The 72,089-nt window shown below is 40.6% G+C and overlaps 2 protein-coding genes and 1 long non-coding RNA gene across 3 annotated transcripts in view; 2 read left to right on the top strand and 1 right to left on the bottom strand.

Moving 5' to 3' along the window:
* The window catches only part of LOC149001482 (uncharacterized), a 2,340-nt gene extending 808 nt beyond the window's left edge, over window positions 1–1,532 (top strand). The window contains exons 1-2 of the mRNA XM_089137859.1: window positions 1–298; window positions 438–1,532. The exon at window positions 1–298 is cut by the window's left edge and continues 808 nt beyond it. Coding sequence (XP_088993985.1) covers window positions 1–298; window positions 438–716 — 577 coding nt within the window. The 3' untranslated portion in view covers window positions 717–1,532. The remainder of the gene's footprint in view (window positions 299–437) is intronic.
* Window positions 1–5,068, top strand: part of LOC149001481 (uncharacterized) — an 8,769-nt gene extending 3,701 nt beyond the window's left edge. The window contains exons 2-3 of the long non-coding RNA XR_016170327.1: window positions 1,548–3,199; window positions 3,309–5,068. This is a non-coding gene — a long non-coding RNA (uncharacterized LOC149001481). The remainder of the gene's footprint in view (window positions 1–1,547; window positions 3,200–3,308) is intronic.
* A 51,113-nt stretch (window positions 5,069–56,181) lies between these two features.
* Window positions 56,182–61,135, bottom strand: LOC149001480 (Rhodanese/Cell cycle control phosphatase superfamily protein). The gene is made up of 6 exons (XM_089137992.1): window positions 60,990–61,135; window positions 60,166–60,410; window positions 59,905–60,055; window positions 58,856–58,941; window positions 57,142–57,246; window positions 56,182–57,034 (listed from the first exon to the last, which is right to left on the bottom strand). The coding sequence occupies exons 1-6, from the start codon at window positions 61,028–61,030 to the stop codon at window positions 56,964–56,966; spliced, it is 699 nt and encodes a 232-aa protein (XP_088994118.1). The 5' UTR covers window positions 61,031–61,135; the 3' UTR covers window positions 56,182–56,963.
* Window positions 61,136–72,089: the final 10,954 nt, after the last annotated feature.

Genomic DNA, 72,089 nt, shown 5'->3' with positions numbered 1-72,089 from the left:
AGATATAGCCTCATGGCCTATAGAGGTGTCTCTTTCTCTATTAGAGTTTTTCCTACAAATCCATGCTAGTGGGAGGGCGGGAGACAATGGACTAAAAAAGGAGCATTGGTTGGGAATTAGCAAACAAATCTACGAAAAATTTGGGTCCAATTATGATTGGGAGCAATGCCGCAATCATTTTAGGATTTGGAAAAGTAGGTTGCGTGCGCTATCCGACTTGCAAAAACAAAGTGGACTTGGATGGAATCCAAGTGAAAAGAGGTTTGATGCTGCCCCCCATTTCTGGACTGAAGTAAAGGTAACAACTAATCTTCACCAAACCATCATTTTATAGGTTAAAGCACTTTCCTTGCCGCTGCACATTAGCAGAAAAAGTGAGTGAATAGGCAGCCCCTATAGTTGATTAAAAGTTGAAAATTTATATTTTGAATTTGCAGAAGAAGGAGCAGAAATATTGGAAGGACCATTTGGTGCGTCCCATTCACTTAGAGGTTGTTGCAGCCCTAGGTAATGAGATTGCAACTGGCGGTCAAGCTGGAATTGTTGGAGATTTCTTCAATGACGAACAACTGGAATCACTTGCAGCCTATGAGTTCAACATCCAATTGGATGAGAAGGAGATTGGCAACTCGAGTGTTCAGCCTGAGACTAATACAACTGACATGTCATGTACCCATCCATCTCCAGCTGAAAGTAGTCGATCTCGAAGTAGGTGAAGAGGTTATGACCAGTCTGAAAATTCCAACAAGACGAAGAAAGGAGTTGAGAAAGTAGTGGCTCTCTTGGAGAATATCTTTGTTGCTTTGATAGACATGGTGAAGATTTGTCATGAGAGGGCTGCTGCTGAGAAGGCTGCAACTGAGAAGGCTCAAGACAACAATCGGGAACTTCTATGTGATGCCATTAATGTAGTCACGGAGATTGACTTGGGGACTCGGATGCGTGCAAAAGACTTCTTTTTACTCACATCCACCTTGCGGATGCACTACTTTTGGAGAAAAAGGAGGATAGGGCAACCGTCATCAAGTTCTTCTTAGATAAATATGGCTGATGTTTAGTGCTGTTGAATGATCACAATATTTTGGGCTACAGTCATGTATTTGCAGTTATGTTGATACACTCATGTATTTGTAGGGGTACTTATGTCTAATTTTATTGAGATGTTTAAAATGAGTTATGTTAAATGGTATATGGCACAATCCTTTTTTAATTGTGTCATTCATTATTTGATGTTTATGCTCGCCATGAATGTATGAAATTATCCTTTTGATGATCTTCATTTATAGATATAGGAAAGTTATCAAATATGAATTCTTGATTTTGGTTTGTCTTCGGACCAATCATAAAGACTAGAGACCAAAGTCCAGTGGATGAGAATGGGAAAGGTTAGTGTGGAAAAATGGAAGTTTAAAATCAAGATCTCCTTGATTCAATGTATATTAATAATAAAACATTTTTTTATTATCCATTTGTTTGATGAATTTTATCAACTCCGGTGACTGGTTCTTATACTTTCTCTTTGTTGATTCTTTTTATTTGTTGTGCAGGGATCTTGGCAACAATCATCTTTCTGGTAATATAAGAACATTCATTGATCCTATCATAATTTTAGATTAGAAAAAATCACCTCCTCTACAATTCTCTATAATTATCTTTTAAGCTTGTGATATATGGTATTTATTATCCTACTGGCAAAGTTAGATGCCTCATTCAAACCAAATCTGAAAAGTAGGAAATGTGGATGTACTTTCTTAATGGCAGCTACTGTTCATATTTCATAGCTTTATACGAGACACATTTAGTTTCAAATGCTGAGTTGATATATCCATGCCTACTAAAGCCATTTGGTCACCCATTTTGAAAGAAGACAAATGACTGTGCAAGAGATATTTTGTTGCAAAATACTGATGAAAATATTGTTCATGATGATTCTGTACTTCTTTTGAAATTGTGAGAGCACTGGAGCCACAAAGGTTGTGGATTTGAGATAGGGACCTAAAGAAATTTATAGAAATATTTACAAATCTTGAGAAGATTCATTGAAAAGTCCTCAGCAGAGATGTAGATTAATGAAAATATATAGGAGGGATTTGGAATGAAAGAAAAGATTTACAGGATAGGGTTTTCATGGAAAGAATGTATTTTTATTATTATACGAATTGGGTTTTTGGCTGATCTTACGCATAGATCAATGGAATGAGTTTTCGGTCTATAATCCATAATAGACTTTTTATTGACCAAAGAAGCCTATTAGGAATTATGGAGTCTCTTTTATACCTTTTTATGTGAAAATAAGATTCACAATAGATATCAGAAATAATTATAATTATCATTATTATGAGACAATTAGAATAAAAATTGATGCAAGAAAAACCCTACATCCATCTTGCAGTTGGTACTGATTTTGTTTTCCTCTTGACATTACTCTTTGTTTTTTTATCATGGCACCCAATTGTCCCTCCCCTGTTTATAGCATTCTGAAGCTGGTGACGTGGTATCATAGACAAATCAGCCAGGGAATAGCAAGGCTATGATAAGTACATTTGCATTTCCTTCTCAACTTGGTTAACTTTATGCTCCTCTGGGTTGTACTGACTTTTAGGGTTTTACTGCTGCATATTTATCTCATGTTACTATATGTTGCACTTAGCCCTACCTGAAAGAGTTTAATCTACGGTTTAGAAAAGAGATTTATATTGATGGAACTGCCACATCTCAATTTCTGTGGACCTTCTCAATTGTACCACTGACCATATAGTGGATTTCCTTTTGCATTTTCAGATCTAAAGTTTAATAAGTTAATGTTTTTTCTTGAATAAACTGAATGTGTAAACTGAATCCCAAGCAGACTTATTAAGTGAACTTAAGCCTAATTTTCAGATATAGGTGTGGAAATCTTGGTTTAGTCTATTAATCTTGGTTCACTGAACTGCTTTTTTCCTCTCTCCTTCTTGGGGGGTTGCGTTGGTTTTTCAATATATGGGTGCTCATATATGGCAAAGCTGCCTGTTGCTAACAGGGGTCTATCTTTAACTGTTTGTGGCTCGTTCCATGGTGGGCTGCTTAATATTCTGAGGCATAAAGGCGCCATACTGCTATGTTCCAGTTGCTGGTGCTGAAACTGTAAGGTATGGGTTTGGAGATGAAGATTCGATCTCAACAAGAACCACTAGAATGAGTAACCTGATACAGACCACAAGTAGGACTTCATTTTATGCTGTTGCCTTCATGACATAGTAGTTTGCTGTTAATAGGTATTTTCTTAATGCTTTACATCCTAAAACAGAGATCTGTGATGTTTTGTACAGGAACGGATGCCTACCTTCATTTGTGTTGTCTGGGAGATAGACAAGAGCCCCTGCCATAATCCTACACCCTGCTTATTTAGAAAAATATGAAATGGGAAGGGTACATTTTTTTTCAGATTAGCAGAGGCACAGCATTCTTGTACATTTTTTCTCTCCATTCCTACTTTTTCAGGTCCATCAGAACACTCAATTTAGGCACATCTGGGTGCCTGGGATTTCACCAACATCCTTTTGGTTATATTCATTTCTATGTAAGAGGTTGGTACGGTGGATGTCATGGATGACCCACAAGATTGGTGATGATCTTTCAAAGGTGACTGGTCCAGTTGAAGCATAACATGGGATTCAAAGACTGCTACTGTCATGCAAACTTGAATTGTACAGAAAAGATACTATTGAATGTAGCTCAAAGTATGCAATATCTGAAATGAATGGTCAACAGTGATTACAAAGTTTAATCTCCTTTTTCTACTGTATTGGGTTGTGGGGGACCAAACATGATTTAATAGGCTTCCATATCCCAAGAATTGAGTGGGAAGGGAAGATAAGTACTAAATGTATTGATGAAGAATTCAATGTAAATGACCTCACCATTCACAACTTTTTATTTGACTGGTAATTGAGGCTTTCCAGTTTATTGTAGTTTTTAAAGTAACCTTCATTCTGACCAAGATAACTTTTTAATACTAATTGCATTCAATGGAGTCAACTATGCTCAGATACAAATGGAGATAAGAGAGAGAGAGAGGGAGAATGAGAATTTTATTAAGTATAGTCTCTGTGTGGTGGTTCTCATTATTTGGGTTGTTTCTTTGTGCCTTAGGAATGGTGTAACCTATGTCTGGTTGGAGGAGGCAATCTCTCTGGCTTGTCATTGTCTTAAATGATTCCCCCCCCCCCCCTTTTAGTAGCTCACACACACACAATCAGACAAATTGTTAGTGCAAGTTGGAAGGAATTACTTGCTTAAGTTGATGGATTAGGTTATGATAAGTTAATAAGATTGATGGATTGGATTGAATTACTTGCTTAAGTTTGTGTATTATGTTGACAAATTGTAAGGTACTTCCAAATATTGCTTCCTCAATGATTTTAAGGAGAATTGCATTGGTTCAAAAGATAGCACTCCTGGATAGATGGATACTTTCACTCTCTGAATCATGTTCAATTTTAAATTGAAAACTTGAAATTATTGAACATTCAAATATTTGGTATAGATTGTTTATTGCCAGATAAAGCTAACCTCTTCATGGGTGTGTGAGCTTCTTACACTTGTGATTGTCCCAAATTGAGTGATGTGGCTGATTTCCCTTATCTTCCTCTGAAAAGCTCTGGAAGCCCTTTGAAGAAGCTTATCCATAATAAGAATTATTACAGATTATTTATAAGTGATTGATAATTAAAGCCCAAGAAAAAAACCATTGTAATGCCAGAGGATCAAATACCTTAAAACCCTAGTGACATCACTTTCACCAAATCTTATAACAACCATGGGTTCAAAAAGCTTAGGATGAACTCGTTAACAACTGTACTAAGTTGGAAGTTGGAACCTATAATTGGGTTCTACTAATTTCATGTTTAATTGGTGATACTTAATCTTGACCAATAAATGTGTCTCAATAATTTCATGGTTGGTGTATTGAATTTTGTAAATTATTGTTATGTTCTTTGGTTAATCAAATAAAATAACAAAGCAGATTCACTTTCAGAATCAGGATAACCAAACAGTTTTTCAGACAGATTCACTTTCAGAATCAAAGTAACCAAATAGTTTTTCAGACAGGATTCACTTTCGAATCAAAGTAACCAAACAATTTTTCAGACAGATTCACTTTCAGAATCAGGGTAACCAAATGCTGATACTGACAGAGTCATTTGCTAGAATTAGGGTAACCAAACAATTTTTTTTTAGGAATATGATTCTACAAAACTTAATTCCACAAACTCATGATTCCCTAGAAACATGATTCTGAACCCGATTCCAAAGAATTTCAAAAATTTGTGCAGAGTTTAGGCCCATTCTGTTATTTTGGAAAGCAAAGAAGCGCCTTTGGAATCATTTCACATGAACTGCCTCTGCACCTTTCACACTAATTAACCATGACACTTGGACCCGTCAAAGTGGTATTCTGGATGTGTACAGCATTTGGGCATCACTGATGACGCTTTGTTGTATGCTGTATGTGTTCTAATGGAGTGAACACTTTATGTTTAACATGTGGTTCTTATACTGGAGACAATTTTCTGCTAATTGTTTCTTTTGATGCTTAATTTAGACTGTATAATGCACCAGAAGTCACAAATTGCATGGCGGTTGCATTTGCGTATATTTAAAGAAGCTGGAGTATTTCTGGAGTGACAGCAGTGAGATACGGATCAAGATACACAATGCCTTTGGCTCAGCCGATGTTAATCTACCAGAGGATGCAACTCATGATCCATTTCTTTCAGTCACTTTGCCAGAGATATTGGAGCTTGTCCAGAAATTTCAGGTCATGTCATCAAAATGTGTATCTTACTTTATGCTGCAAATTCCTTATTGAGTTTCTGTACTTGCTTCTCAGGTTGCCAGATGATCATCTCAAGCGTCGGGAAGAGCAATTAACAGGTTTTATCTTGTTTGTTGCTTTCATTTGGGAACATTTTTCCCTCGAACTACTTTTGAGAATTCCTTTGATTTCTACACTAGCTATTAGTGAATGTTGGCTTGATCTTGTCCATTGGTCAGATTCCTGCTGATAGAAATCTTTATATTGCTTTCTTCATTGATGAATCTTATCTGTTGCCTCTGTAAATCTAAAATTTCCAGGATGAATTAGTGATTCAGAAACATGACCAAGTAGTGCATATATAAAGGTTATATCTTTGTGTAGCCATAAGAAGAGTTATTGATGATTGTAAATTGATTTCATACACTTGGCAATTCTTCACTCTTCCACTCCAGAATGTAGGAGAAAGAGTCAATCTATCCCCTACTGCAAGATTTATCTAACGAGGAGACTTGTCCTAGGGGCTAGGGGTGTCAATAAAATTTGTCGGCATGAAGCCACCTATATCCATTGACCCTGGCCTTTCTTTCTGCCGAAAGGCAGCATTTCAAATTAACTGGCTATGGTAGTATTTGGTGGGTTTAGGCCTCAGGCCAGCTTTTCTTGGCCCTATTTAACCCTTTACTAATCAAATGAAACTAAATTACCTTCTTTCTTCTTCTTCTCTCTTTTTTTTTTTTTTTTTTGGGGGGGGGGGGGGGGGGGATAAATAACTAATTTATTAACAAAAAGAAAGAAGGGAAGGGGAGACTACAAGGAAAACTAGAAGCCCAGGCCAACAAGCCAAAACAAGAGAGGACACAAGAAAATTGATGGGAAAGTCTTCATAATGGTGATGGCACCCTTGGGTGGAATGGGTACTTCAGCAGTTGAGCAATTTGGGGGGGGGGGGGAGATTTTTAGAATTGAAGGAGCCCCTAGGCTCAGTAAGGGAGGGGCAAGAGAGGTTGAAAGAACACGGGAAGGCCAAATAGGGCAAAGGGCGAGAGGGAGGGGCCCGCATGGGCTCCTAGAAGAGAGGGCCAAGAGGGAATGAGAGAGGGTTAGGGCTGGGTCCAGGCGAGAGAGGGGGTTAAAAGGGGAATGGGCCAAGTAAGTTGGTTAGGAGGTTGAGGGGAGAGATGAAGAACAGGAAAAGGAGATGGGCAGGGGAAGAAAATCTGGGGAGGGTAGATTTGGAGGAAGTTCACGACAAAGCCCATAGTGGGGGGGGGGGGAGGGAGGAAGAACTAGAGGGGGATTGGACACGAGCAGAGAATGTCAAAAGAAGAATCGGAAGGGAAAGGTGCAAGAAGAGGGGGATGGCAAAGGCTAGGGAAGTGGGTGAGAGCCAAAAAGGGAAAGGGAAGAGTAGAGCTGGTTGGGACTGGCATAGAGAGAGTAGGGGTAGGGGAAATTGCAGAGGCAGCGGGGACTGCCGCCACAGACAACACAATCGTTGTAGCAGGTGCAATGTTTGACTATCAAGGACAGCCGGGAGGGAACCGGGTGAATGATCGGCTGCAGGCAAGGATCTGGCAAAGAAGCGGTGGTAATTGAATCAAGGTTGATGGCGATCGGATGTTCAATATCAGGATTAGAGCCCAAGGCTTGGAATTGGCTCAGCCCAGTATGGATTTGATCGACGGATGTACTAGGAATGGCCAAGGGCACAGCAGGAGTACTCCGGCACCAAGAGGGGAGGTTGAAGTTGCACGAGCTTCTTTGATGATCCTTGACAGGATGCAAATCTGAAGGAGAGGCAGAGTTTGTAGGTTGTTCAATAGCGTGCAGGGATGGGGACCGAATGCTTTGCAGGAAAGACAGTGAGGGGGGTTATACTCATAGTGAACCTCTTGCTTGAAACAGGCCCCTGACTCTTCCTTAATGAACATGGAAGAAGGAGAAGGGGTTTCAGCCAAAACCTCTATGCAGAGATGGGCATATACAAGCCTATCTTTCATCGTCATCCTAGCATCAGTGAAGTGGGGGAAGCCTACAGCCGAGCCAACGACACTTAAGCCATCCGCACTTCAAAAGTGCAATGGGAGACTAGGCAGAGTAACCCAAAGTGATCTTCACTTGCAAGTTGGAGGTTACGGGACCATTGTCGAGGAAAGAGGAGTCTCTTGCTGACCATCCATGGACCACCTTCAAGAACCCTGTGATGGTTAGCCATGTCTAGGAATTTGAATAGGAAAAACTTGTAGGTAGCAAGAATGTTTTTATGGGGGTTGAGGGCATCCACTACTTGTCCAGGGAGGATTTGGTAATGGGGCAGGACCCAATAGAGTGACCAACTAAACATTGCTCCAACAAGTAGCTTCGCCGAGAGTTTTTTTACTTAAATATCCTAGAAACCTGAAAGCCTCTACATTTTCCCTTAAGACTTTTTATTTTTTGGAGGAATAAATAAATTCTTTACCAAAGGAAGAAAGGGAGAGGGAGGGAAAGAATACAATACGAACAAAGGAGGGCTAAAGACCAGCCAAATCAAGAAAAGCAAAACAATGCCAATCAGCGGCACCAAGTGTGAAATCCAGCCCAAACCCTAGCCTGGACACCCTATCTGTTTTGGGAAAAGAAGTGACTTGTGGTGTTTGACCTTGAAGTGGGACCCTGAGTTCAGTGTGGATATGTTTAGAAGGTCCTAGGAAGTCAAGTCAGACCTCTCCCTTAGTGTGGATCCGAAGACCCGAAGTGAAGGAAGAAGACTTGGTGTGCCATCTCAGTTGAAGACATGGTGTTTGACCCAAAACCCATAGAAATTGATGATGGAGTTCCCTTTTTGAAAACCTTTTCTGTTTTTGAAGATGAATTACACCTTGATGTTTAAGAGCTTGGTTGATGGACCTAAAGCCTATTTGGACATGGTTTGAAGGTACCCCTTTGTGTTAGGTAAGTCATTTGTTGAGTTGGGAGAAGCCCACTTGAATTTGAGGAAGTTTGGACCTTCATTTCCCTGTCTAGACCTTGTTGTCCTAGCTCGATGCCGCTTGGTCGATCAGCCAAGCTACCAACTGCTGATAGAATCCGAGAAAATCTTATATTTAGGGTTTTTTGATGCTTTATATAATAGGACTTCGTGTTTCTTAATCTCTTTTGTTTCTAAAACCTCTAGAGAATGTGTGAAGCCTCTCAAAGCCTCTCTTGGTGTTGTGGAAGATCCCCAAGCATTCTACCAACTTTCTATTTTGGTTTCTCTCATTCAAGGTTGGTATTCTACCTCTTTCTTCTCTAATCTATTCTCTCTACTGTTCTAGCTTATTGTTTTGATTGTGAGGAAGGTATTACACTACTGTAATTGCCTATTCTCTGATCTCCTTTGGAGTTAGAGTGAAACCCCATTCACTCTATGCATTCTTTGAAGCCATATGGTGATTCTCCTTGTTTCTAATTTGGTTTTGATAGCATGATCCTTTCTTATTGTAGTTTTCCTTTCTAATCAGTGTTAGACATGTTTATTCTTAGTTTCAATTGCTGATCTACTGTATTCTATCTCTTTGAATGAATCTCCATTCATTCCATTGATGCTATGATCTTCATACTTGATCCTAGCCATGATTCATATGATTTCTTCATGAAGCCATGATCATTCCTTTAATTTGATTTCTCTTGCATGTTAGATCTGATTTCATGTTAGTATTCATCTTTGATCTATTGTTGATATTCATCTAGAGTGAATCCTTATTCTCTCTAGTTTCTCCTTTGAATCCATGGTTTGTTTTCATTGAAAACCATGTTTTGATCAAATCAGAAAGTCATGTTTTCCAAATTATAAAGTCACGATTTTTGATCTTGGATGGTGTCTAATCCATGGTAGATAGTCTTAGTATGTTAATGTGGAGTTTCCCTTTGAATTTCGGAGCAATTGGACTTCAAACGAAGAAGTTATGACTGATTTTGTGTTTGCTGCTGCGTACTGTTCACCTGGTCGACTGGGCCAGTAGACCAGCCAATCGACCAAGGCTGACATCAACTCCAATTTTGCTCTGTTTCGACTCCAATCTTTTGGAATTGCTTCTTATGACCTATACATGTTTTCTCAAGCTTGTTTAGGTGATTTTGGTCTTGATCTTTAATCTCTCAATTGAAGGTTATATATTCGGATTACGAGGTGAATATTCCAACTCACAATATGCCTATTTACATGCCTTGTTGTGATATGACATGAATACATGATCTAGCTACTGCTGTTTTGTTTTCTTTATATCATGATACTTCTGTAATTACAGTAGCATGTTTATGATGTGATTTATATATGGAAGTGACTATGGATTGATGTGGGTGTGATTTGGACTATGATGTGATATGTATGGAATCATGTTATGTTGTGGATGTCTAGGTTGTAGTTGTAGAATGGGGAATGCCCATTTGGCGTTTGTGTCTTTGGACACTAGTGGAGGAGGTATGGGACGCTTTCCTATGGTGCCCTTGACTCTTTCCCTGACTACTGTTGAGACCGAGTGACCCGTGGTAGCAGTGGGGATTTATGGGCGCTCAAGACCGGTGAGTTATATCCGTGAGAGGACATTGATCACATTGTGGGGGCCATTCATTGGTAGGGTCGCAAGTAGTAGACTTGGGCTCATGGACGCTTAAGACCGGTGAATTATATCCGTGAGAGGACATGAGAGCTTCCCGTTTGCTATTTGTGGATGACCAATATGGTTAATGAGTCCGTAGTCCGAGTTGGTTGTAGCCATAGGATACGATGACTTTAGTGGGAAGGATACCGGAAAGGATTGCTGGGGGCAAGGAATGGAAGTATCCAACACTAAGTTGATATAACTAAGTAGATGACTTGCATTGGGCTAAGATTTACCCTGTACACGCGCCAATACTCAGACCAATGGTGATGTGAGAAAGCGGTGACCTAAACCCCAGCCATAGAATGTCCTAGAGGGATGCAAGACCCAATTACCACCGGAGAACCCGAGATACCTATATGGTTGAGGGAAGAGTGATTTGAGACCCACCCAAAGGAGTATGGTGCTATGACTTAAAGCGTGTCTGCCAATAGAGACCACCATACATATATAGAGTTAAAAGCATACTTGCATATATTGTTTTATATCATTGCATTTATGTTTGCCTTTGATTGTGTGTGAAGATGCTTATTGTGATTGGATATACTTGCTAAGTTCTTTTGAGCTTACCCTTCGGGGGACTTGTTTTTAGATGACTTTGCAGGTCCGGAAGAGAACCCGTGCCACAGTACGGAGGACTCTTCCTTATATGGTACAACTCCGGAAGTCTCTAGAGAAGGTTATGACCGGTGGGGCAGCCAACACTCAGGTTTGGACTGCATTGATGGCTCCTATTGACGGCAGCCGGCATCGTCTTGTTCGCCGATGGGATCGTGAGCTAGATGCTGACCTTAAGCTATAAGAGCACAACCCAAAGGTGAAGAAGATGGAGATTGAAGAAGAAGAAGAGCTGATGGAAGATGTTGATTAGATTTCTCTTTTCTTCTAGACTTTTCCTTTTATTTGTATTAGCTTAGAGCTTTGCTTTAGATTTCGATCTACCTTCCGTATATGTTGTAGGGTATATTTCTGCTATACTCTACAGTTGTCTTTTAATTTGGATCTTGTTATTCGCACTCTGATATTCTTTTGTGATCCTTCTGAGATCTTTTTTTTTTTAATTTTGTTTACTAAATTACTTGAATACAATGATTTGTTCTTGCTTTTGATTATATTATTGTGCTAAGTGGATATGATCATTCCTAAACTTGATCTTCGGGGCTGTGGATCACACCTCCGGGTATTCCAGATAGGGTACCAGCTGGATGGATTGTGACACCAAGCCTAGCAGCAAACAAGTGGGCCTAAAAGAAAGGAAGGATGCCAAGGAGACACTAGGTAAAGCAGGACAAAAGCCAAGAATCCTAGCTAAATTGAGCTGAACCTATTTTACTTGTCTATTCTTCTATTAATTCTTTATAAGAGACTTGAAATCCACGATGAAGTCTCTTGTCCACTTGGTAATGGCCCTTGATGATATAGTTACTTCTCTTACATTTTTCGTAATCACCGTCATGATTGGAAGCAAACGAATGGGAGATCTTGGCCTCATGAGTGGCCGTGTGAGCACCCTCACAAATCTCTTTATTAGATGAATTGTTCGGGAGAATATGGTTAGCCGGTTAGGTGTTTGGTTGATAACTTTGGAGTCCCAACGACTGGAGCAATAGAGCATTTGGTTTTACAACTTTGGAGGCCGAGTGTCTCTTGTAATTTGTTGATACACAAGGGTGGTGATTGGAAAGATTAAGGGCACTGCAACAAGGAGGTTTATAGTCAAACCTCATTTCTTGGGTGAAGCTGAAGCTGAATTCTTCAGTGACTATGATTGATGAAGGCAGAGGAGCATTTAATGCTACCTCAACACAAATACCGCCGTAGGCGAGCCTATCTCTTTTCGAGTTCCTAGCACCAGAAAAGAGAGGGATCCTAATGCTTAGCCCACTCAAGCCTTTTCACTACACTAGCAATGGAGGGGGAGGTCTGGAAGGGAGATGATGCAGGTCCAACACCGAATTGGCCTATTTTCCCTTGAAATCAACTTAAAGTTGATAGATATGGGGGTTGGGCTTTTTCATATGTTTTTGTGGTCATGGGCCAATTCTGTTTGGGCCATAAATTTAGAGTTTGGGTCAAGTACAAAAATAGGTTTTTATTTTAGTTTAATTGGCCTAATTATGTAATTTCTGCCCAAATTAAGTTATAAGGGCAGGATAGTCTTTTTATGTGTTATTTTAATTTAAGTGATGTTTGAGTCAATCTAGGGTATGATAAGGAATCCCTTTAACTTTAGCTATAAGAGTCACATTTGAATTTGGATGAGTATGTCTAGTACAGCTAGGAGAGTCAGTTTCTATGTCCTAATTTAACTAGGACTTCATATGCAAGGCTAGAAATAAAGCCCTAGGCATGTAATGGATTAGAGATTTGAGAATATAATTAATAAAGAGAATGTTGCTGTGTAAGAGCAAGGTGTTAGTAGGGCTTCTCATCAGTGGTAAGGGATGTCCATTTGATTGAGTAAGCAACCTAGAGTTCTATTTGAAGGATTCTCCTTTTTTAGTGCTTGTAACCTACCTCCACTTTTTTCCATCTCCATCACATTACAAGGCTTGTGTTATAGGTAAGCAACAAGTTAGCACTTAACTTCATTCCTTTCTCATACTGTCATTTTTTTAAAATAATTTTCTTGAGTTTTTGGACTTTTCTAGTGACCAAAAATCCAAGGTCAGCTACTCTAATCTAACCGTTAGATCTGTCCCAAACTTTAGGAGTTTCATCCCTCAACCCTAGATACATTAGATCTTGGTTTGACCCATTCTAATTGTCCGATTTCAAGATTTAACTATTTTCTTATATTTTTGTAATTACCAATACCCCCAAAACAAGAACTTTCATATCTTCTAAATTAGCCATCCAAAACCCCACCAAACTTGGGGAATCATATCCCTATATTATTACCTAGATTCCCTCCAAGTTTTAACCCATTTTGAAACATATAGACCCCAGTTTCCCATCTTTAGGAATTTATTGCATCTCTCCTATGGGATGGGTTATGTATCCTTAAGATCTTGTATATCATTTAAGAGTGCATGATCATCAACCATAAAACCCTAACTTAACCTTTTTCGGAAAAATTCATCCCATTACAACCGATATTGCAAGGACCCCCATATCCCATAACCAAAGTTTTAAGAAACCCTTTATTGGTTCCATATGAGTTGGTTCTCTTAAAAGATCTTGGAAGAACTGGTCCTCATTAAGGTTACATTAGGAGACCCAAAGAGGAAGCTGAAAAAATCTTCTCGGGTTTAGTAGTAGATGCGGTGCCATTGTCAAAGGAAGATGGGCCTTCTCCCAGTAGACCATGGGCCATCTTTAAAGTAGCCGTGGTCCAGGAGGTAAATCTCCAGAGCTACAGTTAGTTTTCATTGTTTCGTTTGTGATGCTTTAACATTGGGGAAGGGGTGTCTAGAACCTAGGAAATGGCCTACAAGGCGGTGATTTTAGTGAGATACTTCATTATCTAACACCATAACAGGGTTGAAGGTAGACTTTTGGCCATCCACCAGGGGGAGGGGATCAGTTAGAGAGGGAGTGTGGCATAGGAGGGGGGTGTGAAATCCAGCCCTAGCCTAACCCTAACCTTGACCCGGAAACCTTGATGTTTGTAGGTCCGAAGACCCGAAGTGGAGGAAGAAGACAACTGTGGGCCCTCTTAGTAGAAGACATGGTGTTTGACTCCGAACCCATGAAGATTGATGATGGTGCTCTATACTTGGAAGCTTTGTCAGTGTTTGATAAGAAACTGCACCTTGAAGAAGGGGAGTTTAATTGATGGACCTAATGCACTCCCGAACTTGAATTGAAGGTAATTCTCTCACCTAGACTAGTCATATGAGATGTAGGAAGAAGCCCCTTTGATTTTGAGTTGATCTTGGCCTCCAATTCCCTTCTGACTTAAGTTGCTGTCCTAGCCTGGTTGACTGCCCTAGTCGACCAAGCCAGTCAGCCAGCTGCTTATTAAATCCGAGAATCCTTGGTTTTTAGGTCATTTTAGGCTCTACTGTTATAACCCTATTCTATTGCTAGAACTCTTTGAGAACGTGGAAAGACTCCTCTTAGGCCTCTCCTTGGTATTGGTGAAGTGCTCTTGCAAGATTCTTAGTTTCTCTTCTCTAAGTTCATCTCCAAGGTATGTAATCTCCTATTTTCTCTCTAATCTATTCTTGTCTAACCTTATTCTTGCTACTGAGACTATGAGGTAGATGCTGCAACCTTGCAACCACCTATTCTATTGCCTCTTTGCATTTGTATAAACCCCCTTCTATTCTACCAATGCTATGTTCCTTATGCATGATTCTTAACCTTGTATTCTTATGATTTTCTTTCATGACAACATGATTTCTTTCCTAATCTGATTTCTCTAGCATATTAGGTTTGATTATATGTTAGTAATTATCTCTAATCTATTGCTCATCATCCTATTGATTGAATCCCTGATTTCTCTTTGCATTTATAATTGATACCATTGAAGAGCATGGTTTTATCAAATTAGAAAGCTAGGGTTTCAAAATAGGAAGTCATGATTTGATCCTTGTTTAATGACAAATCTTCATTAGATAGTCTTAGTCTACTGTTCCTAACATTCCTTTCAAATTTCGGAGTGATCCGAGTCCCAAAAGCTAGGTTTCGGATCAATTTCTCAATTTCAGCCCCGTTACTGTTCATCTGGTCGACTGCCTGGTTGACTGGGTCAATCAGCTAAGCAGTCAGCCAGCTGAATACAACAATGGTGTTTTTGTGTGATTCGATCCGGTTGACCTCCGATTTTCTTGATTTTTCTTCTGATATTGCATCTATGTTTGTTTAGGGTTCAAGTACTAACCTTGGGACCATTCTCTTTGATCTCCGGAATTATATTCGATTCGATTCGATTTAAGGTAAGGACGGTTGTTACCATAAGTCCATAATTACATAGATTGCGTGAATCTTGTTTCTATTTTGGGAACTCTTTAGATTCACTTTCATTATTGTATTTCTTAATGTTGTATTACTGCTGTAAATACTTTAAGTACAGTAGTACCATGTTTATGTATTCTTTGTTATTATGAATATTTATTTTTGTCATTACATATGCGATTGATTATGTTAATTGTATCTTCTATATGATAAAATATCGATTGTGTATGCTATGTCTGAATTGGGATTGTGATTGATTAGGTATGATTTGGGATCGAGAATGTCCTCTTGACATTTTTGTCCTTGGACATCAATGGGAATAGTACGGGATATTTCCGATGGTGTCCTTTGACGCTTTCCCGGATTATTGGATGTCATACCTAGGGCTTGTCTAGCGGTGTTTGGCTAGGATGTCCTTGTTGTATCAAACCCGATTCGGAAGGGTATTGAGACCGAACGACCCGTGGTAGCAATGTGGATTTGTGGGCACTCGAGACCGGTGTGTTATATCCGTGAGAGGTCATAGATTACATTGTGGATACTCGTGAGAGGCCATTTATTATTAGGGTTGCAAATAGTAGACTTGGGCTCGTGGGCGCTTGAGACCGGTGAGTTATATCCGTGAGAGGACATGGGAGCTTTTCGTCTATTATTTGTGGATGACCAATAGGGTTGATGAGTTCGTAGTCCGAGTTGGTTGTAGCCATAGGATATGCTGACTCTAGTGTGAAGGATACCGGAAAGGATCCCGAGAGGGGAGGAATGGACGTATCTGGATCTGTGTTGATATGACTAAGTAGATGACTTGCATTTGGCTAGGTTTTAATTTGACATGCGCCAATACTTAAACCAAATGGTGATGTGAGAGAGCGGTGATCTAAACCCCAGCCATGGATTTGTCCGAGAGGGATGCAGGACCCATACCAACCGATGATGAGTGATTTGAGACTTTTCCCAAAGAAGTATGGTGCTATGACTTAAAGTATGTTTGCCATAGAGACCAGCATACATAGAGTTAGATTCATACATGCATTGTCTGTTTCATATCATATTGCATCATGCTATGTTTTGTATCATGTTATTTATGTTATTATGGAATAACTTGCCTTGTTGAGTTCTTTTGAACTCACTCCTTTTTGTGCAAATATTTTGTTAGATTATCTTGCAGGAACGGAAGAACATGATGGCCCATACTACGAGATGCCAGTTGCTGAGACATACTACTCCCAGGGTACTAGTAGTTATGAGGATTACACTAAAGATCCCTCGATGGATTATGCTGCGTACCAGGACTAGTCCTACTCGGGAGCGGAAGCGGCCTTGTCTTGTTTATTTTGTTTATGTTATTGAGGAGACACTGTATAAGTTAGAAGAGACTTTAGCTTAGATGTTTATTTCTTTCTTTCCTCTCTTATGAGAACTGGATTGTAACCTTAATTGTATTCTAACTACTTTTCCGCTGCGTTTGGGGAGTGAGTTCTCCACACACTCTCTACTTGTGATTTTTCATATACTGGTATCATTTATTTCCACACTTTGATTATATTGTCTCTCTTCTTCTTATCTTGATCTCATTATTATATGATATTACATTGATTACATTTGTTCATGATTATGTTATTGTATATGTGGGAGGTTGGTTTTCTCGATACTTGATCTTCGGGGCTGTGGATCACACACCCGGGTATGTCAGGTAGGGTACCGGTTGGGTGGATGTGACAGGGGGAGGGAGAGCAAGGATGACCGAGGGGAAGGTGTGGAAGAGTGGGAGGGAGGCAGAAATGGCAGGGTTTGTTGGAGTGATGGATGATGTAGGGGGGGTTAGACATCACTCCTCAAAGGCTAAGCTTTGAATTCTGTAGTTTCAAAATGGTTTTTATCAGATATCTGCAAAATTCTGCCATATTTCTTCTGATTCTACTTGGTTGTGGTGCTCAAGGTATCCTTTTAGACTCCAATCACCATTACTTCATCAATCTCCTCGCTCCAAGATTCCAAGTCTCTCCAACTTCCATTAAAGACAATGAATGGTTGTGCTAAATAAGAGGGGATAAAAACCAATTAGGGCCAGGTTGGGTTTGGAGAAGCGTTGGTTGGGTAGCATAGGTTTTGGGTGAGGGTTCTTATGCCCTAGCAGGGCTGGGTAAGGGTTACGTTTAAGTTTGTGGGGGGGGGTTTAGGTAGGCTTGACCCAACCCGACCCATTGACACTCATAATCCATTTATAGTTCTATGTAATGTACCTTAGGCATTCATAATCCAACAAGAAATGTAATCTCCTCAATTTAAAGAATATAATTTCAATATTGTTTAGTGCCAAATGTGGAGATTTCTTGTGCCCAATTTTCCTTTGATGAAACTTGAGACAAAATGGAAGGTAAGGAGGTGTGTGAATGTCTGGTGTCAATGATTGGATTATAATAGACACATCTAACATTCACCCACTTGATCCAGATGGTGTAGTTTGAGATTTCATGAGATGTGCCAGTATCTCATTTTTGGAATTGGGATCATCAAGGATTGAGACGAGATGGGATGTGAAATAGGAAGCATGCATTTTTCGGTTGAAATTCCGGTATCTTGGCAAGATTTTGTTTCGGCCGAAACATGTACTAAAATACCTTCTATAAGTGCTTCGTTTCAACGAGATAGGTTGAAATCTTGCGAACTCTTGGTGAGTTTCGACTGTCGTTCCCCTTCCCCCAATGCTCAGTTTTTACCATAAACCCCCCAAATCTTTCTTGCATGCACTAAATTTATTGCCAAACAATAACATTTGAGCAGATTTATTGCAGATCAGTGCTATTTGGAGGAGATTTCATGCCAAAGGTGATACATCTTTCCCCAAAAATGCTTCTTTTGCAAAAAATCTGATGTATACTTCTTCCTGTAAAATGTTATATGTTGAGCATGCTCTCCTGATCAGTGACTTCATGGAATGGGTTGGTTTTTTTGGTTTTTAAATGTTTCTCTGTAAAATAATTTGAAAAAAAAAAAATTAGGGTTTATATGAAAGCTCTTTGAAAGCTGATCTATGGTGTCATAGCATCCCTTTTCCTCGATCTTCAAATTAATTACTTTAAAATTTTCATTTATTAAATAAAATCATGAAAACAGAGATTTTTTTGGTCTTGATGAATGTTTCTTAAGATTGATCAAATTAGCGTTGATGTATTTCACATATGATTCATATTTATTCCATTATACATTTGGAGAACAAGAATGTGTCTGGTTTGCTGCTAGTTGCAATAGGCATCATGAGAAGTTACACTAAAGCGGGAGAAACGAGGTAGAAACAAACATACCTGGTAGGGCTGAGGCTTCGAATGCCCAAAGGCTAAAGTACAAAAGCTAAAGGAGAAACAGGAATCAGCTATGTGATTTTTTATATTTAAAAGGCTATTGAACAGCTGATATTGTATCCTTTTTTGTTTGATAGTGTTGTTGAAATCATGATTGCAGATGTTTCCTCTTTTATGTGGAATCCTTTCTCAGTTCCTTCTAATTCTCTTTTCTAGTTCCTGGTTGACATTGGACTCTAGGTTCATATATTCTCTTGTACTTTCCTAGTCTGAATAGGGAATTTGTCTGTACTTGTGCTTAGTTGAGAGGGAGAGCCAGCTAGTGTTGTTGTTCCCTCTGGCTGTCTCCCTACTTGGGGTTCCTCTTTGGTTTTCAATCTTTCTTCTCATGATATTGAATCAGCAAAATTTCCTTTTAACATTCTAGTTTGGTTTACATTCTTTTCAAAGTTTTCGATCCTTGACCACAGCGGGCCATACGCTACCTGACTCAAGTTCCCGAATTTGTGAGAGTTACCCCTCTGGCCAAACAGAATTAGATTCCTCCTACCAGTGGGCCAATAGGAACTAGCCTTTATATAAGCTGTATGAAAAAAATGCCTTTCTCCATGGTGACTTGTAAGAGGAAGTATGTATTCAACACCCACCTGGTTTTAGATTTCCATCCTCTGAAGGAAAGTTTGCCTTTTAAATAAGGCACTTTATGGTCTTAAGCAGTCTCTGAAGACATGGTTTTAGCGATCTAGATAGGCCATCCAAAGGAATGGGTATTCTCAAAGTCAACCTGATCCCACCTTGTTTATTTGGCTAGGTAATGGGACTATTAGAGCAGTTATTGTTTATGCTGATGATATTGTGGTAAGCAGAAATGATCAAGCTGAAGTAGATTGAAGTTATACTTGGCACAACAGTTTGAGATTAAAAATCTTGAAGAGTTAAACTAAATTATGAGAATTGAGGTGTCAAAGACCAAAGAAAGTTTGTGCTGGACTTGTTAAAGAAAGAGTATGTTGGGTTGCAAACCATTAGGCTTTCCTTTCTATTAAAATCACAAACTAGGAAATATATGGACCTCCTCTTATCGACACAGGAAAGTATCAAAGATTGGTTGGAAAACCAATCTACCTCTCTTTGACTTGGTAGACAATTACTCATGCAGTTGGAGTGCTCAGCTAAATTTCTGTATGTGCCCCTAGATTAGGCACTCGGCTGTTGTATCTCATGTCATTAGATACTTGAAGCCTTCTCTAAAAAAAGTCTTTTCCATGTGCACAACAGTTTCAGGATAGAAGGATGCACTGAAGCTGACTGGGCTGGTTCAATTTCAGATAGAACATCACATCAGGGCATTTTAAATCTGTGGGTGGCAATTTAGTAAGTTGGAGAAGTAAGAAGCTGATGGCCAGGCCTAGTGGAGAGGCTGAATTCAGGGCTATATAACTCATGGAGTTTGTGAACCTGTATGGTTGAAGAGAATTGTCCAAATGTAGGGGTCTGATATTGAAAGCCTATGAGGCTTTATTGTGATAACCAGTCTACCATCAGTATGGCCCACAATCCTGTGCAACATGACAGAGTAAGCACATTGAAGTGGACCAGCATTTTATGATGGAAAAGATAGATCATATATATTTGCACCCCTTTATTGAAGATTGTGATCAACTGGTAGACATCTTTATGAAGTGGCTTACTTCTGTCCAGTTTGGTACTCTATTTTGCAAGCTGGGAATGCAAGGCATTCATTCTCCAACTTGACCGACAGTTTGTAGTTCCTATAGTATGTTACTTCAGGAACTAGTTTCTAGACTAGTTTCTCTATATTGTAACTTGTCTTTTTACCTTTTACCTCCCTAGTGGGATATATAGCTTTTTACATATTAGGTGTTGTTGGAGACATCTTCTCACACACACAGCATGCCACCATATTTTCTCTTCTTTTCTTCTTCTCCTTCTCTATCTTCTTTGATCTTCTTCCTCCATCTTTCTCCTTGTTTCTCGCATTCTACAACTTCCAATTCAGTGTCGATGATTAGGTCACCTGTATCAAATTAACCAAGTATCAAATTATGTGTTATCAAGCATTCCCCTGGTGTTGATCCTAAAGATGTTACTTCTCTCACTGCACATGAAGATTGGATGCATGAGAATTCCACTCTCAAGATAAGGATGTGGGAATAGAAGTGATGCTACCATTGCTAACAATGTCATGTTTCATACAACTGCAAAATGTGTCTGGAATGATTTGAAGGAAAGTTTCCCTCCAGAGGAAAATATTCACCCGCATTTGAGTAGCATGAACAGTTATAATTGTAAACAGGGTGACAATTCTCTCTCTTCTCTCTCTCTCTCTCTCTCTCTCCACACACACACACACACACACATGCACTTTATTCTTCACAGGTTCGTGTTGCTTTGATTTTGTCGCACTTGACATGTTCATGAGAACTACAGTTTTTCAAATAGATCATAAGAGTGGCTACGACTAGATTCATATTCATCATGGAAACAAATGGAAAGTTGCATTTGAGACAGGATGCACTCTTTCTGTGTGAATGAAAATCATGCTCTTTAGATTTACCAAAAGGCCATTATCGTGCTTTACTAGTATTACCATTTACAGTGATACTAAATGTAAGCTTTAAACTTCCTGGATAATCTTAGATTTACAAAAAATGGTTGAGTAGTGCATAGTTACATATTATAGTTATAAGGTGGGTGATTGATGACCCAGACTGAATTCCTGGACTTAGTTGTTCTGTCCTATCCCATTTTAGAGCAGAGGACTGATGGATCATCAATTGTAAGGTGTACCAAGAGAAGAAACCAGGCAACTTGTTATCACCTTTGGCATTCCAAATCCATCAAGAAGCGTATTCTCCTACATATGGAGAATGTCAAAACTCAATATCTTTTAGTGATCAATATGGAGATTTATCCTACAGTGTTTTCCTTAAGGACTTCAAACAAAATATATAATGGGTACATGGGTGTGTGCCTATCAATCTCATGTGGTCAGGCGGACCATAGTATAAATTTCTAATAGCTTTGTGTGGCTTTTGACATTTGAATGCCAAGTTCTCGTTATTACATGATGAAGATTCCCCCCCCCCCCCCCCCCTCCTTTTTTGCTTGTAGGATATTAGAATGGATACATCTCTTCCTGCAGAGACTGAAATTAGTAGAATTGAAGCAAGGTATTCTTCTTTTCTATTGTATGATTTGGTTTTAATTTTGAATTTTATGTCATAAAAAAAAATCAAGACAGAAACAAGACTTTTTTTTTTTGTGCAGTGCCCTTCTTTCAGTTCCAGGGGCTAATGGCGTAGACGTCTTGTATTCTGATCCAAGAGTTCAGCCAGAAACATCCAATCAGAGGCATGCTGAAGTTACTGCCTCCCAGGGCCTTTCAGAAATTGAAGTTATGCATACTTCTGTTCACAATTTTGAGTCAGAAGACTTTCCAGAGTTTTCACTGCTCAGTAATGAAGCTATGGAGCAGAATAAGTCCCTTTCTCCCATTTTGGCAGATACACAAGTTTGTGGAGGAAAATTTGAACCATGTCAGTTAAATCCACTGCCACCAACCTCTGTTACTTTTGGAGAGGCTCCTGAGGGTTCGGGCACAGAATTTTCAATTGGTGGGTTCATCCTTGGGTGTAAATGTAATTATATATATGTTATGTTTCTATTTTTTTCTCGATTGAAGGAAAAAAGGTTCCATCTTATCCATTCTCAGAGGTTTTTTTTTTGGATGAATAATTCTTTTTTCGGCATTAAGTCCATCCTCATAATCTTGGTTTCTTGTGATGCAGGTCATATGTCACCTGGACTGGTGATTCAACCAAGACCACCTGAGAAACAAAAAAGGGGCCCAAGGAAGAGAAAGCAGTTTTTTGATCAGTCAGTAGCTCTGACAGATGAGTAAGTGTTGAAGAAGATTGTTTTGCCTTTTTCCTTCTTTGTGGGAGTAATGTCCTGTTTATTCTTATGCTCAAAATTGGTTATGGGTTTCATGTTTTTCGTATTGGTTTAATAGATTCATGAAGAAGCTCCGAGACCCCAGTCGTCTAGTGCGCTACCGCAAGAAACTTCCTTGCACAAATTTGGGTGTCTGGAGGTTCAACAATCAGTTAAGGAGAGAAAATGTCTTCCTTGAGCCATTGATTTCTGGTGAGTGATTTTGACTTTTGCAAGCTAAAACTTGGCATTTTTGCCAATTCCAGTCTGGGAACTGATCTAATGAGAATGTGACATGTATTTTTCTGTAGGATTGTGTACAAATCTTCAAAGGATTTATAAGAAGGGTTTCATCTCTTCTAAAGCTGGTTCAATTTCCATAGAGGATACTCGTGCTGAGTTGGTGGGTGTACAATCTCCTGCTCCTACACCTCTCCTTGACTCAGAAATTGAACATCTTCAATTTGAGGAAGGCCGTGTTGGTCCCAGCTCCATCCCTGAAATGTTTCTAGCCGAATTGGTGCCTTCTCCATCAATAAGAGATGAATTGACTCCCACCCATACCAGCAGTTTAGGGCCAGCACCAGAGACTCAGTCAGGAATGTTTGCTGGAACTGAATTACTGCCAGCACCTGATCTGGAGGGATCTAACAGAACAGCTGGCTTTGATCCAGGAGCACTAGCGACTCATCTTGAGGAGCATTTCAGTCTGAAGCATACTGATCTTTCAGATGTTTCAGAGTTGCTGAATTATGCAGAAGAAGATGTGAGTTGTTTGTTTGTGCATAGGATCTGATAAGTGCCAATGCTGCATGTAACTGAGTCATTGTGCTTTTTCATTCCATGCAGGACCTAAGTTTTCTGGAAGCATATGAGACCCCAACTGGTAAGCTAACAGGTTTGCTTTCCTATCCAACATGTTATTGTTTTCAGTTTTTTCTATGATCTGCATTGTCTTGTTTATTTTCTATGTGGGAATCAAAATTTGGATATATAGTGAAATAAATATTAGGAGGATAAATTTATGTGAGCAGCTTCATCCCTTTGTGGTAGTACTTATTTATTTATTTAACTTTTTTTTTTTTGTGTGTGTGTGTGTGTGTGATTGTGACTCTATTACCAGGGTACCGAGAAAATGAAGTCGACTCAACTGAAAGGACCAGGCAAGATGTTCATCTAGGCCCTTAAATTTGATTGGCATTCTATGATATACCTGTCTCTAAATGTTTGACCTGATTGACTTGGCAGGGCTGTGGCTCAACATTTGAAAGGGCATTCTCCATCCACCTCAAATCCAGAAGGCTCATCAGGTATCCTTAGCTTGAACAAGGTTTTAGAAGGAAAAACCAGGAAAACAAGTGCTTGGATGTTCTTTGAAACACTGGTAGATAGAAAATTTTATTAAATGAAAAAGTTGTAGTCTGTAGCTCCCCCATGAAACATTTGTCTCTTATCTCTTTACATTTGGTACTTTCATCTAGGTGATTCGTATCCTTAAATTGTAGACTCAAAGATTCTCTCTTGTTAAACAAAAACTTTTGTACTACACCATCAAAGGTGTTGTACTATACCATGAAAGAGGAATAGGAATGCTTTTCAGTTAGTTATTGTTGCGTCTAGAACTTCTTCGAGGGCCGGATATTAAGATGACCACCTTAAGAGCTTTCCAACCAAGTTGGAATAACTGGGATGCCTGCACACACAAAGAAAGCAAGAACGGTCCGGCCAAGTTTTGGCCGGGGAACCGCTTCCGACGCCCAAGTCAGCCTAGGCAACAATAAGAGTTCTTGAGAGAGTTCTCAAGAACGTAATGAGTAATTACTCAGATGAAGTTCTTATACCTTTCTCCATGTAGGAGGTGGGTTTATATAGAGGTTACCTGGAGGCGACGATTCCTTAAGTTTCGGATCCATAGTTGAGGAGTGAGTGGAGTAGTGGAATAACGGCTCCTTCTTTGTCGCACCAGATAGTGCCGTTATGCTGACTCACCTCCCCAATTCTCGGAATAGATATGCTGGGTGTTTATGCGTAACTAACTCTTCTTGACTTGGTCAAGAGAGTCTTCTGAGAAATGCTTGAGTTGGATATATATCCTTCCCGAGTGAGGCACTCGGGACCCTTCTCCAACGAAGAGATGAGCCTGCCTAAGGGGGTGTATCTGTCCCGAGTGATGCACTCGGGACCTTTTCCAAGGAAGAGATCAGCCAGCCCAAGGGGGTGCATCTGTCCCGAGTGAGGCGCTCGGGACCCTTTATGAGGGAAGAGATGCACCAGCCCGAGGGAGGTGTATCTCTCCCGAGGGGGGGGGGGACTCGGGACCTTAGTTCCCCACAACACAGCCCCCCATTCCGTGCGATTGACTTCTCGAACGTATGGAATGTTATTCCCAGGCTTCTTAGAAAATTTCCTTTCTTCTAGGAGAAACTTTAAGACGTCGTCTTGAATAAGAACCATTATTTCTCCAAGGCCTTCGTAACTCCCAACCATCGAACTAATTCACATTTATTGCTGTTTCTAATATGCGAATGGTCACGTTATCTCAGCCATTGATTTACTCGATCATGGGCCGTTTGATTGAGATCTTGAGTCCCTCAATCTCAACCGTTGTGTCTGGTCATCGTTGGTCGTTGGATCGCGACCTTTCATGTGCCAGATCTTAACCGTCGCCTTGCTTGATTCACGACCGTTGGATGTGTCTCTTCATCTTCCTCCTCCTCACTATAAATAGAGGTTCAATCCTCTTTCTACTCTTTTGCTTGCAAACTCTCTCTGAATTCTCCTGACTGCGTTGCTTGCTTTCTTCAACCAGCTATTCCAATCCTTCGACTAGTAAGTTATCTCTAACTTTTCTCCATTTCTTTCCTTTGTCATTTCTACATTATGGATAAGTTGAGAAAAGGCAAGGAAATAGCCCAAGCCCCCTCCCGACTGGAGGTCCCGACTACTGAGATCTCCAGTCCCAAGACGTCTTCCCGAACTCAATCTATGCATTATTCCAGTGAAGATGATTTATCAGATTCTTCTATTGTTAGAGCTACTGCTGACTTAGCTAGGGACAACCCTCTTGACCAAGAACCCCTATGCTCTGATTTAGGAACGGACTTAGTCAATTTCGATGCTTCTGTAAATTCTTTGGTTGAGCAGGAGGTTGATAGTATTAGTCAATCTCCTGCTAAATTCCGAGTGGCTAGTCAGAGGCATTATTCGCCTCGTCCACCCCTTTCTCGTCCTCAAGATTGCCGGAATCGTTGGCCACCATTTCTCCCTACTAAGTTGCTTTCTGAAGAGGAAACTCTTGAAGAAAGGAACAAACCAAAGACGCCCTCTCACATTGACTATGACCTCAAGTTTTCGGGTCCCGAATTCTATCCCGGAGATCTTAACCAAAACCATCTCCAGCGTTTAAGGGATTTCTCCCGAAATTCCGAGAGGATTATTCCTTCTTGCTCCCGTCTCTATCCAGTCGGGTTGGAGAGCCCCCGGATGGGGCCTTCTCCCTTTATTATGATGCTTTCTTAGGGGGTCTTCGCCTTCCCGTCCAGAAAATTATTGAAGACCTTCTAATTCATTATGGAATTTCTCCTTCCAACCTTATTCCAAATAGTTGGAGAAATGTCACCTGTTTCATGGGTTTCTGTCATAATGTTGGAGTCGAACCAACATTCCCCCTTCTCCAGCGTTTCTTCGAAGTTAAGAGTCAGTCGAAGGGGGGTTGGCTCTCTCTTCAACGTCGGGAAACTGACGCGGTGGACTGGTCGGGCAACATCATTTTGCCGGGGTCTATGCCTACGTCCACCAAGGGGTGGAGACATCACTTTTTCTTCGGTAAGCCCCCGGTCCCGCCGCTATTCCCAACTGCCTTTGTGAAGAAATCCAAATCAGATCTTAAAGAACCCAATACTCTCATTGAGTTATCCGCCGCCAAAGAGGCGGCTTTAGAAAAGATCATTCAGGTTGACGGAGATTCAGCCGCAGTTCATGGATACTTGTCTGAGTATCCGTTTGTTCTTCAGTTGTGGGGCTTTTCTCCGGGTGAGCCCCTTCTTCATTGACGTTCTTCAATTTTGTGGATTTTCTTATCTTTGCATTTTCTAATCTTCTTCATTTGTCGTCACAGTGGCCAACAAATTGGACATCGATGCTCTCCGGGCCATCACGAGCGGGAACACCAAAGAGGCTTTCGCTCGAAAGCCAGTGAAGAAAGGCGGACCAACAGAGACTGGTCCCGTCGTCCAAGCTCTCAGTGCTCCTGACTCGTCAAGCCTTCGGGCAAGAAGACCGCCAGGAAGAGCTCTTCAGCTGGAGGAGGTCCTCCCGAGATAGGCGTCCCTCAGGCGTCCCCGTCCAGACGCTTTGGTAGGCCCTCCAAGAGGCCTCGGGACAGCGAGGATGCTGCCGAGGGGGATTCCCAAAAGTCCCCCGTGTTCGTTCCCGGATGGGACTTAACCTCGAGCGACACTGTGCTGGGGGATTCAAACGCAGCCAGGACTTGGTTTCTTGAAGGGATGATCCCTTCTGATCGCCAATATTTGAAGAATCTCCCGGATGACAAATTTTATGCCAGCGCCTATAGGTAATTCTCTGTCCTTATCTTTTATAGTTCTTCAAGTGACTTCTATAACATGGTATTCCATATTTTCTTCAGGTACTTCTCTAGAGGGGCACATTATACGGGAGAGTGCATGATCCGTTCTGAGCACTTGGCTAATCAACTTCGGGATGTTGAAAAGGATCGGGAACGAACCGTCATGGAGCTTTCCGAGTCCATCAAGACTGTTGGGTCATTTAAGAGGCGGGACGCAGAAAGGAGTTTGAAGCTGAAGGAGATGTCCCAAGAGCAAGGCAGCTCTTAAAGAGGAACTTTTTGAGACCAAGGAAAACTTGGAAGAGGCCCTTAAAGAAAAGGAAAAGTTGGAGCGCGAGAAGGCTGTTATGGAGTCTATTGCCCTTCAACTTCGTGAAGAAGTTCGGGCAGGGAAACTTCCTGTCAGTGCAGACGAGGTGCTTGACGTCGTCTAGAAGGAGATCATCACTTCTTACCTCGGCACTTCTCAGTTCAAGAAACTCCAGTTGGCTCTCTCTGCTTCGACTTATCGCCTCGGGCTCAATGATGCTTTCACTACAGTTCTCCGACGGGTAGATATTCCTAACCCGAAGGAATTAGCCGGAATGCTGGACGGTAGAGTCTATGAGACTCTTGAAAGAGTCGTGCCTGAAGGGATTGAATGCAGAGAACCTTTCAGCCCTCCCGATCCTCTTCTCTATGTTGATGAAGATGAAGAGATGGGCTATGGAGAGAGTCATGAGAAAGAAGCTCCTGGCGGTGACGGGCCTGATGAAGACAAGCTTCCCGAATCTGGGAACTGAGAGTTGAAAGACTTGACTTTTTCAAGACTTACTTTTTCTTGCTTTTGTTTCTGAGAAACTTTGAATACTTGAACTTTTGCTCTTGTTTTTCGGAATTTTTACGTAATATTGGTCCTTGTGGCCAAATATTTTGGATGGTAACTTGTAGTTGTTTGCTTCCAACTGAGGCATTAAGCTTCTTTTGACTTGTCCCAAGTATCTTCCCGAGTCACTCCCCTAGCGTAATGCCTTAGAGTTGATGATGTTTGAGTTCTCCCAAGCCTTTATTCCATTTGGTCTGCCCGAATAGGGTCCTGAATGAAGGTCTTGTAGAGAATTGTATCTCATGTGTCGGAGAAATTCATAAGTGATGGAGAAATTCTCCCGAGTGGCTACCCGAGTGAGGTCCCGAGTGTAACGCCTAAAAAAAAAAATTCCATCTTATGATAGCCTTTTTTGGTTTTTCATAAGTGGTGGGGAAATTCTCCCGAGTGGCTACCCGAGTGAGGCCCCAAGTGGAACGCCTTTGAATAATTCCATCTTATGAAAGCCTTTCTTGGTTTTTCATAAGTGGTGGGGAAATTCTCCCAAATGGCTACCCGAGTGAGGTCTCGAGGGTAACGCCTTTGGATAATTCCATCTTATGAAAGTCTTTCTTGGTTTTCATAAGAGGTGGGGAAATTCTCCCGAGTGGCTACCCGAGTGAGGTCCCGAGTGTAACACCTTTGGATAATTCCATCTTATGAAAGCCTTTCTTGGTTTTTCATAAGTGGTGGGGAAATTCTCCCGAATGGCTACCCGAGTGAGGTCCCGAGTGTAACGCCTTTGAATAATTCCATCTTATGAAAGCCTTTCTTGGTTTTTCATAAGTGGTGGGGAAATTCTCCCGAATGGCTACCCGAGTGAGGTCCCGAGTGTAATGCCTTTGAATCAATCCATCTTATGAAAGCTTTTCTTGGTTTTTCATAAGTGGTGGGGAAATTCTCCCGAGTGGCTACCCGAGTGAGGCCCCGAGTGTAACGCCTTTGGATAATTCCATCTTATGAAAGTCTTTCTTGGTTTTTCATAAGTGGTGGGGAAATTCTCCCGAATGGCTACCCGAGTGAGGCCCCAAGTGTAACGCCTTTGGATAATTCTATCTTATGATAGCCTTTCTTGGTTTTTCATAAGTGGTGGGGAAATTTTCCAAAGTGGCTACCCGAGTGAGGTCCTGAGTGTAACGCCTTTGAACTCTCTTGGGTTCTTTGTTGATTGAAGAGCGCTTGGGTTCTAGCTTGTTAAGAACTCTCCCGGGCTCTTCATAAAAGGTGGGGAAATTCTCCCGAGTGGCTACCCGAGTGAGGTCCCAAGTGTAACGCCTTTGAACTCCTTTGGGTTCCTTGTTGATTTAAGAGCACTCCTGGGTTCTTTAACTTTAGTAAGAACTCTCCTGGGCTCTTCTTAAGAATGCTCTCGGGTTTTTGAACTTCGTCAAGATCTCTTCTTGGGTTCTTTTGAAGAAATGCTTGTATATTCTTCGCTATAACTTTCTTCTTGAGAAAAAGGATGTCAAAAATGGAAGACGTAGACTTTATTAAGAATTCAAATGGTCTTTCGACTTACTTGCAAATGCTACATATCTGGACTAATTCTATTGATAGAACTTTCGAAGATTCATGGAATTCCAAGTTCGATCAATTGTCTCGCCCGTGGCTAAGCTTTTTAGCTTGTAGGTCCCCTGGTTTCGTCTCTTGTTCGACGAGATATGGCCCTTCCCATGTGGGTGAGAGCTTGCCTTGATTTCTTGGGTCTGATGCCGCAACTTTGCGGAGCACTAAGTCACCCGCACGATGTCTTCTATTTTTTACCCGAGCATTGAAGTATCTAGCTACTCGGTTATGATATCTGTGATTTCGGTATTCTGACATGCTCTGCACTTCGTCTATTAGATCAAGATTGCTCTTTAAGCCTTCTTCGTTTGCTTCTTCGTTGAAGTCTGTATATCTCCTTGATTCTGCCAATACCTCCACTGGGACAAGTGCTTATGTGCCGTAGGCTAGCCGAAAAGGTGTTTCTCCCGTAGGAGTTCTGGCCGTGGTGCGATATGATCAAAGGATGCTTGGTAATTCTTCCACCCATTTGGTTCGACTTGTCTCCAAATGCTTCTTTATTCCATCTAAAATTGTGCGATTGGTTGTTTCAACTTGCCCATTGCTCTGCGGATATGCCACGGATGATGTTCTATGCTCGATGTGATATCTTTCACAAAAATTCTTGAAGTCGGCTCCGATAAATTGCTTTTCCATTGTCGGTCACAAGGATTTTTGGAATTCCAAATCTGTAGATTATCCTTTCTTGAAAGAACTTCTGCATTTGTTTCTCAGTTATGAATGAGAGAGGTTCGGCTTCCACCCACTTGGTGAAATAGTCAATGGCCACGACCAAATATTCTCTATTGTTGGCGGCCTTAGGGAGCTTTCCCACCAGATCCATTCCCCACATAGCGAAGGGGATCGGACTGGAGACAAATGTAAGAGGGACAGCTGGAGTCTTCGGAATAGATGCATGAAGTTGACATTGTTTGCATTTCCTCACATAATCCACGGCGTCTTGCTGAATAGTCGGCCAATAAAGCCCTTGACGTATTATTTTGTGGGCCAAAGCCCGACCTCCCATATGAGCTCCGCATATTCCTTCATGTCCTGGCAAGGCATAGAGCTGAGAGGGCCAACACATTTGAAGAGGCGCCGATCTTTTATAAAGTTGTTCTTCAATAATGGTGAACTTCGCGACCTGGTTTTTAATTGCCTTAGCCTCCTTGACGTCTTCTGGAAGGATATCATTCTTCAAATATGCTATAATTGGGCTCATCCAACTAAGCTCTTCTTCAACATCCATCGCCTCGGCCTCCCAAATGCTAGGAATTTCTAACTGTTCAATATAAACGGCTGAGCCTAAGGTCGAATATTTGGATAAAGCCAACTTGGATAACTCATCTGCTACTTCATTTTCCTTTCTCGGAATTTGCTTTATCTCAAGATGATCAAAATAATGGCGACAATCATCAATTTTGGCTAAGTAATTTGCCATTCTTGTTTCCTTCGCCTCGTACATGCCACCAACTTGATTCACGATCAACTGAGAGTCCACTTCGGACTTCCAATTCTCGGACTCTTAGGGCTCGGGCAAGTCTTAGTCCTGCTAGTAGGGCTTCATACTCGGCCTCATTATTAGAGGCTTTGAAGTTGAATCTTAAAGCATAATGAATAGTGAATCCATCCGGGCTGATTAGCATTAGCCCTACTCCACTCCCCGAAGAGTTGCTCGAGCCTTCAACATGCAAAGTCCATAACTCCGAACCGGGTGAATTTTCTACTCCCGAACTGGGCATGCTATTCCCAAGAACAAAGTCGGCCAATATTTGTCCCTTTATAGCTGGGCGAGTTCTGTACTCGATTTGATATTCGCTTAACTCAATGGCCCATGTTACCATTCTACCGGCTAAGTCTGGTTTTTGTAGTATCTTCTTCAACGGGAAGTTGGTCAAGACTACAATTGGATGAGCGTGGAAGTATGATCTGAGTTTCCGAGATGCGACAACAAGGGCTAAAGCTTGTTTGTCCACATCCGGATATCGCGTCTCGGCATCTACTAGAACATGACTTATGAAATAAATGGGGTTTTGTGAAGTACCTTCTTCTTTTACTAACACCGCGCTTACTGCCGCTGGAGAAATGGCTAAGTATGTGAATAGTTGCTCTCCCGTTGAAGGTCGGGCTAAGAGAGGTGGAGTCCCGAGTTTTTCCTTCAACTTCTCAAATGCTTTCTGACATTCATCGGTCCATAAGGTATCCTTTGCCTTCCCGAGGTCTTTAAGAGCCTTGAAGAAAGGCAAACATTTTTCACCCGACCTCGAGATAAATCTGTTTAAGGCTGCTACTCTTCCGGTTAGGCATTGAATATCTCTAACCATCTTTGGCGACTCCATCTCCAGCAAGGCTTTAATTTTTTCCGGGTTTGCCTCGATTCCGCTTTGGGATACCATAAATCCAAGGAATTTTCCAGAAGAAACTCCGAACGCACACTTCTCTGGATTTAGCCTCATCTGATATGTTCTTAAAGTATCAAAGACTTCTTCAAGATCTTCCAGATGACTTCTTCGGACAATACTTTTGATGAGCATATCATCCACATATACTTCCATATTTCTTCCTATTTCATCCTTAAATACTTTGTTTACCATTCTCTGATAAGTGGCCCCAGCGTTCTTCAACCCGAAGGGCATTACTTTATAAAAGTAACTTTCACGATCCGTCATGAAGGCCGTATCCCTTTCGTCCTTGGGATTCATCCTAATTTGATTATATCCCGAGTAAGCGTCCATGAAGCTCAATACTTCATGTCCCGCTGTGGCGTCGATCAAAAGGTCGATCCGGGGAAGTGGATAGCAATCTTTTGGGCATGCTTTATTCAAGTCTGTGTAATCCGTACACATTCTCCATTTGCCGTTGGCTTTCTTCACCATTACTACATTCGCCAACCAAGTTGAGCATTCTATTGGTTTGATGAAACCCGATTGCTCTAGCTTCTCCACTTCGGTTCTGATGGCAACATGTTTCTCGAGCGAAAAATTCCTTCTTTTTTGGATCATTGGAATTGCATCATCCCTGATCCATAAGCTGTGTTCTGCAACTCTTCGATCTATCCCGGGCATGTCTTCGGCCGACCATGCGAATACATCTAGGTTGTTCTGGAGAAACTCGGTCAGTTCTTCCTTGAATTCTGTAGGTTGTTCTGAACTGATCATAGTCCCTCTCTCGGGAAGATCCGGATGAAGTTGAATTCGCTCAAGCTTTTCAATAGGTTTGGCTCTCTGCATAGCTTCTTCATCCCGGTCATCCCGAATTTCAATACTCATTGTATTGCCCGACCTCTCGGTTTTTCTGACTTTCTTGAGATAATTCACATAACATTGTCTGGAGAGTCGCTGATTGGAAGAGCACTCCCCGACTCCTGCTGTGGTTGGAAACTTCAACTTCATATGTGTTGGAGAAACCACCGCCCCTAAGGCGTTAAGAGTTGGCCTCCCGAGTAAGACGTTGTAAGTTGAAAGGTCCCGAACCACCATGAATGTTGCTTGGACCACTGCATCCCGAGGAGAAGTCCCGATCCTTAGATCCAATTGGATGGTCCCTTCGGATATGGCGGACGACCCGGCGAACCCATATAAGTGAGTCCCGCATGGAGTCATCATCTCGTCCTCAAACTTCAATTTCTTAAATGCTTCATAAGATAGTAAGTCGGCGGAAGATCCCGTGTCTACAAGAACGCGGTGAACTTCCCAATTTGCCAATTTCACTTTGATAACTATAGCATCGTCGTGAGGAGAAGTGACGCCCTTGAGATCTTCGTCGGTGAAGGTTATTGGATCTGGGCATAAGTCATTTCTTCGTTTTCTCGGCAACTGCATTGATCCCACGAACCGCGCTTTTTGCTTCGCTTTCTTAATGGATTCTTCGGTTGGATTTCCCAAAACTATATAGATGGGAGAGAATTCCCGAGTGTCGGGTTTCTTCTCGGGATTCTTATCTGCCCTCTCGGGACTTTTGGATCTGAGTCTCTTTGTTGATCTAGGTGGGGACTTCTCTCGATCTTGCGGCCTCTTTTGAAGATACTTTTCAAGATGCCCTCCTTGGATGAGTTTCTCGATCTCGACCTTAAGATTTCTGCACTCATCCGTATGGTGGCCATAGTCTTTGTGAAAGCGACAATACTTTGTCATATTCCTATCTTCAGGTCGGGCTTTTATCTTGCCCGGCCACTTCAAGTTTTCTTTATCTATGATCTGTAATAGAATTTCTGACCTATTAGTATTAAGAGGTGTAAAGTCCCCATTGGCAAGTCTTTCTTTCCAACCTCCCTTTTGTCATCTCTTGCCCGAGCATTTGAATTCTGGCCTTTTTCTCCATAATTCTTCTTTTCCTTCATCCCTCTTGCGGACTCTTCTCGGGCTTCGATAACTTCTGCAACTGTTGCTTGCTTTTGGCATTTCTTAAGAAGTGCTCCATAAGTCCTTGGCTTATCTTGGAGCAATACCTCGAGCAAACGTCTTTGGGTTATTCCACTCCATAGTGCATTGTACGCCACCGTATCATCCAATTCTTCAACCTCGATAGCTACTTTATCAAATCTGAGAAGATAGTCTCGAACAGACTCATTTGGTTTTAGCCTAATGGCAAAGAGGCTATCTGCGGTCTTCTTACTCCCAATGCAACTTCCGAATCGGGCAATAAATTTTCTCCCGAGTTCTCGGAAGTTTTGGATGGATCTTGGCGGTAGGCTAGAAAACCACTTTATCATCGGGCCTTTGAGAGATGCCGGGAAGGTTCGGCACAATAGCTCATCTTCTCGGCCAATAACAGCCATGACAGATTTAAAATAACTAATATGTTCTCGAGGATTGGACTTACCTTCATAGGGAGTAAACGTCGGCATGATAAAGTTAGGTGGAAGAGGTGCTCTCATAACTTCTTCGAGAAGGGTTCTCGGTCAACCAATGTCGTAGTCGTCATCAAGGTCCCGATCATCAAGCCGTCTCTCCATGGCATCTAATCTTCTCCCAAGACCATGCGCCTCTTGACGTTCTTGCGGAGACCGAACACTTCTGAGATCAGAATATTGGGAAGTTGGTCCATGAGAAGATCCATATCGACTAATCGATCCTCTCGGGTCATTAGATCTAGAATGGACCTCTTCCGTGGCTTTCGCCTTCTTGTTCCCCGATCTCCTTCATTTTTACGCCCCTTTCCGGGTAAGTCCCGAGTTTGTCTAAGCCCAGCCAAATGATTGAACACACTTCCCCTCGTCCGATCTCCTCGGGAAATGGTTCTTCAATATGCACTCCTTGAGATCTTTCTCCAACTCGTTCGGCTGGTCGCCTTGGTATTCCGGGATTTCTCCTTTCTTGGTTCACCGGGCGATGCTTATCCCGAGTACGTCGGATAGCTTCACACCTTCGTCCTTCTTGGGAATTTCTAGGCTGGGTCCGGATGGTACCCCGACTTGATGGACTAAGCCTCGAACAACTCCTTGGAGTTCCAACATTTGTTGTTGGACTTCTCTTTGCATATTCTGCAAATCGGCCACTTTGGCTTTGGAATTGGAGGTTGACTCGAACCTCCTTCTCCAAATGGAGTTGGAATAGTTAACGGAGGAATTATTTGGAACCCCTTCTTGAACTTCCTCTGGAATAGGAATTTGTTGATCTAAAGAAGGGAGAGTTTATTCTTCAACACGTCCGTTTTCTATCTCCCTCTCCCTCGCTCTAGTGAGAATTTGAGAACTTGTCACCTGAGGTGTGGTACGTCTCGTCATGACTTTTTGTGACACTTCCCACAGACGGCGCCAATTTGTTGCGTCTAGAACTTCTTTGAGGGCCGGATATTGAGATGACCACCTTAAGAGCTCTCCAACCAAGTTGGAATAACTGGGATGCCTGCACACACAAAGAAAGCAAGAACGGTCCAACCAAGTTTTGGCCGGGGAACCGCCTCCGACGCCCAAGTCAGCCTAGGCAACAATAAGAGTTCTTGAGAGAGTTCTCAAGAACGTAATGAGTAATTACTCAGATGAAGTTCTCGTACCTTTCTCCATGTAGGAGGTGGGTTTATATAGAGGTTACCTAGAGGCGGCGATTCCTTAAGTTTCGGATCCATAGTTGAGGAGTGAGTGGAGTAGTGGAATAACGGCTCCTTCTTTGTCGCACCAGATAGTGCCGTTATGCTGACTCACCTCCCCAATTCTCGGAATAGATATGCTGGGTGTTTATGCGTAACTAACTCTTCTTGACTTGGTCAAGAGAGTCTTCTGAGAAATGCTTGAGTTGGATATATATCCTTCCCGAGTGAGGAACTCGGAACCCTTCTCCAACGAAGAGATGAGCCTGCCTAAGGGGGTGTATCTGTCTCGAGTGATGCACTCGGGACCTTTTCCAAGGAAGAGATCAGCCAGCCCAAGGGGGTGCATCTGTCCCGAGTGAGGCACTCGGGACCCTTTATGAGGGAAGAGATGCACCAGCCCGAGGGAGGTGTATCTCTCCCGAGGGGGGGGGGACTCGGGACCTTAGTTCCCCACAACAGTTATCACTCTTGCTCCCTAAGAAATGCAATTTCTTGCTGAGTCAGTAAAGGTTATCCTGAATTCGCTATTTTTTGGTCCTGGGCTGCATGATACCTTATTTTATGGCTGTTCTCAGGAACAAGAAACCCCAAAAATCCATCTTATCGAAAAGAATAAAATAAAGGGAAACCTCAAGTATCCATGGTGTGATTGGTGCAACAACTATGATACTTTAACTTTCTGAGCTGTTGCTTCTAAAAATTTGCATCAGATCACTGCTATTCCTCTACGTAGGAATATAAAGACTGAAGCTAAATATATATACATGCAAGGTGTTAAGTTTTTTTTTTAATTTATTTATTTATTTTTTTATACTGAAAGAAAACTGAGTATTACTCAATGTAACAAGCACACGGATTAGTAGCATCTATTACATCTATTTTTTCCTGATGCTCAATGGAGGATATATATGCTTTATAAGTGAGCCATTGCTGGAGTGTGGTCTGAGTAAATTGTTTCAGACTAGGGTTCTTACTATTACAAATTATATTTACCAAAATTGGGACATAATCTATTGGCCATTTGGTGTGGTTTTGTGATGAGAGTAGATCAAGCACTTCCTTTTTATTGCACCATATCTTTTCTACTTGTATATTGTAGGTTTGTGCTTTTTCTATTCCATCCATCATTCCACTTAGGAGAGCCTCAACGATCTTTCCCTTCTTCAGTCCTGCACTGAGATACATTACCTATCCTTCCCAAAACAGTCCCACACTCCATCCAGTTTTATCTAGTGCTGCATTATGTACCCTTGCACACATCAACATTGATAATTGACTTAAATTAGTCATAGTTTTGCATAAACAAGTGTTTGGTTTAGAAATCATTATATTTGTCTCTCTATGTGTGATCCTTGAAGACTCATGTGTGTTGCAGCTCAGTGATTGATGTATGTATCAATCTTTTTGTTCTGAGACCTAAGGGGCCTGCCGCCCAAATTCTTTTTGTCCAATCACAAGATACAAAAACATGCCAAAGGGTTTTGACACAATTTCCACACATCTCACATATTGGAGACATCAAAGTTCATTGGGCAAGTGTTTCCTTGACAGGAAGTCCTGCATTTATAAGACGCCAGAAGAACGTCTTGAATTTCGGGTGTAGGGGTAGTTTCCAAAAGAACTTCCACCATTTGCTGAGTGAATTGGTTTGAGATATCATTCTTATTTGTCATGGAGATTTCCTTGCTAGTTTGACAATGAAATCTCCATTTCTTGAAGTAAGAGATATCCATGCATCACTTTCATCATTGAGATTTATGTTTGAAAGATAAAAAAATTGAGAAGTTTGAGGAAGAGGTGACTCCCTATTGGTAAGATTGAGTGAGTTTGTCACTTGAGCCACTGTTGAGTTTCTTACCCACCTGTCAGTTTCCGGAACTTGACAAGTCCTGTGAGTTGGATTTTTAATCCACGGATCAAACCAGAAGGATGTGTTCCTTCAGTTTCTTACCTTTCTCCACACCATTTTTTCAAGATCTGGTAACGCTCTGCAAATGCTATTCCATGTCCATGACCCCTTTCGTTTAATGACTTTTGGATTGAATACATAATTGTTTGGGAAGTATTTTGCCTTCAAGGTCTGTACCCATAAAGTTTCTGGATTTTTGAGCATTCTCCATCCTTGCTTTAGTAAAAGTGCCTTATTTATGTCCTCCATTTTCTTAAACCACAGACCTCCATTTTCTTTAGGTTGGCAGCATCGATCCCAAGAGATGAGTGTTAACTGTTTTTCCTTGGTCGAATTCCCTAGCCAAAACTTTTGGCATAGTGAGTCGATTTTTTTACACAGCCTACTTGGGAATTTAAAGCACTGCATGTGGTAAAGAGATTGGGCTTGAAGAACAAATTGTAACAGAACACTTCTCCCTGCAAAGGAAAGGCTTGCCGCTTTCCAGTTAGCCATTTTTTGCTTCATCTTGTTGATGATGAACTGGAGATTCTTCACTTTAGATTGACCATGAATCAATTTCGTGCCTAAGTAGAGTGAGTCTTTTCCCATTTCATTGATCCCTAGAGTTGATAAGATCATGTTCTTCTCATGATTGGGTACATTTCAACTGAAGTAGGCCCCACTTTTTCCAAGTTTATTTCTTGTCTCGTGATGTCTGAGAATAGTTTTAAGACCACCTTTAGGGCCAAAGCATCTTCCCTATCTGCCCGACAGAACAAGAAAGTGTCATTAACAAAGAAGAGGTGGGTGATTTTAGGAGCTCTTCGAGCAACCTTAACTCCCTTAAAGAGATTGAGAGATCTATACTTAGACAGTAGCCTGGACAAGATCTCCATGATTAACAAGAAGAGATACGGGCTCAGGGGGCATCCTTTTCGCAACCCTCTAATTCTTGAGAACCAGAAGTACAGGTTGCCATTATGTTTGATCGAGAAAGAGGCACTAGAGATAAGTGAGTTGATGAGTGTACACTGTTGGAAAATGCCAAGTCAGCATTTGCCACATCAGTCTCCAATCAGTTTTGATGATGACAAACACTCTACTAATGTTTCCATGTGGATATGTTTTGTCCAGCTCATCACTGCAGAGAATCTCGATGTAAATATCTGGTTCAAAGAAATTTCCGGAGAGTCAAGCTCAAGATCAAACCATCTTAGACAAAGAACCAAAGTCAAGAGGAGAGCATCAAGATCACTGATCAAGATTAAGTCAAAGACCAAGTCAAAGATCAAGACTTAGGCTAAATCAAGGCTTAGGACACCTTTGCATACACACACATGTAAATGCATCCATAATATGTAATCCATGTTACTAGAGTGACCTAGGACATGTTAGTAAGGTGTACAACGCTTAGGATTGTCAAAAAGATCCGAAAATCCAAGCCATATCCCAGCCCAAAACTGTTTAGAAAAACAGAGCCCAGACGGACGTCCGTTTGTTTTGATAACTCTGTTTCTCAGAAACAACAGAAGGCCAAAAGGAATTTCCGTCTGGCAGACGGTTGCCCGTCTGAGCCAGTCCAGACGGGTCCGTCTGGCCTAGATTTAACTATAACGGCTAGTTTAAAGAGAATATCTTCTACAGCTGTTTGTAACGGATACCTTATGAGACGGATGACCGTCTGGGCAGACGGATGTCCGTCTGGAACAAAATCTCGCAAAGATTTTATATCCGTGGGGAAATGGGGAAGGCAGTAACTTGGGGTCTATAAAAGCCCAACCACCCCCATTTGAGAATCATCCTTCTCCCCCATCAAACACATATTCACTCACAAGTGAAAAAGCAAAGTTTTGGTGTTTTTATCATTATTGCTGTCCTCCCAACTCCGGTTAACTTTGAGGGATATTCCAAAGTTGAAGCTTTCACTGAAGCAAAGCCTGGAGTTATTGAAAGCCGTTGAAGTATATTGATGCGTGTTATTCTTAATTCATTCATTGCATCACTTGCACTCAAAGGGTAAAGGGTTACTCTCCTTTGATAGGTAATATCTAATACTTTTCGTATTGTGAATTGGTTATTTTAATTCTAGTCTAGGTTGATTAGAATTCATTGTATTGGATACTCTTGTCCGTGAACGAAGGTTGTAAATGGTACTTTTGCCCCGTAACGAAGATTGTAAGGGTTTGCTTCTATACCCATTGTATTGAAAGAGATTTGTTAGTGGAAATACTCTCTTGAGGCTAAGAGAGGAGTGGACGTAGACTCGTAGAGTCGAACCACTATAAATTCTGTGTCTGTGATTGCTGTTTTCATTAGATTTCATCTTGAACTGTTAATCTATTTTGAAATTGCAACTAAACCGAAAAATTGTTATAAACCACTAGGTACAACCTAATCACCCCCCCTCTAGGTTGCACCAACATACACCATTTCTGATCAAAACCCAAAAAAAAAAAAAAAAAAAAAAAAAAAAATTGTTAACACATTCCATTCCACCCTATCGTAAGCTTTCGACATATAAAGCTTGAGAGCCACATATCTAGTCTGCCCCGTTGTTTTTCTCATAAAATGGAAAATATCTTGGGCTAACAGTATGTTATCCGTAATTTGTCTATTTTCCACAAAAGCCCCTTGACACGGAGATATGAAGTTACTCAGGATAGGTTTGAGCCTTCGAGCCAACACCTTTGCCACAATTTTGTAGCTCACATTGCACAGACTGATTGGTCTAAAATCACCAACTAATCTTGCATGCTCCTTTTTTGGGATGAAACACAAGAGTGTGTGATTTGCTCCAAAGGGGAAAGAGGAATTATTGAAAAAAAATTGGACAAATTGGACGAGGTCACTGCTGATTAGGTCCCAATGCTTCTGATAAAAAAGAGCATTAAAACCATCCACTCTAGGAGCTTTGTGGGGGTTTAAGGAGAATGCAGTATTTTTGATCTCCTCCATGGATGGGTTCACCGAGATTCCATCCAGGATCCCACTACGTTGGCCATATTTGGGAAGAAACATTCAATGAACGATGGATCCAAGGGTTTTGATGAAGAGAATAAAGTTTTCATGTAACTTAAGAAAGCAATTGCAATTTCAAAAGGGGTACATGCTATTTTTCCATTGTATTCAATGTTCTCAATTCTCCCCCTATGAATATGAATTTTAGAAGAGAGGTGGTAGTACCTGGTATTTTTGTCGCCATCCATGATGTACTTACCTCGTGATTTCCGAAACTAGAATTGTTCCTCAAATGCAAGAGCCCTTGAGAGAGCCTGTTTTTTGGCTGTGATTCTATCCCAATTTGGACTGGTTAGATTCTCCATTACCTCAATTTCCTCAGAAATATTGAGAAAAATGTTGTCAATGTTCCCAAAAACAGATTTATTCCAATGAGGTAAAAATCGAGACAGATTGGCAAGTGTTGCGTCTAGAACTTCTTCGAGAGCCGGATATAGAGATGACCACCTTAAGAGCTCTCCAGCTAAGTTGGAATAATTGGGATGCCTGCACACACAAAGAAAGCAAGAACGGTCCGGCCTAGTTTTGGCCAGGGAACCGCCTTCGACGCTCAAGTCAGCCTAGGCAACAATAAGAGTTCTTGAGAGAGTTCTCAAGAACGTAATGAGTAATTACTCAGATGAAAGTTCTCGTACCTTTCTCCATGTAGGAGGTGGGTTTATATAGAGGTTACCTGGAGGCGGTGATTCCTTAAGTTCCAGATCGATAGTTGAGGAGTGAGTGGAGTAGTGGAATAGCGGCTCCTTCTTTGTCGCACCTGATAGTGCCGTTATGCTGACTCACCTCCCCAATTCTCGGAATAGATATGTTGAGTGTTTATGCGTAACTAACTCTTCTTGACTTGGTCAAGAGAGTCTTCTGAGAAATGCTTGAGTTGGATATATATTCTTCCCGAGTGAGGCACTCGGGACCCTTCTCCAACGAAGAGATGAGCCTGCCTAAGGGGGTTTTTCTTGCTTCTCAAGGGAGAACACTATTCCTCCCGAGTCTTCAGAATAATCATGTCCCGAATGAGAGTCTGCATTGGACTTTCATAAGAGGTGGGGAAATACTCCCGAATGGCTACCCGAGTGAGGTCCCGAGTGTAACGCCTTTGAATAATTCCATCTTATGAGAGTCTGCATTGGACTTTCACAAGAGGTAGGGAAATTCTCCCGAATGGCTACCCAAGTGAGTTCCCGAGTGTAACGCCTTTGAATAATTCCATCTTATGAGAGTCTGCATTGGACTTTCACAAGAGGTGGGGAAATTCTCCCGAATGGCTACCCGAGTGAGGTCCCGAGTGTAATGCCTTTGAATAAATTCCATCTCATGAGAGTTTGCATTGGACTTTCATAAGAGGTGGGGAAATACTCCCGAATGGCTACCCGAGTGAGGTCCCGAGTGTAACGCCTTTAAATAAATTCCATCTTATGAGAGTCTGTATTGGACTTGCATAAGAGGTGGGGGATTTCTCCCGAGTGGCTACCCGAGTGAGGTCCCGAGTGTAACGCCTTTGAATATTTCCATCTTATGAGAGTCTGCATTGGACTTTCATAAGAGGTGGGGAATTTCTCCCGAGTGGCTACCCGAGTGAGGCCTCGAGTGTAACGCCTTTGAATATTTCCATCTTATGAGAGTCTGCATTGGACTTTCATAAGAGGTGAGGGATTTCTCCCGAGTGGCTACCCGAGTGAGGCCCCGAGTGTAACGCCTTTGAATATTTCCATCTTATGAGAGTCTGCATTGGACTTTCATAAGAGGTGAGGGATTTCTCCCGAGTGGCTACCCGAGTGAGGTCCCGAGTGTAACGCCTTAGAAAAATTCCATCTTATGAAAGTCTGCATTGGACTTTCATAAGAGGTGGGGAATTTCTCCCGAGTGGCTACCCGAGTGAGGCCCCGAGTGTAACGCCTTTGAATATTTCCATCTTATGAGAGTCTGCATTGGACTTTCATAAGAGGTGAGGGATTTCTCCCGAGTGGCTACCCGAGTGAGGCCCCGAGTGTAACGCCTTTGAATATTTCCATCTTATGAGGTCTCGCATTGGACTTTCATAAGAGGTGAGGGATTTCTCCCGAGTGGCTACCCGAGTGAGGTCCCGAGTGACTCCCCTAGCGTAATGCCTTAGGGTTGATGATGTTTTGATTTCTCCCGAGCCTTTATTCCAGATGGTCCCGAATATGGTTCCGAATGAAGGTCTTGGAGAGAAATGTATCTCATGTGTTGGAGAAATTCATAAGTGATGGAGAAATTCTCCCAAGTGGCTACCCGAGTGAAGTCCCGAGTGTAACGCCATTGAATATTTCCATCTCATGAGAGTTTGCATTGGACTTTCATAAGAGGTGGGGAAATACTCCCGAGTGGCTACCCGAGCGAGGTCCCGAGTGTAACGCCTTTGAATTTTTTTTTTTTTTTTTTTTTTTATTTTGTTTTTAAATCTTGTGTCTATCTTTGCTATAACTTTCTTTTCAAGAAAGGATGTAAAATGGAGACATAGGCTTTATTGAGAATCAAATGGTCTTTCGACTTGGTTGGAAATGCTACATATCCGGAATAACTCTCTGATAGAATTTTCGAAGTTCATGGAATTACCAGTACGATCATTGTCTTCTATTTTTAGCTTGTATGTCCGAGCATCTTGTTCGACAAGATATGGCCCTTCCCATGTGGGTGAGAGCTTGCCTTGGTTTCTGGTTTGATTCCGCAACTTTGCGGAGCACTAAGTCACCCGCACGATGTCTTCTATTTTTAGATCAAGATTGCTCTTCAACGCACTTCTTCGATCAAGATTGCTCTTCAAGCCTTCTTCGTTTGCTTCTTCATTGAAGTTTGTATATCTCGTTGATTCTGCTAATACCTCTACCGGGACAAGTGCTTCTATGCCGTAGGCTAGCGGAAGAGGTGTTTCTCCCGTAGGAGTTCTGGCCGTGGTGCGATATGACCAAAGGACGCTTGGTAGTTCTTCAACCCATTTGGTCCGACTTGTCTCTAGACGCTTTTTTATTCCATCCAAAAGCGTCCGATTAGTTATCTCAACTTGCCCATTGCTCTGTGGATACGCCACGGATGAATCTTAAGTTCTAGACGCAATCTTAAGGTGGCCACCCGTGGGCGAGTCTTTCTTTTCAACCTCCCTTTTTATCATCCTTCGCCCGAGCATTTGAATTCTGACCTCTTTCTCCATAATTCTTCTTTTCCTTCATCCCTCTTGTGGACTCTTCTCGGGCTTCGATAACTTCTGCAACCGTTGCTTGCTTTTGGCATTTCTTAAGAAATGCCCCATAAGTCCTCGGCTTATCTTGGAGCAATACCTCAAGCAAACGTCTTTGGGTTATTCCACTCCATAGCGCATTGTACGCCACCGTATCATCCAATTCTTCAACTTCAATAGCCACTTTATCGAATCTGAGAAGATAGTCCCGAACGGACTCATTCGGTTTTTGCCTAATGGCAAAAAGGCTATCTGTTGTCTTCTTACTCCCGATGCAACTTTGGAATCGGGCAATAAATTTTCTCCCGAGTTCTCGAAAGTTTTGGATGGATCTTGGCGGTAGGCTAGAAAACCATTTTATCGCCGGGCCTTTGAGAGATGCCGGGAAGGTTCGGCACAATAACTCATCTTCTCGGCCAATAACGGCCATGATAGATTTAAAATAACTATTATGTTCTCGAGGATTGGACTTACCTTCATAGGGAGTAAATGTCGGCATGATAAAGTTCGGTGGAAGAGGTGCTCTCATTACTTCTTTTGAGAAGGGTTCTTTGTCAACCACGTCATAGTCGTCATCCAGGTCCCGATCATCAAGCCGTCTCTCCATGGCATCTAATCTTCTCCCAAGACCATGCGCCTCTTGACGCTCTTGAGGAGACCGAACACTTCCGAGATCAGAATATTGGGAAGTTGGTCCATGAGAAGATCCATAGTGACTGACCGATCCTCTCGGGTCATTAGATTTGGAATGGCCTCTTCCGGTGCTTTCGCCTTCTTGTTCCCGAACTCTTTCATTTCTGCGCTCCCTTCTGGGTAAGTCCCGAGTCTGTCTAAGCCCAGCCAAACGATCGAAAACACTTCTCCTCGTCCGATCTCCTCGGGGAAGTGGTTCTTCAATACGAACTCCTTGAGATCTTTCTCCAACTCGTTCGGCTGGTCGTCTTGGTATTCTGGGATTTCTCCTTTCTTCATTCACCGAACGTTGCCTATCCCGAGTCTGACGAACGGCTTCACGCCTTCGTCCTTCTTGGGAATTTCTGGGGGGTCCGGATGGTACCCCGATTTGATGGACTAAGCCTCGAACAACTCCTTGGAGTTCCAACATTTGTTGTTGGACTTCTCTTTGCATATTCTGCAAATCGGCCACTGTCGCTGGAATTGGAGGTTGACTCGAACCGCCTTCTCCAAATGGACTTGGAATAGTTAACGGGGGATTCTCCGGAACTCCTTCTTGACCTTCCTCTGGAATAGGAATTTGTCGATCTAGAGAAGGGAGAGTTTGTTCTTCAACACGTCCATTTTCTATCTCCCTTTCTCTCGCTCGAGTGAGAATTTGAGAACTTGTCACCTGAGGTGTGGTACGTCTTGTCATGACTTTCTGCGACGTTTCCCACAGATGGCGCCAATTTGTTGCGTCTAGAACTTCTTCGAGAGCCGGATATTGAGATGACCACCTTAAGAGCTCTCCAACCAAGTTGGAATAACTGGGATGCCTGCACACACAAAGAAAGCAAGAACGGTCCGGCCTAGTTTTGGCCGGGGAACCGCCTCCGACGCTCAAGTCAGCCTAGGCAACAATAAGAGTTCTTGAGAGAGTTCTCAAGAACGTAATGAGTGATTATTCAGATGAAAGTTCTCGTACCTTTCTCCATGTAGGAGGTGGGTTTATATAGAGGTTACCTGGAGGCGGTGATTCCTTGAGTTTCGGATCGATAGTTGAGAAGTGAGTGGAGTAGTGGAATAACGGCTCCTTCTTTGTCGCACCTGATAGTGCCGTTATGCTGACTCACCTCCCCAATTCTCGGAATAGATATGCTGAGTGTTTATGCGTAACTAACTCTTCTTGACTTGGTCAAGAGAGTCTTCTGAGAAATGCTTGAGTTGGATATATATTCTTCCCGAGTGATGCACTCGGGACCCTTCTCCAACGAAGAGATGAGCCTGCCTAAGGGGGTTTCATGTGCTTCTCAAGGGAGAACACTATTCCTCCCGAGTCTTCAGAATAATCATGTCCCGAGGGGGTTTTCTGTGCTTCTCAAGGGAGAACACTATTCCTCCCGAGTCTTCAGAATAATCATGGCCCGAGGGGGTTTTCTGTGCCTCTCAAGGGAGAACAATATTCCTCCCGAGTCTTCAGAATAATCAAGTCCCGAGTGGGTATGCGTTTTCTCCATAAGGGATTCTCAGAATCCTCCTAAGAGGACTTCCCTTAAGAAGACTTCTCTATCCCGAGTGGGGGTGTACGTTCGTCCCGAGGGGGGGTCCTCGGGATATATGTTCTCCACAACAGCAAGTTTACAGTCCAGAGAGATATTACCTCCACTTACCCATGCTTGTTCAACCGCTGTTTCAAAAAGTGGATGACAAGTCCATGCATTTTGAAAATGAAACAGCTTCCTCCCCGTTGGTTTGGGATTAGCCAAACAAAGAGATATAGGGTTATGGTCTGAACCAATTGCTGGCAATTTCTTTAGGTTGGCATTTGGGAAGAGAGCAATCCATGATGGAGAGGCCCAGCTTCTATCTAATTTTTCGTTGATTAGATTGGGTGGCTTTTGTTTGTTTGACTAAGTGAAATACAGGCCTGGTGGGGCAATTTCTTGTAGATCCTTGCTGAACACAAGGTTTTGGAGTGCAGGAAGTGCCGGGGATGGTTTGGACATACCTCCCAGTTTATCCTCTTGATTCATGACTTCATTGAAATCCCCTATAAATATTAGCGGTTTGGACACAAATTGGATAAAAGAGAGAAGATCTATCCAAAACGTTTTTCTTGAGGCATAGTTAGGGGGCAATAGATGAAGATCGTAACCCACTCTTTTCCTTCAAAGGAGCAGTTGATGGCCATAAAAGAATTTTCTTTTTAGGAGGGTGCACCCTGCTCCGGCCTTTTGCAGAGTCCAAATTCCACCTTTCAGCCCTTTCAATCCCTGGCTGTTTATGAAATCAATGGAAGAGTAATTCTTGAAGAATTTACCCCTTTTTTTAAGTAGAACCTCATGATCAGAACATTTGGTTTCACATAAGAAAACCAGATCGGGCTTGTGTTTGTTTAGAAGTTTAGATAAGCATTGTGTGGTGAACATCCCATTGAGGCCTCTCACATTCCATGACAAAATTTTCATTCTAAAAATATTTGTTTGAAGCCAATGATGTCCAAATTAGAATAGTTAGTAGTTTCAAACAACCTCAACAGATCATGGATACAGGGTGGAAAACAGAAGTAGAAAGTAAAACAGTAAATGTATTAACAAATGACTCAACAGTACCCGATCAGTTAAAAAGTGTCTGAGATTTCCAAACAGCTGAGATGGGAGACAGAGATATAGAGAAGCAGACTAAGGATAACAGAATTACAGCAAGGTTTAAAAAAGTTATTACTACTACACATACAGAAACTACTAGGTATTCATTGTCCAATACTACAAAGTGGCAGGACAATGTGATTAAGGGGGTTAGGGTTTCGGGCTTTGGATGATAAGCAGCAATTTTTAAACCAGCTAACAATAATTGCAAATATAAGAATGAAAAAAACTATGCACTGGTCAAAGAAATCTGAATAGAGATGATATGGGAATACCTAGGGGGCAATAGGAGCTGGAGTCAGAATCTCTGCCTGGTTAGAGGGTGGCTGAGTGTCGGTGCGATTTACGTAGCCCTGATCACCACCCATCGGTTTTGGGATGTTTAGATTGTTCAGGTTATTGAGCTGTTCAAAGATTTGATGTCCCGCATCAATCTCGCTCCTTGAAATGGTAAAACACTGTTAATGGTTCAATACAGTTGTGGAGTGTGTTGTCAAGATTGGTACACAAAGCAGCCACTGCATACTGGGTAGGGGTTAACTCGGTCAGCCTTCTCCTTTTGCGTGAGCTTATGCCATGAGCAGAGTCTGCTGTAAACATATCCAAACCATCACCTTCAGAATCACCCGAAGTAGGAAAGGGGCAGCTAGTCTTTTCCATTGATTTTTCCTTGAACATTTCATTTGAAGTGTTAACTGGCATTTCTTGATTCGCAGTAGTTGAGATTTGAAGTTGCTTCTCAAGGCCTTCTATACGCTCCATTAGTTTCATGAGAATCAGGTTGCATGATTCTTGTTCCTTTGCTTGCTGTTCATTTCTTGATTTCTGTTGAAACTCCTGCTGATTTCTCAGCAATACTTCCAGTTCATTCTGCCGTTACCACAATGAGTTTCAACTCAAACTGATTGCTTTCTTCTTCTTCTTCCTACCCGTGTTGTTTTTCTTTGCCTTTGTTCAGATTCTTTTTTCCTTCTTCAGCCGCTTCTTTTGTCTTTCCTTTGAGCTGTCCTGTGATTCCCATATTCAGTAGTTCATTTTGAGAATCCTCACCTTGTTTTTTTTCTTGATCCTTGAATTGGTCAATAGTGCTGCCATTTCTTGATTTTGGCTTTGCATAGTCACTTTTTGAATCGCTGTTGGTGGATTCTTCACCTGCTGAAACATACGTACCTTCATTTGTGATATGAAATTCAAATACGAAATCAGGTACAAGCTGCGCCTCTGCATGATCTTCTTCTTTTTCAAAACATAAATTTGTGGAAATTATCATTGGCATAGTTAATAAGCTGCGGATGTACTTTGAAGTTAGAACCCTTGAGAAGCCCCCTGCAAGTGGTTCAGTAGTCACTCCTTCAAACACTTTCATTTGAAGAGCATCCACAAGTGGAGGTGCATCCTCAATTTCATACTTCCTACAAAAGCCTGTTTGGTGGGAAATCTTCCCACAACGCAGACATAGAACCTTCACCTCATATTTTACCTCTATACTGATCCAATCATTTTTGACGGTGTTAATAGAGGTTGTTGTTTGAACCCTTTTGTTGATGTCCAGTAAAACCTTAACTCTGGCCGTGTTTCTAGGTAAGCCCACTTCAGTTGCATTCAGCTGAACCTCAATGACTCTGCCCAATTTTGAGGCAGCCATTAAAATAGCTTCATAAGAATAACAATCAGTTCGAATACCTCTTAGTTGAACCCATATCACAATTGGTGGAAGGGATTTTTTTTTACTCTCTGGGATTGGATCCAATGCCAAATGCAAGATGTAGTTCCCTATCCACCATGGAGATAAGGACATCACATGATTCTGGTGCTCTTCTGAGATAAAGCTGGCCTTGAAATTCTCCCTCCCTGTGCTTGAAACAGATGTGGCTCCCAATGGAGACCAAAGATCCATGAGTTTCTTTCGGGTGATGGTTATAAGCTCACGTGGAAATCCCAACGCATACCCATGTAAAACATGGCAAGGATGTAGAGAATCGATGGTTTGCTGACCAACCTGAAGGTTCCACTGCCTTCCAGGAGTCAGCATCAGCACCTTTCCTAGAGTCGAAAGCTCGAGCAGGAAAGCGAGTAGTAGTAGTAGCCTGGGGAGCAAATGAGGAAGAAGGACGATGTGGAGGGTTGTTAAAGGATACACGTCCACAATGGCGATTCATCTTCCTTCAAGTTGCAGTAAAGGTTCGTGTGAAAATTGATTTATGTTTTTCCAGATGGGGAAAGTAAGAAAAGCTGGGATTGTTGCCCAACAAAGAAATGTTATAAGAGGTAACGTTCCATTTTTGACTGTCAGCAAAATTAGGTTCCAGATGTGGTGGGTAGAATTGATGGTCTAGGTTTGAGAAGCCATAAATGGTTTTCATCTTTAATAGGGTATTGGTTGGGTTATTAAGGTTTTAGAAGCCAAATCTGTAGAAGAAAGATTGCCATGACTCATGAGCATCAAATCCTTGCTACGTTAAATTCACTGACACTCCTCCACAACCTAGACTTTGATTCTTAACTCCATCCCATGTCCCCCAGGTAAGTCAATTAGCCTGCAAAAGAACCAACACAAAAGATAGAGCAAAGAAGACAGGAACGGAAGAAAATAAAGTAGAAGGTAGGGGATGGGGACACACACTTAACATAGTTTCAGAGTTAAAAAGAAAGTTAGAGGGAAAACTCACTGCTGTTCTACTATGGACTTCAATCGAAGCCTCAGATCAACACTTTTCAGAAGAGAAAACTCATTCTCTAAGAGAAGCTTTTCCTTCAATAGAATTGGTTTCCTGCTTAGTTGTGCAACTCTTACAATTGGATTCTCTTTGCTCAAGATTTTGGCTTGGCAACCGGACTGAAAGCAGACAACTAATGCTCATCCCATGGGATAAGTATTGCCACCCAAAAAATCTTGGGGGATTAGGCTTAAAGTTTTGCTAAGTTTATGTACATGCTAGGTGAATCTCCCACTTCAATCAAAAAAATGAAAAAAAAAATCTCAGCCTTGTCCCAAGTTAATGGGATGAGTTACACAAATTAAACAAAACAGTGAGAGATTACGGAGGTCAAGACATAAAAGAAAGATGTAGAAATGGGAAAAGAGGGATGGAAAAGGAGAATCTGAGCTGAAGGTGGTCTGCTACATGGATTCTTTTCCTCCAATAGGCTCCATCCAAGGTCATACTAGGAACAAGACAGACTATGAATATACTTTGTCTCACAACTTCTCCTATGGTCATTTTAGGCCTGCTCTTAACTCTTTGAGCATCTTCTAACAAAGACTATCTTCTTTTAACAAAGATGATATCGCTCCTCCTTAATCGGCCATTGCTAGTCCTTCATTGAACAATGCCCGTACTACTTTGAATGACATTCTCAGAGCTTCTCATTGATAGGGGCAACTCTCAAGTTGGCTCAAATACGTTTATTCTATGAAGGCCTTCTGAATTCATTGTCCAATAGTATTCACTGCCATCATGAATCCTAGAAACAACCTATTTTTTGAACAAATACAATAGAGAATCCATTTGGGCCAGCAACAACACCAGGCCTGCTATTTTTTATATTGGAGGAAATAGAAAGAATCTTGCAAGATCAGTATAACGGAGAGTAGGATAAAAAACCATCTCCATTATGTATAATGTCTTAAATCAAGAGCAGTTATAGGAACACAAATGGGGTAGCCCTGCTGCTATTTCCTGGATTCTCAACAACTAAAAAAGGAGTCTAAAGGAACAAACATCTCTTTAGCAAAAATAAAAATAATAATTTGTTTTACCAATCAACACAAATAGAGAATCAAGTGGCTTGAGCTGGAAGACTCTAATACTTCCTTCTTCCATCGCTACTCAGAGCTTGCCAAACTATAATTCCATCCCCACCCTCCTCTCTGCCTTTGGAGTTTGGATTACCGATGTTGACGGCATCTAGTGAGAGATGGTCTCCTTCTCCTCTCTCCTTGCCCCCAGTCCCTCCCCCTAGGCCCCCTCTCCCTCCCGATCTCATCAATAAATTCATCCTTGTCTCTCCATCAACCATTCCTTCCACTGATGTAATCCTTGCAGCCATTGATTCTCACAAACCAAACTGAGCCCCTAGTCCGGATGGCTTTAGTATAGGATTCTTGAAAGCCTCTTGGAGTTTCTTGGAAGGCAATCTTATCAATGTGGTTTGCAGCTTCTTCCTCAATCCTTCCCAACTTTCCTCCGTCATCCAAACCTTCCTTTGCCTCATCCCTAAGAAGCTTGGTGCATCCTCCCTCTCTGATTTTTGGCCCATCTCCCTCTGTAACCTCCTCTACAAATTCATTGCTACAATCTTGGCCAACTGCACTCGGCTTGTAATTCCCTCCAAGCTAATTCACTTTCATTGCTGGTAGAAGTATTGTTGACAATATCTTCCTTTGTGCTGAGATTGTGTGTGGGTTTGACCATTCCTCTCACTCCCCAACGGCCCTCCTCAAAATTTGTCTTTATAAGGACTTCGATTCTGTTCGTTGGGATTTCATTCTAAATGTCCTAGCCTCTATGGGGTTCCCTACCCCCTTCGGATTGAAGCTTACATCTCATCTTCCCGTTCCCGATGATCACCAATGGCTCTTCTACGAGCTTCTTCTCCTCTAAGGTGGTATCCGCCAAGGCTGTCCTCCTCTTCCTCTTCTCCCTTGCACTTGAGGTCCTTTCCTGCATTATCAATCCAATACAAACTAGCACCTCATCTCTCCCATTCCCAAGTGCAAAGCCCTCAACCTCACCCATCTTGTGCTTGCCGATGATCTTATGATCTTTTGCAAAGCTTCCCATTCCTCTATCTCCACCATCCTTTCCTCCCTTTCCCTTTTCGAATCCCTTTCCGGTCTCCATGTCAATTTACAAAAATCTCTCCTCTTCTTGGCCGGTGTCTCTGATTCCACCCGTGCTAAGCTTCTATAGTTAACTGGGTTCGCCCTTGGTTCCTTCCCCATCTCCTACCTTAGTCTCCCCCTCATCGCAAGTCGCCTCTCCAACCACTGCTCCCCCATGCTTGACCAATTCGTAAGAAACTCCAACTTTGGAAGGGTAGACTTCTCTCCTATGCAGGTAGGATGGTGCTAATCCAATCTGTCCTCCAATCTTCTTACATCTACTGGTGTGGTGTCCTCTCCCTTCCTAAAGCCACAATTTGTGCCAAGAAATCTCTTTTTTGTGCATTCCTTTGGAAAGGTCTTGACTTGCCTAAGTTCCTTCATCCCATTTCCTAGTCCTCTGTCTGTCTCAGCCCAAATCTAAGGGTGGCCTCGGTTTTTGTAGGATTCGAGACTACAACTGTGCGAGCCTGCTTAAATTGATATGGAAAATCTCTTCTAACCATGGCTCCATTTGGGTCAACTAGGTCTAATCTTATCTCCTTTGCAATGACTCCATTTGGAGGAAGTTACTCCTTTGTCCCTTAGCCCTACCTGCCATATCCACTCATATTGCTAATGGGGTGTCCACTATTTTCTAGCTTGACCCTTGGCATCCCTTGGGTGTTCTCTACAATCTCCTATGGCCCCACTAGGTCTATGCCTCCAGAATCCCCCAAAACACCCTCCTCTTGGACTTCATTTCTGGTAATTCTTGCCCCCCCCCCCCTCCTATGTCTTCCTGGAGTCTCACTCAGGTAAGGTCTAACCTCCCCCCATCCTCCCCATCCCCCAGGATTGTGTTAAATGGCTTCCCTCTCCCTCTGACACCTTCTCCACCTCCTCTGTTTGGACCTTCATCCGCTCCCCCTCCCCCTCCCCCCGTCCCTTGGCATTCCCCTAGTTTGGTTCAAAGGCCACATCCCCTGCTATGACCTTACCACTTGGAGAGCCTTTAACCTTTGCCTCCCCATCCAATCTTTCCTCATCCTCCGTCACCTCAACGTTGACCCCAACTGCATCATGTGTTGGAGTGGCTCCAAAGATATTGACCACCTCTTCTTCTCCTACCCCTTCTCCCGCTCCTTATGGGAGAAAGCCATTACCTCCATTTGGCCCCTCTCTAGGCTCTCTTTCGATCCTCCAGGGATTGGGTTGGATTCTCGACACACTTCTTTGGCTCTTCTATTTGTGACATGGTTGGCAAATTGGTGTTTAGCACCATGATCTCTCATTTGTGGTGGGAGTGGAATCTCAGGAGGTGGACCTCCAAATCTAGATCTATTGATTTGGTTTGTTGAGCCATCTGTTTCGATGTCTCTGCTAGGCTTTTGTACTTTCCCCACCCCCCCCCCCCCAGTTCGTGAAACCCCAAAGAACAGAATTAATGTGGTCTCCTGGGGCTTAGGCTCTTCCCTCTTGCTGGCTAGTAGGCTGTAACCCCCCCCCCCCCCCCAAGGTTTGTGGCACCCCAAGGAATAGGTTTGTTGTCTTCTGGGGTTTAGGCTTTTCCCTTTTGCCAGCTAGTAGGCTGTAATCTCCTCCCTTCCTGTTTGTCTTCCTGGGGTGGGGTACATTAATTTACTCATTCACCTTTGGGGCTATGGTATAAAAAAAAACTGGGGGGGGGGGGGGGGTGAAAGATACTGGATAAAACTTATTACTGAAAAGATGAGGAACCTCAAAACTTTTTCATTCTACAAAATCTACTCCAAAAAAAGCTCCTGTACATTGACATGCTCTGACATCAACTAGTCAAGTTCAATGAGCAATATGGAGACCAACTTATATCGTATTTCTTTTTTGGGGGACGCAGTAAGCTGTTAGCTTGTTTCCTCAAAAGCTGAACATCTTTGTCTTTCTATATTTAATATGACATGTAACAGCATAATTGAAATATCCATATTAACAATAAAGTGGTGCTTCTCTTCACTATATGAACCAGCATACAAATGGCAGCTGATGTCATCGACATTTTTCAGGCTACATTAATTTGGATTTCTGTAGCATATTACCTAGATATATGGGAAAGATCAATTGATTCTCTGGTAATAACTAGAAAGTGAATTGTCAGTTGACTTAGTCCAATGGAATTGTGATTTGAGTATAGATAAAGAGAAAGAATGAGAAAGAACAAGTGTCACCATTGGACTGCCTTGTTTTTTAATGGAAGTAGAAGAAAGTGTAACTAATGGGAGTCAACTATTTAAATATATAGTCAGCACTTTCAAGTCCAATATCTAAGCTGACTTCTGTTAGTGGCCAGAGAGGTACTTCTATGAAACATATGCCTTTCCATTATGGACTGGACTTCATGTAACCCCTTATAGATACAAGCACTTTTTTTAATCTGTATGGTTGAGGTGCCTGTTCTTGTCTCCTAATGTAACCAGTTCATTGTTTAGCTTTTTGCCAGGTCAGGTGCAGAAATGTGTATTTAGGAGCTCATTTTTATCATTGTACAGTTTTCCTAGTAATACTTATGGTGGTTGTTTTTATTCATATTGATCATGAGTTCGAATTTTTTCAATATCTGATTCATGTCATTCAGAAAACCATGTGCCTAATAGTGCCTTTTGAACCACAATCAGCATCTGTTAGTCAGTTGCAAAGCAGTTTGTTTTTTCTCACAAATGTCAATGGATAATTTCATTTATAGTAACTACAGATTTGAGTTGTCAATGAATGTTCTGCATGGTCATGTGCTTATTTACCTCTGAATTGTAGGTTTTATCAAGTCATGGGCTAATTGACGTACAAAAGGAAGAAAATTATGGTGACATTACTTTGAAGCTGACTCAAAAACTTTCAGAAGCTCAACTCTGAGATCATAACCCTTTGATATGATTATAGATTATACATATGCGAGTAATCAAACCCTCATGAACAGGGATAATGGGATATATTTGTGGTTGTCAATCTTTTACTGGACCAGATGGCAATGACTTTGGTTCAAAAAAATTAAGCACATGTTGAGAGTCTTTACTACAAGAATTGGGATTAATATTATATAGAACCCTTTTGGTGTTAGTTTTAGTGACTCGGTTTGCAAATGTTTAAATAGCTTACCTATGGCCTGATGGTTTGTTTGACTTAACCAATTTGGCTATGTAGTTAGAATGATCATTGACAAGCCAATGGTTTGACACAACGGTTTGATATACTAGATCGATACAACTGTAGAAGCTGTGGGTTTGTGGTGTAAACAAGTTCTAGTATGTGGTTCAGTCTGGTTATTAGAATCTTACTGACATGTCTTATTGTTCTTGTTCATAAAATAAACCACTGGAGCACTACCTCATTAAAGTGTACCATATCACTCCAATGCCTCTTTGGATGGGAAGAAATCATCGATACTGCTCTAAGATACCTAAACAACAAATTTTTGTTGCTGTTGTTATTATTTTGACATACTAGTATGATAGGCATGGTCCTATTGTGAAGTTTATAGTTTTGCTGGTATTGAAAAGGATAATCCTCAATTAATGTTCAAATTTTACATTTGAATGGTCATGCTTGGTTAGACATTGCAATTGTTCTTCGTGGTATATTCGATGTGAACTCCCGTTTCATTAGTTTCTTCAGTGTGATTCTACATCTCGCAGTTGTACCTGTGTGATTTAACTTTTCCAGCATTATTTGTTAGGTTAATGCCTCTTATCAAAATTTATTGTATTGCTGTCATGGAAGTGAAGACTTGCAATCTTAGAAAGGCGCATATGGCATTTAGTCGGACATTATTTTCCTGGTGTGTTTGTGTCTGAGTCCAATTGAGTTGATTTCCTGTCCAGGCTACTCGTGTTTTGGAGTTGAACGTATGTGTGTGCATGGTTGTGGCTAAAAGTAGAAATTTGTAACACAGCTTTGATTTTCAATTTTGTTTTGCAGAAAGTAGAATATAATTCTTCATACCTTTCTTTTAATCACTGTTAGGTTTCTACAGCAGTATTGCTTGATTCTAGATGCTTTTCCCAACACAAATGGAGAGAAATGTCTCCTACAAGGCATGTTGGGTTGACCAAATATTTTGGATAGTTAGGCCCCCCCAAAGGTCGTTTTCCTATATGCCAAAGAGTCTCCAGTTGGAACTTTCCAAGTGCCAAAATGAAGCTTTTTAACCTTTAGGAATCCAATGACTGTTGAGTCACTGCATGGATGGACACATGAATGGCTGTAAGAAATCAGGGATACATAAACATAAACGTGTGGGTACTGAATGAATCTGGGTTTGAATTTTGCTGCACAGAGCTACACTGGAAGGGCACAACTACTTCAACAGTCATTTGGCTAAATCCAGGATGAAAAATTATGTCATGTTTTGAGCTGTATTAGTATAAGCCACATCTCCAACTGAATGGTTGCAATTGATAGATTGTGTCCCTCAAAAACAGTTCTGGATCTGTTGTTTTCAATCATCTAACCGATATAGATGTCTTTCTCTCTTGAACCTGCCTTAGATTTGGTGACAATTTCAATTGTTCTTGAAGCCCTTTGGACCATTATTTTAATTTCCTTCGTGGTTGTATACATCAATGCATAAAGACCCGTTTGATAAATTGTGGTTCTAGGCTGTACTGTGAAGCGTCTCACAGCATAGCTCCTCAGGGAAGATCCAAAAGAACTTTTTTTCAGAGGAATACCTTAAATCGATAATAATGGCTTGATGAACGAATGGTAAATAGTAAGTCGAGCACATACAATTTTTGGCTAATAGTTTTGCTCAGCAGTTGCATTTGGTTTGTAAGATCACCAGGAAATGACAACTGAAGGTATCTTCGTGGGGAAAATCTTGCTTTTCATTGTATACAAATAAAGCTTGTAATATTATCAAAATGTCAACACTTGCAACAGATACTCTGCAATAAATCCACTGTTCCCAGTTTAACTCTCTCCCACAAAGACCATGCTTGAATCCTCGCAAGATTTTCGATCTGCAGCCCAGCACAACGGAAATTTGAACTTAACACTCTTCCAGAATAAACCTGTTTTCTGCAGATTTGTCTTCCATTCTGTTGGGACACATTGATTATGTGGAGCTAATAATCACTGTTACCTCCAACCACATAACAGTATACTGAAAATTCTTATTGTTCCTCCAAGAGCTAACTAACAGGGGCCATTTGAAGTAGCTTCTCTGCTTGTTCAGGGAAAAAGGTGATGAAAAGGTATGCACCTAGGGATGCGACAACACATAAAGTGTGGTTGAGACACAAAATAGCATGAACAGATGAGACAGAATATTAGTGTTCATGACATAAGGGATGGAAGAAAAGGACTCACAGATTAGCACGGTCCCAAGGACTGCTGAAATCTTTCCTTGAACTGTAACTAAACCAGCTTTCCCGGCATTTTGCAACTCAGTAGTGCCAACAGAATCAAAGGTGCCTGTAAAAAGGTCATCCTTGGCTTTTGGGTTAAAAAATATAACATGTTTTTATATACCTCAAGCTTCTAGATACAATTGAAAAAGGTTCAAATAACCAGATTAGTCAAAAAAGTCTCACTTTTCAAGATTAACCACCCAATGTTTACTTTTAACCAATCTACCTAAAACAAAGATGGATGCTACCCAAAACAATGCCCACCTTATATATATATATATATTTCTTTCAAAATTGTGCCCTCAGTTTCCCTCTCTTGTTCTCTTCTGTCCCCTATCATTCCTCCCTGCTCAATCGCCGCCTCCCCTGCCTTATCGACTTACTCTGCTGGATTGTAGAACAGAGGACCAGTGCATGAGGCTCTCACCAGTATGAGGCCTCGGGAGGGTTATATTGTAAGCCAGCAGAAAAGTAGTTTCTAGACAAAACTTGGTCACAATGAAGCAACCTAGACCATTGCCGCAAGACCACCATCTTCAGCTTCAGCTGGATGTGTGACTTGTACATAATATGATCAGCAGAAGCAGAGTCAACCCCAACAATTGACTATCAGAATATCAAAGATCAGAAAACTGATGTTGATCAGGGTTTGCACACACAAAGACCAAGGTCATGAGATATGAGGAAACAAGGCTTAACCATTCTGTTAACACCTTTGAAACATTCTTCTTTCTTCATGTCTTTAGCACCCAGAAAGACTACTTGATCTCTGTGATCTCAAAGTCTTTGCTTTTTTGATTTATAGAACAGAGATGTGAATTGCATCTCTTCCATTCCCTTCCTATTTTTTTATTCTTTTATTTTCCTAATAATTCATATGGTGTTGATTAATATGATAGCTACTAATGGCTCTGATTCTGACTCCCTGATGGTGTGGAAGCAGACCCAAGTGAAGAAAACTCAAATGGTTGAATAAGGGAAAGAATTGAGAATCCGAACTTACTATTTTCAGAGTAGCTGTAAGAGAGACTGAGAAGAGTGAGGTTAGCCAGAGGAAAAAAGTTTTATAAGGAAGAAAGTCCCAAGTCGTTGAGTATGGCTCAAATGATAAGCTCAGATTTGACTGCAGTTGAGAAGTTCCAAAGGGCGAGGGACCATTGATGGGGTTATTGCCTTATTGGAGATAATGGGTGACCAAGTGGCTGGGGAGGCAGTGATGCCACTTGACACATATAAGGTGATGGACTACGTGGAGGGAGAAGGTAAACATAGGATAAACAGTTGCAGAGGACCTTTGTGTTCGGTTCCAGCCTGAAGAGCTCTAGAGGAACTGTCAGAGGTGCCACCACCAGTAACCACATTGAGGGAGCAGGCAACACAGAGTTGTTCAGGTGAATAGCAAGGTAGAGTGGTGTCCTCTTGTGCATAATATTGCATTGGTAGCACAGAAAGGAGAGAGAGGAGATGGAAAGATGAGAAAGGTAAACTGGGAACAAATTGTCCAAAAAAAAATGGTTGACAAAATGGGCATTGTTCTGGATAATTCTGAGACACCTTTACTAGTTTTAGGTAGAGTAATTAAAACTTTGGTGGCTAATTTTTGTAAGTAAAACTCTTTTTTCTTTTGAGTAATTTTGTAATTTTCCCAATAAAATAAGGGTTCATCCTTTGACCTGGCTTCACTGACTGAAGACCTGATGTCATACATGACAAGTTTTGGAAACCAGCTTCCTCTAGCTTATTAGCAGCTGCAGCAGACCTTAAATCAGAAGAGAGACACAACCCTGTCAATAGTTTCCAGAATCCAGATAATATGAAAACCAATTCAAGTGGGAGCTAATAAGGTAGGCAATGCGTTTTGTAGAATAAGAGGCAAGACAAGCCTTACTTTTTGACATCAGAAAGAACAATAGCTTTAATTACCAAAATACCAGAAGGGGAAACAAATGCTAAACTTACTGCCTCAAATTCTTTGATGTCTAAGGAAATTTTATGCTTCAAGGATGACAATGAAATAATAAACATGATTGAGGGCAAAGTTGGCATGAGTCAACCAAGTAATGCAACTAAACAAGTTCTCAATTCCAAGTATGATTAAATTTCTGACTATAAATTGTTCAGCAGTGCAAGACTTTATGAAATGAAATACACAATCTAATTGGAAGAAGCTAAAAAAATGAAAAAGGACATTCTGTTTGTCACTACTCTTTTAATGAGAAAGCACTTTTAAACATTTGTTCCTTGCAAAATCTTTTCTTCTATTTTCTTTCATTGAGACTGTTGCCCTTTATAATATTGGTGACTGAGAGACCATCTGTTTTCCCAAAATAAAAAATGAACACTGTAGAATACCAAAAATTCAATGGAAAAATAGTTTTATGAAGATGTGAGATATACAACCATAATGTAATTTCCTAAAACAAGGGACAGTAGCCCAGTGCAGGATCTAATCCAGTAATTGAGCATGAACTGTTCTTCATCAGTAGATCATTTTCAGCTTCAAGATCTTGCATTTGGTAACATATAGTAAGAATTTCAACTACATGCTTGTTATAACAGATTTTCCACTTGCTAATGTATGACGATGAGTAATGTTTCTAACAGAACTATAAGTTCAGTTTTCGTGCAGGGCAATTATTGTAGTTCAACAGTAATAAGTATAAAAGAATTGATCATAAAAACGAACCTATATAAACAAAATCATCATGAAAATGAGCCAAACCTTAGCCCTTCTTGACATACAAGCAACAATTTACTGTCAGTTGAGAACTGGCTTTTAACTGATTGCACAAAATTGGGATTAGACTTAGTGAAAAGCAACCCATAGAAAAGCCCTGAAAAGTTGTTGTGGACAGTTCTCTTTATTACTGTGCCTGTAAGAATCAAAGGGTTCAGAATGAGTAACATGGTTTGGTAGATGTGTAGTATATCACTAGTGAGAGAAGAAAAAAGAAAAATCATCTATGTGGCTAACACTGCATACCAGGGTCATTGTCCGTGTTTTCGATAAAAAGGGGCACATGATAACAAGACTTTATATGCGCTCGATCATATTGAGATTTGTCTCGGACATCCAAGACTGCATACCCATCAACAGCAATGAGGTTCTTTGCCTCCTCAGCGTTCACATATTTCACTTCAGCTCTAACGACCATGCTCCTCTTATGTAGTGGTTTGTAAGGCATATTCCCTGCAAGGTTGGTGTTTTCAAAAACCAACCATGTTCTCCTGAAATTCCCCAATTATAGTTTGAATTCCTCTATTCCAAGTGAAAGATGTTTTTACTAAGACTGATCTCTTTAGCACTAATTGACAATTTCTTCCCTTTTTTACCACAGTTAATTGAACAGTAAAGGAGTTCACTTAAATTAGATCATTAATTGGATCTCTTTTGGGTTTCTGTTGTTGTTGAAAGATCACATCAGTATTTGCAAGAAACTAAAAGGAAAAAAAAATAAAAATTTGAAAGAGCTTCTGTAATGTGTGAAAGATCACATTTTGTTTCAGATAAATGAGATAAGAATAAGGCCATATCAATGTCTAGCCGAAAGTTTTTAAACATTAATTAAATCCACATAGAATCTCCCATTAACAAATTTATTGCATTTAGGCTTCATCCATGAGAAACAAAAAGGAACATAAAAGGAATAAAATGTTCCTTTAATGATGAATATCAATTAAGCCTTCAAAGTCTAGGCAGGATATCGATCCTCAAATCGAATCCCGTTTGTGTGAAAAGCAAGAACTCGATTGAGACGATGAATGTAACAACCAATGAATGAATGAGCTAATTCTGCAAGAAATTACCTCCCAGGAGACAAAGCAGTACAGAAACAAAGGCCGGCCATCTCCTTCTCCGGCGTTAGGGTTTCTCCCTTCTCCTCTATCTCTCTGTCTGTCTCTCTCTCTAATTCTCTGAGCAGGGATTTCTAAGGCATGGAGCTTCGAGACCTGAGAGTTGCAGTAAAAATGGGTTATGGTGGTAGAGTGCTGGCCCAAGAAATTAAGAGACTCAATAGTGTTTTGCCACGTGGCGCATAAATTTGATAGTGGATATTTTCCCTCCTCAAATGACTGACAAGCTGAGCCGAGTCGATCATTGCCATGCTGACGTGTCACGAAGCAGATCATGGGCTGGGCCCTGGGCTCGCTGCCTTGCTGGGCCTTGAGTTCTTTGGTTCAATATTATGTGCAATCTAGGCGTGTCGAAACTCGAAACTCAATATCTGAGATGAACCGCTTTGTTTGATCCGAACCGATCGAATAAAATTGGATCAAACCAAAAGCCTTAACCGGTGGGTGTGGAGAAACAAAACGGACCAACCAAATAGTTCAAATTGAAAATCAATAGGGAATAAAAAAACTAGTGAGTATTTTTTTATAGGTTGCCCAGTTAAGTGGGGGTTAAACTTTGAGTATCTCACTTTAATGCCCTAAATTACAGTTTGTTTACTTACAAAATTACAAGTTGCACACAGTTAGTTTTCATTCAAGATGTGTTATTAACTCATAAGTTAAATGATAATATTACCCTCGGTACAAAATCTCGGCGAACCTTGCCAGTTCGTTGCTTGTCGAAAGCAACGAGAAGGCAAAAGCTTGGCTGATGGTTCGTAGTCCCTTCCCCCAACTCATTGCAAAAAATGCTAATGGTCTCAGTCTCACTTGCAAAAATGTCTTCAACTCACCATCACTGGAGATGATTCTCCTCAGTCCGCTTGTTGTTTGGCTAACGGGAATCACAAGAAAACTTAGAAAAGTGGAATGGGAACTTGAGAAGGTAAAGTGAGATGTATTGTGTAAATCTTACACCAAACATTTATTTTATTTTTTTCCTTCTTAAATCAATGGCATCCCCCGAGATTAGATGAGACTATGAGAGAGAGAATGAGAGGGATGGGTGAATGATGTGAGTGATGAGTCAAATCAAACCTTGATTCTAGGACGCATTTTTTTGGCAAAAATGCTAAAATATCACGATATTTTGAATAAAAAAACGATAATTAACAAGATATCTTGCAAATACGAGTTTTAGGTGGTTGTTTCAATGTTCTGATTGAAATTTGGTAAAATTTCGCCAAAAAGTTGCTCCATGATATTACCCTCATTAGAGTATAATGATATAAGTATATAACTACCTCCCATTTTCCTCATTTTAAATTTAAAAATTATATTACTAGAATACCCTTTTGAGGGTAAATTACATAACCAACAAAACCCTATTTTTGGTTTGCCAAACTAGTTTATGACGTCTTAGTTAGGTCCTTAGGGTTCTAAAGCCTGGGATGTTCCAGCGTAAAAAGTCTTCCGTCATTCTATAAATTAATGATCTATACAAAGGAAATCAGAAGGAAAATCAGGCGATTTCCAATTCTCAGTCTTTCTATTTCTGACAACAATTGAGACTTGTTTTCCTAGTCAACACGGTTGCTCCACGGACACAAAAGTCACCAAATCAAAATGCTTTTACCAAAATGCATGTATCTGGTTTGGCATTTCTTTCTGGTCACTGTCATTCTATGCCATTGCCATTGTCATTGCCAATGCCAAGTTGGCAATGCATCAAAATTACTGTGAGTTTTGATGCTGCAATTATCATCAACTTGGAACATGGAATGTTCTTTCCCGGCCCCTTCTTTTGTCTCATCTAGGTCGGTGCGTATGACGTGATGGTGCTTAACGTTAGATGGATGTTACGTGAATTTCATTAAATCTCAATTACATAAAAGAATAGTTCGGTTTGAATAAATAAAAAATCAGTTTATTTTACTTAAATTGTTATAATCAGTACATGTTCTTTTTTGGTGTTGAGATTAAATAGTATTCACGAGACATCCATCAAATATTGGGCACTATAGGCATCATCACATCAGATGTGTCAGCCCAACAAGATCTGTATTTGGCTTGGTTTAAAAACCTCAGTTGCATAAAGCTGTGTTTTCATTCTAAATTTCTATTGGAGATCCTACATTGCCCTAAACCAACCGAGCAAACCCAAGAAGTTAATTTTGAAGAGTTTGATCTGATGTACCATTGCGTTTGGTTTCATAATTCCTTGGGTCAACATTAGAATCGTGTTTTTAGGGCAGTATATATGATTCCGTGAAATCAGGTTGATGAAAATGGAATCATGGATGTAATAAAAAAAGAAAAAAAAATAGTTGATTCTCTTGAGTCTCACAAGTGAATCTGTCTAAGAATCTATTTGATTATCTGATTCTGAGAGGGATTCATCCCAAAAACCATTTGGTACCCCTAATTTTCTGAGTGAATTTAACATGAATCACTTGAAAATATTATAAAAAAATTAAAAAAAAAATCCTCGTATGATTGTTCTACATTAGCTTAGGTTTGTACTTTACAGGTAGATTATATATTAATCAATTCTGGTAACCTCATGAACAGATAGAAATCACCCACTGTGGATTCCTTCGGCCCGAAGTAACCCGAAAGCGACCAACGAAGAATCTCAGCAAAATATCTACAGCACAACCATTGGTGACCTCATGAACTTGCTGACCAAGTCCAAAGCTTTGATTTGTTCTTTCATTCTTCTTTGGGAAAGAAAAACGTGTTTTCTTACCAAAAATCAACCATTCCTAGATTAATCAATTTTACGGAATCATGGGAGGATGGCTTCTTCTATAAATAGGGCATTTGGGTAGTATACATTATATCTCAGATCTCACACTAATCCAACTCTCTAATTGGGTTCTGAGCTTTCAGAATTCCAAACCAGTCAAGTTCCCTTGTGCAGGCAATCAGAAAAATGGCCTTGATTTCAGCTCTCTTTAGCTGTTTCAGGCTACCTCCTTCCAGAGTCTCCAGTGACTTGATAGAAACTTCTGTAAATGATCACCAGAATCAAAAGAAGGGTCCAGTTCCATCTGATGAGAAAAAGAAACCAGTGAAGGCCAAGCCCAAATCTGGAGCTCCAATTCCACTTTCTTATTTCCCCATCAACTCAAACCTCTCTCGCTTATAGTGTGTGATCATCCACACAACTGAAGCAGATTTTCACAGAAAACTGTTTCACTAGTATAGAGCAATGGTGGCTCAATATTGCTTAGTAGATTTTCACAGAAAAGTGTTTCATCAGCAGACAGCAATGGTGGCTCAATTAGTTGCAGCAATATTTTGAGACTATGAAGAAACCAAAAAGAGAGAAATCTCAAGCCACATCTGGGTTTGAGTGGGCTCTGCTGCTACACTACAGCTCGCTTTGATAGTCGATCAGTTTTAAAATCTGTTGTTGCTAAATTTACTAGCTGTTGATTATTTTTTTTTTCCTTCCTATTCTATTCTATTCAGAGAAATTGGAAACGATTGGAATTATCAGCACACCATGATAAGCTTGGTCGCCAACACAAAATATCTTGAAATACCCGTCACTTGAACCAATTTTCTGGAATCATGGGTTTGCCTCTGTAAGTGGGGCACTTGCTATTAGAGATTCTCTCTATTAGAGTGCTAGATTATATCCGTTTACTATGAAGTGAATTAAAAGATTTCGAATGATGCATTATAATTACCTAAGATTTGAGGGAGAACTGGCACCATGCTAAGGATTCAAATCTCCAAAAGGGCCACCTAGGAGAGGGCTATCTGCTGCCGAGAAATAAAAGAGACTGGTAGTTTTCTTTCTTTCTCAATTTTTGATATTTCTTGTGTTTTCAATGCAAAAACAAAATCAAACAAGAAGACAGAGAAAGAAGAAAAAAAAGGATAAAAAAAAGGAGCAAGAACATTGAGTTGGAGATCCAACTTCTAAATCATGTGAACGTTATTTGTAATTTTCAAACCATTTAAGGGATTATCAAATGTGTCCAGATCCACACACGGGTGTGTGGTGCACCTAACTTTTCTCTCACAGTCAGGTGGGTGTAGGATGGCCTGTGTCAGGTGTGTTGTGAGAGAGAAATTAAAGTTGGGTGTGCCGTACACTTAGGTGGAGGAAACCCAAATCCTTATCGGATCCTAGTTTATTAATCTAATCAAAAGATGGCATACAATAACATGTACAAATGATCTACACATGACAAAGGACCACATGGTAGCAGAGCCCAGCACACAAGGTTCATTTGTAGACATGAATCATTGGCCCAAAATGAAAGGAATGCAATTCAATGAAAGGGAAGTAAGAGAGAAAAAAGAGGGGAGGGGAGGGGGGGGGGTGTTGTTCTTCTTCCAGATCTGGCAGCCCCTGGACAAAAAATTGACCAAGCCCTAACCCAGATCAAGGCCACCTTGAGTCCTTCATTCGACATCAATGCACCCTCAAGACTAGAATTTTGATCCCAACCCTATTCAGGCTTAAGGGAGGTCAGGATAGGTTCGGTCAATCAAGGCTAGGCCTGTATCCCTAAATATACAACATTTCACTACATATAGCTGTGACCTCAAAAAATTTAGATTCTCTCTTTGTGAACCATTGCAGAAATTCTTCAATCAAATTAGTTCTCCTCTACTGTCTCTTTTGTAAGAACTGGACATAGGCTTTATTGATTTACATTAAGACTAGAGAGTTGAAGTATGACCATGTGATGCCTCAAAACTATGCTGCATGGCCTGCCCATATTTATACAAGAAGCAACCCAAAATATCAAAGATGGGTTGTGTCTTTAACTAACCAACCAACCCTATTTTTTGGTTGGCCAAACTAGTTCATGATGTCTTAGTTAGGTCCTTAAGGTTCTAAAACATGGGATGTTCCAGCTTCATCAAGTCTCCCGTCATTCTCCAAATTAATTATCTCTATAAAGGAAATCAGAAGGAAAATCTGGAGATCTCCAATTCTCAGTCTTTCTATTTCTTGCAATAATTGAAACTTTTTTTTCATGGTCGACACAGTTGCTCACTGGACACAGAGTCACCAAACCAAGCTTTCAGCAAAGCAGATTCATGCATCTAGGTTTAGCATTTCCTTCTGGTCACTGTCATTCTCTGCCAATGCCCAGTTGCATGCCAACGCATCAAAATTAGTGAGAGTTGGTTGCTGTAATTGTCATGAAGAGTAAGCGTTCTTATTCACTTTTTTCCCTCCTGAACTTGGCTGGGTTCGGAAATCTCATTTACAGAAAGCTGCATTTTCAATCCATATTAATTTGAACTTGATATCCTATGACTTCAACACATTGCCCTAAACCGACAGAATGGATCCAAGAAGTTAATTCTGAAAAGTTTGGTATGATTGATTTAGTTATATACTTCACGAAATCCTTAATTGGAGTGTTTAATTTATGTTAAGAGGTTTGTTTTGTGCTTTGTACGTTGATTATATGTTAACAGATGGATAATAGTTACTTGGCTTCATGATTTTTCTTAACTAGTACTTTTAGTTTAGCGATAATTCCTGCTATGCTTAATTATTAATTGAATCTCGCTTTTCACAAAATTTAATTGGCCCCTTAAAAACTGTTACAGGTTGTAGAGGTTAGATGTATAATGTTGGTCGGGGGTTGGTCCAAGTGGTAAACAATTTGATCCACTCAAGCAAGGTTCCGGTATTGAAACCTTGTGGATGCAAAAAAGCTCCACTGGGAGACTCACCCGCCACAGCCAGGTGTGCAACCCGGGTCGAACACCGGATTAGTCAGGGCAGAGCCTTAAAACCGGGTTGGCAACCAAAAACAAAAAAATGTATAATGTTGGTTTTTACCGTTAGTTAGAATTACTGATGCCATATTGTACTATAACTCCATTTTTACCTTATATCTGTACTCTTTAAATTACAAACCTAACATTATATTTTACTTCAAATTTCTAATGTTCCCCTTTCAACAATTTTCATTAGTGAATTATTGACGTGACATTTCTATATTTATTAAAAGTCTCAAAATGACCTTGAGATTTGTTATTATTTGTTTACCTTTTATGTCATCTCATCAAGATCTGGCGCTTTGAAATCCAAAACGACTAGAATATAAGCACAAAAAAATTGGTTTTTTAAAATGAATGTAACATTGTCTTCTGGCTTTTAATTCAAGCGAAGGGCAAAATGAAAATTGTGCATCCAACCTTGAATAATTTATTCGTACAAAAAAAAAAAAAAACCTTAAATAATTTATAAACACAGTTTGAAGTAAGGGGATGATAGTATTTCACAAAGAGTATGCGATTAGTAATTAAGCTATCGTAGGAGAGGCATTAGTAATTGTCCCTAAATAATAATAAACTTAAGGTTTTTTAAGAGGGTTTTTGACATGTCATCGGTTAATTAATGGAGCTTAACGACAGGGGAACATTAGTAATTAACTTCAAGCAAGGTCCGTGGCTGGATTAGACATTCTAAAAAAAATACAATAATAGTTAAGCTATATTATAGGGACTTTAGTAATTATCCATTGATTTAGGTAACTTCGTGAACAAATTAATCACCCATTATCATAGTACAAAATCTGGTTGAAATTTTGACCGACGTTTCACACATTTGAAACCTTGAAACGAAACTATAGGGGATCGAAAAAAAAGTCTCAAGTTTCGATCATGTCGAATTTTTGTCGAAACCTCGAAATTTTGAGGTTGGGTTGAAACTTGAGCCAAATCAATTGGACTAACAGATTTATGAGAAAAAAATTGGAGGGATACTTGGAACTTTTTCCCACAAGTTTCGTGGTTTCTCCAAAATTTTGAATTTTTTTGCTTCATCCATGTTTCCCCAAATACCATAATCAATACCTCCTCCATCAGGGCTTTTCTATCCAAATTGTGTATCCCTCAAACTGGTTATCTTAGGCATGTTGATAAAGCAACTTATAGAGTTGCAATTGTTGATTATCTCGACAACTTTAGGAATAATATGTCATGAGATATCTATGTTCGTTGGTCGGAAGAGAGGATGTTATAAGCATAATATTACTTAACTCAAGAGATTGATCTATCAAGACAATCCTCTTGGCACTAAGTTGTACTTCCATTTTATTGTCAATTACTTTGTATTTGATGTTTTGAACTTAGAAGTTATATATTCAATTTATATACTTAAGTAGTTAAGTTTACAGTGTACTTTTCGGACAATTCTACAATGATGTTATTTATATTTAATAACATATCTACATTGATTTTTTTAGAGTAAAATGCATTTGTTAATTTGTTTTTTATATTCTAATTAGCTTAAATATAGAGTCCCACCCCAAAAGACTCCCTAAAATCTATCAAAATTTGATATCAAAACTTTGTACGAAAAAATTCCAAGTTTCCACTTAAAATTTCCATTTTCATTTGGTCAAAATTTGAATTTCTCTTGAATTATTTTTCTATGCCTACTATGAAGTTTTCGGCCCCAAGTAACTTGAAAGGAAACAAGAAACTGCTAGGAAATCCATACAGCACACCCATGGAGACCTTATCCATCAAACCATGTGGGGCATAGTCTATTGGTGACCTCACGAACTTTCTGACCAAGCCCAAAGATTTGATATGTTCATCTTTTTTTCTCTTTTTTGTGGAAAAAAAACATGTTTAATAACCATTCCTAAATCAATCAATTTGACGATATCATGAGATGGGTTCTTGTATAAATAGGGTATTTGTGGTAGATATAGATTCTATCTCAGTTCTCACACTAATCCAAACTCTCTAATTGGGTTCTCATCACCAAACACATCTGAGCTTTCACTGTTTAACTCCAAACCCAGTCAAGTTTCCTTTTGCAGGCAATCAGAAAAATGGCCTTGTTGTCAGCCCTCTTTAGCTGTTTCAGGCAACCTTCTTCCCGAATCTCCAACGACGCGACTTGATAGAAGCTCCTGTAGATGAGCACCAAAATCAAAAGAAGGTCTGGTTTCCATCTGATGAGAAAAAGAAAGCCGTCAAAGCCAAGCCCAAGTCTGGAGCTCCAATTCCACTTTCTTATTTCCCCATCAACGCAAACCTTTCTCGCTTATAGTGTGTGTACGTACATCTGTTGATGTTGATCATCGACAAAACTGAAGTAGATCTCCACAGACGAGTGTCTCATCAGCAGACAGCACTGGTGGCTCAGTTTCTTGCAGCAATATTGTGCTTTTAGGCGACTGAAGAAAGGAAAACTACAAGAGAAATCTCAAGCCACCTCTGGGTTGAATGGGCTGTGCTGCTACTCTACAGCTCGCTTTGATAGTGGATCAGTTTTAAAATCTATTATTGCTAAACTTACCAGCTATTGATAGTTTTCATAACACACGGTCTAATTTCCTCCCTAGTTTTGGGGGGGGGGAAACCATGAAAATAGATTCCTCCTAATCAAGTTTCCTCAAAGCAACCAAGAAAGAAAGAATCATGAAATATCAATTTCCACATGGAATGACCGTTGAAACTTTCTGAATCTATCAAAATCAAACTATGTGGAGCCTGGACCAATTGGACCTTGGTGATTAGATGAGCTTGGTCACCAAGGCTGAAGCCTTTGAATCAATTTCCTGGAATCATGGATTTGCCTCTTTAAGTTGTGGGCATCTGTTATTTAAAGATTTTTTGTCAAGTGAATTATTTGTGGGGTATTTGTTAGGCAAAATGGTTTTATTTATTTATTTTTTTATTGTTTCTAAGAAATGAATTGCTTCAATTTTCGTGTTTAGAAAAGTTTTTTAAGAAATAACTTTGACTTGTTTCGTCGTTCTAAAAAGCAATAGGCAAATCATAAAATCAGAAATAAAAATAGATATTCGACAAATTTCATTCACAAATGACTTTCAATTCCTTCCCAACTTCAGAGGGGAAAAAATCTCATTCTCTAACATTTTAAGCATAGATTTTACCAAATAATCAAAATTGTGCTTAGACTACAATTCTTTGATGAGAATACTAGAAAAAAAAAATTCTTGAAAAGAACTCTATTTTAGTAAATACCATTATTAAACAAATTAGAAATTGGATCGCTTAAGTTAGGACCATCGAATTAAAAATATAAAGGTGATAGCCTGGAATAGGTTTGTGTTTATTTATTTATTTATTTATTTTTTTCATGATATTTCCTTTGGTGTAAAGAGAGAATCATAAAGAAAAAGAAGGATGAGACATAGAGACCATATAGTTGCACGTATTTATATAATCAAACCGAGCAAGCAGAGACCAGCACGCTCTTGCGCAGACATGAATCATAATCGACCCAAAAAGAAAGAAATGCAATAGGGAACGAAATATTCATTTAGAGGGAAAGGGAAGTGAGAGACTGAAACACAATTTCTAGATTTTGGCTTTGCTTTGGAGGGTTCTTCCTGATCGGGTTGCACCAGGCTCTTCGTTTTGTCTTGGTGATCATCTGTAGCTTCCGCTGAATCGTTGAAGACAAGGGAAGAAGAAGGCCAGAGACAGTTTGGGAGAGCTGACATCAAGAAAGCCATTTTTCTGCTATTTCTCAGAAGCACACCAAATTAAGAATTCCAAACAGGATTCAATCTCTTATGAGTTAGAGACTTGTTGAAACAGTGAGACATGAAAACTCTATATTTCCCAGTCCGTATTTATGCAAGAAACGAACCCAGAATATCAGAAGATTGGGTTTTGGCTTCAGCAGTAAACACCAACAGGCCCGCCCATATGGTTTGACGGATTGTGTCAATGGCCCTCTTCTTTCTGGTCATTAATTAATGCGCTTGCTGTGAATGCTTCTTGACTGTTTCCTAGTTTGTTGCTTAAGAGGGCTGCTAAAGGATTTTTCCAATTGCAATTCTTCTAGTAGGGGATTTCAATTCCTGGTCAACCTCTTTTAATTTTCAGGACTTCAGGAATAATTTATTGTTTTCTTTCCTTCCATTCGAAGAAAACGTATGTAACTTTATTTGAAGGAAAATTACAACTGTATTTCATAAAAACATATTATTTGTACAGAGTCAAAGGTTGATAAGTTTAGAAGACATGAGACCTTTATAAATTATTTATCAAAAAACGAAAAAAAAGACCTTCATAAATTGAGACGTAAGAACTTGATAAATTTGAAATTCATGAAATGATGTTAAATAAGAAGACAGAAGAGGGGCCTTTTTCATATCAATTCTCATTCTCTATTTAAAAGAAATGAATGAAAATTGGTTTGGTAACTTCTATTCAAAATAAATTAAGGAATGAAAATAAAACTTCATCTATCAAGACAAAAAATGGATTAAAAAAATGACAGTGTAAATTGAGAAATGATTGTTAGAATTATGGAGTGAGAAAAATGAAAAAACAATAGGGTTTTATAAAACTCAAAATGTTTATTTACCTTTATATTTTCGATTTGCATTTGAATTTTAAATGACATGCACAAAAATGAATGGAAGAGCAATTCCTTTGGGGAGAGGGGGTAAAAAAGACAAGGCCAAGAGAAACTACATTGAATTAGCAACCAAATTTGTTTGAAGGATCTCCTTCAAATCTTGAGGGGATCCTAATTGGACACTGAACAAGTTTCCTTCTATACATATACACCTTCAACATCAAGTCAGCAGGTTTATTCGCCTCCCTACTTACGTGGTTGAAGCATATACTCCCATGGAACCTAGAAACAACTTGGATCTCCTCAACTAGTCTCACCACCCTTCCTTGCTGGCACAAAGTCACTTCAAGAAGAACCAACACATTTGAGGAATCAAACCCACCATCACCAATGGCAACCAATCCTTTGCCGATGCATCTTCCACCCTAGCTTTGATTTTCTAGAGTTCACCTTCTAAAATCAAGCTCACTGGAATGCCATTGACAAAGCTTTCCAATAAATTAAGTCCCTCTATGATCACAAAGCACCATTATTCCCATCTAGTTTCATCTTCCATTCCTTTGTTGCCCATTCAAAGAATATAGCATTCCCCATAGCAAGAACCAAATGCTCTTGGTGTACTTGCAATTGCAAAGAATATGCATGCAATCCTCCATTCCATGGTTCATAAAGCACACTTATCATGATCCAGCAAACCCATATCAAATTTTCAAACATTTGTACACAACCTG

Source organism: Hakea prostrata, chromosome 10 (genome assembly GCF_041222555.1).
Source record: "Hakea prostrata isolate BN-2017 chromosome 10, UWA_Hpros_2, whole genome shotgun sequence".
Lineage (NCBI taxonomy): Eukaryota > Viridiplantae > Streptophyta > Magnoliopsida > Proteales > Proteaceae > Hakea > Hakea prostrata.
Note: the sequence above shows the minus strand (reverse complement) of the source record. Positions and strands in the feature narration are given on the sequence as shown.

Excerpts from the sequence above, each read along its gene's own strand:
- LOC149001480 (XM_089137992.1), bottom strand. The coding sequence starts at position 61,030 with ATGGCCGGCCTTTGTTTCTGTACTGCTTTGTCTCCTGGGAG. Across the intron at positions 58,942-59,904 it reads GTATGTCAAGAAGGGCTAAG|GTCTGCTGCAGCTGCTAATA; the intron begins GTTTGGCTCATT and ends TTCTGATTTAAG. Across the intron at positions 57,035-57,141 it reads CCTTGGGACCGTGCTAATCT|GTGCATACCTTTTCATCACC; the intron begins GTGAGTCCTTTT and ends TCGCATCCCTAG.